General features: G+C 44.5%; 4 protein-coding genes across 14 annotated transcripts; all 4 read left to right on the forward strand.

The window, feature by feature from the left end:
* The first annotated feature begins 3399 nt into the window (after nt 1-3399).
* On the forward strand, nt 3400-5662 carry LOC123066855 (uncharacterized). Its single transcript, XM_044489852.1, has 2 exons — nt 3400-3983; nt 4083-5662. Exons 1-2 carry the CDS (start codon nt 3716-3718, stop codon nt 4160-4162), a joined length of 348 nt encoding a protein of 115 aa, XP_044345787.1. The 5' UTR covers nt 3400-3715; the 3' UTR covers nt 4163-5662.
* A 12346-nt stretch (nt 5663-18008) lies between these two features.
* On the forward strand, nt 18009-35117 carry LOC123072670 (disease resistance protein PIK6-NP). 5 transcript variants are annotated; one of them, XM_044496271.1, is made up of 6 exons: nt 18009-18248; nt 18339-18407; nt 18502-18604; nt 18688-18823; nt 18996-19843; nt 29174-30043. In XM_044496271.1, exons 5-6 carry the CDS (start codon nt 19051-19053, stop codon nt 29341-29343), a joined length of 963 nt encoding a protein of 320 aa, XP_044352206.1. In that variant the 5' UTR covers nt 18009-18248; nt 18339-18407; nt 18502-18604; nt 18688-18823; nt 18996-19050; the 3' UTR covers nt 29344-30043. The 5 variants fall into 5 exon arrangements, with proteins under 5 accessions (XP_044352206.1, XP_044352208.1, XP_044352205.1 ...); XM_044496273.1 differs by having other exon boundaries at nt 18024-18248; nt 18342-18407; nt 18978-19843; nt 29174-30692; XM_044496270.1 differs by having other exon boundaries at nt 18025-18248; nt 18342-18407.
* Nucleotides 35118-41118: 6001 nt separating this feature from the next.
* LOC123072672 (disease resistance protein RGA5) lies at nt 41119-46960 on the forward strand. Of its 7 annotated transcripts, none has more exons than XM_044496280.1 (4): nt 41119-41396; nt 42453-43292; nt 43492-45450; nt 46349-46960. In XM_044496280.1, the coding sequence occupies exons 2-3, from the start codon at nt 42505-42507 to the stop codon at nt 45401-45403; spliced, it is 2700 nt and encodes an 899-aa protein (XP_044352215.1). In that variant the 5' UTR covers nt 41119-41396; nt 42453-42504; the 3' UTR covers nt 45404-45450; nt 46349-46960. The 7 variants fall into 7 exon arrangements, with proteins under 7 accessions (XP_044352215.1, XP_044352216.1, XP_044352212.1 ...); XM_044496281.1 differs by having other exon boundaries at nt 46353-46960; XM_044496277.1 differs by lacking the exon at nt 46349-46960 and adding an exon at nt 45803-46234.
* Nucleotides 46961-52943: 5983 nt separating this feature from the next.
* On the forward strand, nt 52944-53670 carry LOC123066857 (uncharacterized). The gene has a single exon (XM_044489853.1). It carries the CDS (start codon nt 53151-53153, stop codon nt 53400-53402), a length of 252 nt encoding a protein of 83 aa, XP_044345788.1. The 5' UTR covers nt 52944-53150; the 3' UTR covers nt 53403-53670.
* The last annotated feature ends 18419 nt before the right edge of the window (nt 53671-72089 follow it).

Raw genomic sequence — 72089 nt, forward strand, 5'->3', positions numbered from 1 at the left:
CCATCTTCGCAATTGGGGTACAACCCTTTTTTCTGATCCTCTAACATGCGATCGAACTTCAGCTTTTCCTTTTGACTTTTGCATTGCGTCGTTGCATCGACAATGACCCGGCGGAGATCATCATCATCGGGCACATCGTCTGGTTCCTCTTGATCTTTAGCAGCTTCGCCCGTTGCAGCATCATCATGCACATCGTCTGGTTCCATTGATGTTCAGTAGCACCACCATATTCAGGGGGCACATAGTTGTCATCGTACTCTTCTTCTTCGCCGTCTTCCATCATAACCCCTATTTCTCCGTGCCTCGTTCAAACATTATAGTGTGGCATGAAACCCTTATAAAGCAGGTGGGTGTAAAGGATTTTCCGGTCAGAGTAAGACTTCGTATTCCCACATATAGGGCATGGACAACACATAAAACCATTCTGCTTGTTTGCCTCAACCACTTCGAGAAAATCATGCACAACCTTAATGTACTCGGAGGTGTGTCTTTCACCGTACATCCATTGCCGGTTCATCTGCGTGCATTATATATAATTAAGTGTGTCAAAAATCGTTACAGAACATCATGAATAGATAATTAAGTGACCAAATTAATAGAAGTTCATCATCACATTAAAACCAAAGTACATACATAGTTCTCATCTAACAACATAAAGCTTTGCAGAGCATCTAACTTAATTAAACCATACATTGAAACTATGTAAAACATTTCAATGCGAAAACAAATGCGATCATAATCGCAACCAAGGTAACAACTGATCCAACGGCATAATGATACCAAGCCAATGGCATATTTTCTAATTTTTCTAATCTTCAAGCGCATTGCATCCATCTTGATCTTGTGATCATCAACGACATCCGCAACATGCAACTCCAATATCATCTTCTCCTCCTCAATTTTTCTTATTTTTTCCTTCAAGAAATTGTTTTCTTCTTCAACTAAATTTAACCTCTCGACAATAGGGTCGGTTGGAATTTCCGGTTCAACAACCTCCTAGATAAATAAAATCTATGTCACGTTGGTCGGCATAATTGTCATAAACAATAAATGAACCAATAGTTATGAAAAGATAATACATACCACATCTGAATCATAGACAGGACGAGGGCCGACGGGGGCGGATACCAAAACAATTGACTATATAAGATGCAATAATAAAAGTAAGAAAATTATACACGTATCTATATAAACATACAAGTAAGAATTTTTTTTTCCTTTCAGAAAGAAGATAAGAACAAGAGGCTTACCACGGTGGTGTCGGCGACGAGATTGGCGCGGGCGATCGACGGCGGTGAAGACGGGGACGGGACATGATGGACCGCTAAACCTAGACAAATATTGAGGAAAATGGAGCTTGGAGGTTGAGCTTGGAGAGGAGAAAGCTTAAGTAGTGTGGCTCGGGCATTTCATCGAACACCTCGTGTGCATAGGAGGTGAGCTAGAGCACCACAAAGTTCTCCCCTCGCCGGCCAGGAAAAACAGAGCAGTGGGAGTGCTCTGCTCGCGGGCGAGGGGTATATATAGGCAACTCATTGGTCCCGGTTCATGGCACGAACCGGGACTAAAGGGCAGCCTTTAGTCCCGGTTCAAGCCACCAACCGGGACCAATGGTGGTGGGCCAGGAGCGAGGCCCATTGGTCCCGGTTCGTCCCACCAACCGGGACCAAAAGGCCCACATGAACCGGGACCAATGGCCCACGTGGCCCTCCCGGCCCCCGGGACTCACGAACCGGGTCCAATGCCCCCATCGATCCCGGTTCTGGACTGAACCGGGACTAATGGGCTGACCCGGCCTGGACCATTGCCCCCTTTTCTACTAGTGTTCGCCTCTCCACCGTCCCCTTCGATTCCCTCCTCCTCTGCCAGCGCGTGGCCGCCGCCGCCTACCCTCAGCCACACCGGCAACCATCTCTCTACCTCTTTCTTGATCTGCTACCGTTGCGCGCCGTGCTTCTGGATTATATGTTGTATGATTCTTACATCAAACTGATTGTCCCTTATTATTATTATTATTATTATTATTATTATTATTATTATTATTATTATTATTATTATTATTTATTCCTTGTATCGTTTGCGTTTCTCAAAAGGACAATTGAGATGTTGTATTTCGCTGGATTGATTCCTATGCGAGTTTGTGGTGGATTGCTGAATGTTCTATCTGCATGCATGCTCCTTTCCTTTGGACATCACTAGTAGAAAACAAGGATTTAGTCCCGGTTTCAGAGGACTTTTAGTACCGATTCTGCAATCGAGACTAAATCCCCCCACTTTTGGTCCCGGTTGGATTACGAACCGGGACTAAAGGGGCTCCACGTGGCCGCTACCTGGAGCGAGGGAAGGAGGACCATTAGTCCCTGTTGGTAATACGAACTGGGACTAAAGGGGCTGCCACGCGTCAGCACCAGCCAGGCATTGGGTTTTTTTATTTTTTTAAGGGGTTTAGAGGTTTTGGAGGGTATATGTATTTCATATTGTGTTTCCCCCTTTTCTTTTCGCGTCCATCATCTTTGGTTCCTTATGCTCTGTTGGTGTGTTCGCGGCCGATGCCATTACTGAGCTCCATTCAACTAGCAAGTACGTACATATAGCAATGAAGGAACCATTACATGACATGATCATCAATATAGAGAGAAGTGGCCTCTCTTTCTCTCCGTGCTTAGTCGAACAACAAGTTTTCGTATATCTATTCGATGCTACCACATATACTACACGTTCATGCATACCGAAGCCTCTATTTCAGGCAAGGTTTTTACCCCAAGATTCACCCACTTGTGTGAAAATGACCCCCGGTGAATTGTGGATGTGGCACGTGCTATTTTTTTGGTACCTGGCCGTGTACAAACATGTGGTGGATTCAGGTTTTTGTTGGAAATTTTCTCAACGTGTGTAACTGTTCTTTTGTTTCGGCTAGCATTTTATGTTATAGGTGGGCCATCTAGGTTGGTTGACTATGCAGCCCAAGATTTCCTCTATGCTTCTGCGGGCTTGCTTTGCCTTTCGGTCTCTTCCTTTCTTATCTGGGCTGCACGTGGCGTCTTCGCACGGGTAAAAATACTTCAGACTCCTTCTGGTCTGGTCGTTTACTTCGGCTGCATGCATGCGCTGTTGCTGCCGTGCCGTGTGATCGCTCGCTTGCGTGTGTCCGTCCTCTTGTGCCACATCTACGCGCTCGATCCTTCCGTCGGTGCCGCCTTGGTCGTGCCCTCCAGAGACGCCCTCGCTCGATGCATCGCCTCTCTCTTTACATGCGGCCACCGCCTTGTCGCCCTGCCGCGCTTCCCATCCTGAAGGCTCTGGCAGAATCCAGTGCCACAACGTTCCACCGTCTTGTCCGGCTATAAAATCCTCTCTACCTCTCCTCTGGATCCCACAGCATGGCCCGTGTTTTGCAAATCCTCATGATGCAACAACCAGCATCTCCGTACTGGCCACCGGCCCGTTCCTCGCCGGAGCCTCAACCGCCAGGTTCCGTCTCTCCTCCCAGCGCCGCTGTTGTATGCCCTCCGCGTGACCAAGTTGATGGCCGGCGGGGCTGCCCGAGGAGGCCATGCCATGAAGGGCCTTTCTGCCGCGGCCAGGTCACTGCAGATCCCCGTGACTACCGTCGCAAACCCCAACTCCTGTCGAGACACGCCCATAGGCCATGGCCACCGCCGACGGCGGCGTCTTGAGGCGCTTTTGCTAGGATGGTGGAGGCTACCGTGGAGGGATGGGCGATGGTGGGACGAACAGAGGCGGCGTGATGGTGGACCTGGTGGCTTCTGGTTCGTCTGGCTTCTGCCAGGGGCGTATTTGCGTCGTCCTCCTGGGGTTCAAGCGGCCGTCATTAATCGGGTGCGTAATGGCGGAAGGCGTCCTGCTGCTCGAGATGCTGCCGTTCTGCTGCGTTAATGAGGGAGGGTGCGTCAATGATCAGCTGTCCGATGTTCACTCTGCTTGGCATGCCGGTCGGCGTTCTACTCGCCATGTAGATCGTGGTTAGTTTAGTCTAGCTGTTTGCTTCTGCGTTATTTTTTCTTCTTTCTTTTCTTGCGTGATTATTGAGTATTGCGTGTTTGTTTTCTTGTTTTGTGCAGGAGCTGTGTCTTCATCGCACGAAGATTTTCCTGTCAATAGTTCATACTGTTGGCGTCGTCCCGGCAGCGGCTACACATGAAGCCGAGCGGGAGGCTAAAGGGGAGGACAGCAGCTGAAGCACAGACTCCGGCGGCGACTACCATGCTACAGAGGCGACGCTGAGGCATCGGCTCTGGCTGCAGGAAAGCTTTGTGGTGGTGAAGGAGTTGGCAGACCCAGAGGATGACTTCCGGGCGAGCATCGTGGTACGCCTATGCAAGCAGGAAAAAAAGAAAAAAAAAATGCCTAGACCAGACAACGAGAGAACAAAACGATCTCTAATTCATATGCATGTAGACACATCATCTCCTACTCCCATGCACATGGTCACATCAATCCAAAATTCACGCTCAGCCAATGCATGCAGCAACTAATCCTGTAGGGTGGACAAAGATCATTTAACAAAACAAAAAAAAGACACGAAATGCTTGGTGCATGCAACAACCATGCCATCAAGCATCCCAGATTAGAATGGCGGCTCCACAATTTTCATCTACTATCCAAAATATAACAAAAAGAATCAGTCACTTTGATTAGAAAGAAAGAAACACACGACTATGATATGTCGTGATAAATACTGGACCAACATATCTAGCTCATGTTAGTGATATTATGCTATAGTTGCAAAATGTCTCTTTATTAGCATTAGTATCTGAGAGCACCGGATAAATTCATCTCTAGGCAAGAAGTTAATTTTCTGAACCTGAACTGTTTATAACTGAGTTTATAATTATATTAATCCATTGGAGCCGCAAGTCGTTTCGAGCTTATATTCCTTTTCCGAGCAAAAATTTGTTTCATAAATCATTGATAATGTTTCTGCATTATAATAGGAGGATTCAATGTTTGAACAATTAACCACTCAAGAAAATCAATCAAAAGGATGCGAACAGTACAAGCTATCTATCAAATATTTGAAAAAGAGAATAAGAATCCCAACTGTTCGTAGTATTCACTTTTAATGAGTAGCATGAAAGATGGTGATAGCACTGATCATCTTTGGTTGGTATTCTTTGAGCATTTGGATGCAACTGAGAGTGTAACCTTTGGCAATATCTAAGCTGTTACCTATTTATTATTTAAAGTTCAGTTTCAGTGACATTTAGGGCATGTTTATTTTTATATAAGAAAACTAGCATATAATTAGTTCAAGATCATGGGAGAAATGTACAGCCTAAAATGGTATTTTTGAATATTTGAATGCAACTAAGAGTGTAACCTTTGGCGACATCTAAGCTTTCACCTATTCATTATCTAAAATTCAGTTTCATTGAAATTCAGGGCATGTTTATTTTTGGGTGGGTGAAGCAAGCTTCCTTTGCATATTCACATGAAATATAACATGCATTTGGTCGATTAACCATCTCTTGCTACAAACAATTACTTCAGGATGTTGCACAAACACTCTCACGGTACAGACGAAAAATTGACTACTATATTTTTCTTCCCCAAGACAAATATAAGCTATAAATGATTGTAACTTGTTCGACTTATAATGCGTCCTATCTTTGCAGCAATGTGTACTTCCTACTTCGTGAAATATATCAATTATTTGATGAATAAATCTATATATGTTTCCAAATCTGCCTTTATGCATTGCTTGACTTATTGGAATCCTCAAATTGCACAACAACACTCTTTGTCTTAAGTCCAATTTAGACACAAAAAGTTAGCAACTTCCGTATCGACGTGTCAACAGGGCGTGGCGTGCCGCCGCGCGGGTATGGCTAGTACATACAATATATAACATCTCTTGCGACCCCTAACTAGCTTATATCTATCCACCAACATCGAAAATGAAATTTCCATGGTATTCTCCATGTTCAGGTATGACATGCCCAACAAAGAATACCGTCGATTCCTCTTGAATTGCTCGGATGCGATCGGTTGGTAGGAGTTGGTCCCGCTTCTTAGTGGTCTAATTTAAAGAAGGGGGCCAAAATATATAGATGAATGAAACTCAACACAATTGATGGTAACAAAATAAAAATGTGAATATTGTTTACTTACTTCATATTGTCGAAGAGATCCCCTCTCAGAGGTCATCTAGTGAATCCACTCGCAAACGTAGTATCCACATAAATTATTCCCGTCTTCTTGCCTCAAGATGTACGTTATGAGAATAGAGTTTAATCAAAATAATAATCAAGCATGATAACGATATTGAAACTAGAATGAATGAGAGATGCGCGGAACTAGCTATAGTACTACTTACTTTCTCGTGTGTAAATCACAGCTCCTTTTTCCATTCACCCCTATTGGTAGGGGGGCTGATGAACTTTTTCCAAACCCTGCATGGCAAAGAAAATGATTACTTGAGATCAGGAAAATGAACGAAAGTTGCCGATATGGTGTGATAATGGTTGAACTTACTTCTGAAGCATTTCCCTCATCGGCGCCCACTCTCCAGGGTCTTTTCATTTTGAGTCCAAGGCAGTTACAATTCCCTCATCACGCCGAATGATTAGCAGAATAGAGTGAAACCTGCGCACACATAACTCATCAATTACACTTAACCTCGAGTAAGCAAAACAGAATGTGCACACGACAGCTAGTAATTAACACTCACTTGAAGTTGTAAGGAAATATTATTGCCCTTTTGTCATGTTATCTAATTAACCCATCTAGCAAGTTTTTTTTCTGTATCCATGGGACTTTTACCAACATTATATTCATTTACTTGATTTGGGTTAATGAACCCAATGTCATATATTTGTCTTCTTTTGCACTCTAGGATCTTCAATTTGCATAATATAGTGAGGATAATTAATTATACATGCAATGAACGAGCTGAGCTAGAGACTTAACTACTGAAATAATACTTACAGACAATAGGAACTGACGAGCGTTTTGTCGAGGACGTCTTGATTGTATAACATAAAGAATTCTTCAAATTCAACATACAACGACGTGGCTCCAGTGTAGTAGTGCTCATCTTTAATTGCCACGTAGATACTGGCAGTCCCATCCTTGCAGGTTGCCAAGTACCAGTCATGGAATTTTTGCATCATCATTGATATTTTCCTCATATTCTTAAGATTGACGAGAGGCTTACCGTTCTCGTATTTATAGACTACTGTGGTCGTTTCGAACTGTACATCATCGCTTAAGCAATCACCAGGATTGAAACCAGGATTAGTGGCCAGCACCCTCGGGTCAATTTTAGTGACATCGGTAACCACCTTCAGCGGGGGTCACGATTGCTTCTCCTGTTGGCCGAGCTGGGGAACTATTTTCGCACTTGTTCTTGCAGCACTGCTAGTACTTCCCGACCACTTATCTTCATCAAATGTCTTTAAAATATTGCGGTCACAGTGCCATAGTGGCTTCGGCGGTGGTGGTCGCTTATGGGCTTCCAGAAAGCGCTTTGCTTTTACTGGATCTATTTCCTCCTTTGGAGGTGGACGTTTCAGTGCAAAATGTTCTTTCACTTCGGCTCTGGAGATTTCCGCGTTTTCCTCCGGAGTCTTGTCGTAGGGTCTCTCGGGAAGAGGCTTGAAGCTTGAACTATATGCATCTCTGGATTTCTTCATTGGCGTTGTACTGCTAGCCGCCGGAGCGGCGGCGCCTCTCTTCCACCGTTGCTGAGGCGGTGGAGTCCGCTGACGAGGCGGAGTCCGTCGACGCGGCGGAGGAGGATTATGCTGAGGCGCCTCCTCCGTCGGAGTCCGCTCATCACGCGGCGGAGACGGCTGAGGCAGCGAAGATGGCTGACACGCCGGAGACGACTCAGGCAGTAGAGATAGTAGAGCTGGGCTGTTAGGAGTCTGCTGAGGGGCCTCCTCCGGCTGATTCTGGTGAGGCGGCGTCCAGTTTGGAAGCACGATGTTTTCCTTTGTCAATAGACAGGGTGTCCTTAAGGCCTTTTTCCAATAATGTGTCCCCTTCACCTGTAAGGTACTCAAGCTCCAGTCCCTCAAATATGTGCATTATTTGATCCACCCCGACAATAGCAAAGCCATGTGGAATCGGAGGGCAATGGAAAGTTCCCTCAGGTCGAGGAGGTAAGACATAGCCGACCGCGACCTTCAGGGTCAGGTGCCGCATTTCACCATTAGCTCACAAGGTTCCTTCTCCGTGATGCCATCCACGGGGTAGCGAGGAGCCGTGATATCAGGCTGAACGAGCTCAGTGGAAGCCACACTGCTTTTCCGCTGAGACGGTGGGGTAGCTTTGTTGGTAGTGTCGAATGAAGGATCTTCGTTGGCAGTAGCTCGCTAGCTCTCTATTTCGCTATTCTTTCTTCCATCATCTTCATTTGGTCTGATGTATCTTTCTTCTTTCTCCCTCGGCTTCTATAAGTGGACCTGCTGTCCAGAAACCCATACTTCCACGGAATAGAGCCAGACGTGCCTCGCGTCCGTCCAGGGTGTTCAGGACTCCCGAGGGCATGTGTCAGCTCGTCCTTCTCTCTGTCGGGAAAGAACCTCCCTTCCTGCACAACCTTGATTGCGTCCTTAATCTTTGTGACTGGCATTTCAAGTTGTGCTTTCATGAATACGCACAACCCTGTTTATGGGTCCAAATTTCCCCCAACCCCGAAGGACCAAGTCCTTGACCGAGGGGGCCAGTTTAATGTCTCTGGCTCGACCCCATTAGCAAGAAGAAGGTCATTCTCAAGTTTGTCGCACAAAGACTGGGCTTTCATGTAGCCACCTGACCCCGTTGTATGGTGATACTTCTTCTTTGCATCATTTCGCTTGTTTGTCTCTGACCTTTCCTTGGTTACTCAAATTTCTTGTAAGCCACAAATGCGGGCCAGTGATCTTTCATCTTCTCATATATACCGATGAATTCTGGAGTCTTGTTTTTCTTCACAAACTTTGTGTCCAATGTTTTCTTCCAGTTCTTAAATAATTCTGCCATCTTCTTCAGATCCCACCACTTGACCTTTGGCCGAATAACTGGGTTATTCGGATCCTCCTCTGGCTGTAGGCTGAAATTTGTCATCAACGAGTTCCAAAGATTATCTTTCAGTCTATCGTCTACATACGATACTTGAACGTCCTTCTTCTTGTTCCATTCTTGGATGTTGATGGGGATGTTGTCCCTAACAAGAACTCCACACTGATTTACATTTTTTTTGCTCCGCTTGGGAGCAACCGGTCGGCCATCTGGAGCGACTTCTGAGATCGTGAACCTTTCATCCTGGGCCAACATTTTCTTCCGGCCTCGTCTCCTCATAGAAGTTTGGCTCAATCTAGAGGGATAAAATAAGAAAGAAGCGTTAATATATGTACACACAAAAACAATTAATGCATCTACATTCAGCAGAGGCTTAATTAATATATATGCCTCGCCAGACTTTGAAACAGTTAAGGCTCCCTTCTCAATTCGATCACCGGAGATGTCATGATCTCCTTCCTCCTCCATTCGACCATCGGAGCTGTCATGATCTCCTTCCTTCTCCATTCCATCATTGGATCCGTCATGATCTCCTTCCTCCTCCATTCCATCAGCAGAGTCGTCATCCTCTCTTTCCTCAGCATCGGTGTCGTTGAGAAACGACAAGGCGATATCACATCCATCGCGGATTATATACCCTAACAACTCTTCTTTTTCTAAGTCTCTGTTCATAGTTTCTGCAAATATTACAACATGACAACATACATCCATGAGAGATGGATTATATATATAGTGGCAAACATTGACCTAATCACAACAAGGAATCATATGCATATATATGGGCAATGGATTAGTGGCCAACATCATGCAAAGTTGACAAGTTTTATAACAGCCGGTTTCAGACGATCATCGAGGATCCGATCCTACCCCCTCATGTCTGATGAGTCGTCCTATCTTTCGAGAGAGGATAATTTGCGGACCGCCTATCCATTCATGTCGGGGATATGTTGTCGGGAATAATTTGTGGGTTTGATCCTCCCCCTTATGTCGAAGTTATCAGGGATATGTTGAATTCCCGAGAGAGTTAGGGGTCTATAACACGACACTACACGATATAGGTGAAGGGATGTTCCCGTCGATATTGTTCTGTACATCCTATGGGTTAGTGGCTTATATCAATATTGATCACTCTTCTGTGATCTACAAGATAGTATCAGTTGCATCTCTGCTAAAGTCCATTAGCTTGCTCAAAACTTTGTTTGAAAACTGCCACTTGATATTAATTCCAGAAATTGTTATAATTTACAAACTTTGTTGGATGATCGCCATTGATCTATAGTTCTAATGGAGACACTTCAAATAAGTGTTTTACTCTACATATGAACATTTTCTATATACATCAATTCATCCATCCATATACATACATACATACATCCATACAAACATGGACAGAAAAATTCCATGAACAAAAAAAATTCATCATTTCAACATTTTCTATATACATCCATCCATCCGTCCATCGATCTTGAGCATAGTAGAGTATATGCCACAACATTACTAAATCTCTCTCGAAGTATCAGGGTTCCGGACGAAAACCCATCTACTACAAAGGGATTTCATTGTTTTTAACTTATTTTAACTCCAGACTTTTTGTGTGTTCAAACTGCACCATTCAAAGCCACATCATCAATATTCAATTCTTTTGTGACTTCATTTGCTTTTTTATGCATTTAATGATTTATTTTGAGCTAAATGACCCTGAAATTGACAAGCACTACAAATGAACTCTAAAAAGGTTAAAACTTGGCATGGTATCATAATTTCACCCACATAGCATATGCTAAAAAGTTGAGAGGGTTACGGAAAAAGCTGGATGCACTTCGTGTACAAATTGGACAATCTCTTTCGAAGTATCAGGGTTTCGGACGAAAACCCATCTACCACAAAGGGATTTCATTTTTTTCTAAACTTATTTTGACTCCAGACTTTTTATGTGTTTAAAATGCACCATTTAAAGCCACATCATAAATTTTCAACCCCTTTGTGACTTTATTTACTTTTTTCATGCATTTAATGATTTACTTTGAGCAAAATGACCCTGAAATTGACAAACACTACAAATAAACTCTAAAAGGGTTGAAATTTAGCATTATATCATAATTTCACCCACATAGCATGTGTTAAAAAGTTGAGAAGGTTACGGGAAAAACTGGACAATCTGTTTCGAAGTATCAGGATTTCGGATGAAAACTTATCTATTACAAAAGGGATTTCATTTCTTGACATGTAAATGAAGTGATTATTCTAGATCAAAGCCATCATCAGAATAGTTGTGGAGAGAAAGTCTTCACTTTTTCTTCGCGTGTGTCCCCTGATTATTGCGCCCTAACCATGGATAATTTTCATTGTTTAACATGGATAATTAAGTGTATCAAAAACCATTACATAACATCATGGATAGAGAATTGACCAAATTAATACAAGTTCGTCATGACATTAAAAGCAAAGTACAGTACTGATCAAATGTTATTACTGAAAAATAAATACAAAAAGTTCATACATGGTTTTCATAGAACAACATATAACTCTCTAGAGCATCTAATTAAAACATACATTGAAACTAACATACAACTATGTAAAACCTTTAAATGCAACAACAAATGCGATCAAACTCGCAACTCGGGTAACAATAATTGGTCCAACAGCATAATGATACCAAGCCTCTTTATCAATGGCATATATTTTCTAATATTCATAATCTTCAAGCGCATTGCATCCATCTTCAAGCGCATTACATCCATCTTAATCTTGTGATTATCGACGACATCGGCAAAATGCAACACCAATTTCATCTTCTCTTCATCAATTCTTTCCAACTTTTCTTTCAAATAATTATTTTCTTTTTCAACTAAATTTAACCTCTCAACAAGAGGATCGGTTGGAATTTCCGGTTCACGTACCTCCTAAATAAAAATATTTATGTCACTTTGGTCGGCATAATTGTTATAAACACTAAATGAAACAAATAGTTATAAAAGATAATATAACACATCCGAATCATAGACCCAACGAGGGACGACGGGGGCGGATACTAAAATCATGGCACTATATAGTAACAAACAATAATAAAAGTAAGAAATTTATACAAGTATCTATCTAAATAATACAAATAAGAAAAAAAATTCAAAAAGAAGATAAGAATAATAGGCTCACCATGGTGGTGCCGGCGACGAAATCGGCATGGGTGGTCGACGACGGTGAGGACGGGACGGCACCATACACATGTGCTCACTCTAAGAAGTTAATTTGGGATCAAATTGTGCATCTAAATTAAAAGAACTCCCGCATACACTTCTACACTAAAACCCACAAACCAGCTGTCTATTTGTAGATCATTTGAAATGAACTAAATTAGCAGTGAGATATGAAAGGATGAAGTTGCTAACCTTTTAGAACACTTGTGTAGTTGGTGCACTACCAAACCTAGACAAATCTTAGGAAAAATACAGCTTGGAGGTCGAGCTTGAAGAGGAGAAAGCTTAAGTATGGCTCGGGCATTTCATCAAACACCTCATGTGCATAGGAGGTGATCGAGCAGAGCAGCACACACCTCCACCCTTCCACGGCCAAAAAAAAAAGAGGAAATGGAAGGGGGCAGTGGATATATATAGACTAAACATTAGTCCCGATTTGTATCTAAAACCGAGTCTAATGTCCTACCATTTAGTCCCAAGTTCTAGCCACCAACCAGGACTAAAGGACAGCAACACCTTTAGCCCCGATTTGTGTCTGGAACCGAGACTGATGCCCGCCGAGGCCCCATTAGTCCCGGTTTGTGACACGACCGGGATTACTGCATTTATCTGGCCGGACCAAAGCCCTGTTTTCTACTAGTGCATGGATGACACTGGTATGTTTTGTGTAGGCGGACATTGTACAGGGAGCAGAGCATCTAAGCATGCAGGGTAAAGTTTGAGAATACGCAGAGGCAACCAACAATTACTAATAAAACATGACAGAATGATTTTCATGCATCGATGCAGTCTCTGCCAGAATGCATCGCATCATCAAAATGACACAATCTACTAGAGTAGTAGTCACACTTGTACCGCATGGCAAATGTGGTGAGCCACCTTAAAACAATCAATACTAGTAGTGCAGAATTGATGGCAGATCGTTCTTCTCGTCTTCCGAATCCATTGACCGACTGTCTTCTCGTCTTCTCGTCTTCTCGCCTTCCGAAGCCATGCCAGCTGCACTGCATCCATCGTCTATTAAACAGGGTGATCATTCGTTTCCCTGTCCAGTGCTCAGTCAAAGCAACACCAGCGATCGACACACTATCTATCCGCAATGGCCGACTGGTCGTCGCTCCTGCCGGAGCTGGTCCGCCGCGTCGGCGACTGCCTGCTGGCCGTCAGCGACGTCGACTACTACATGGACATGCGGGCCGTCTGCCACAACTGGCGCTCCGCCATGGCCGACCCATGTCCACCCGGCGATGGCGCCAGCGACCTCCCCTTCCGCCCTCGGCATTGGGTCATGCTGGACGAGGACTACTCCAAGGACGACGCCGACGCTCCTTGCCTCTTCCTCAACGTCCGCACGGGACGCTACCTCCGCCGCCGCGTCGCCATGCTCCGCGACCACGTTCTCGTCGGCGCCTCCGACGGCCTCCTCGTGCTAAAGAAGAAGAACAGTTGCGTTATCCAAAGTATACAGGGTGAATGTTGAGCGGAACGTGCTGGAACCCGTAGAGGGCATCGGCTGCCGCGCGCTCTTTCTTGGTCATCGCAGGTGTCTCTCCGTCGATGCCGACAATCTTCCATCCATCGATCGCAACTGCATATATTACTCGGTCATGGAATGCGGAATAGACATGATTGAGTGGGGTGCTACGTACATGTATGACCTCAGCAACAATGGCAAGAGAGAGGACATCTTCGGCAGCATAGCCAGCTATTTCACCCTCCTCGTTCGCCCTCTTAGTCTTGTTCAGGTACTTCTCACCTGCTGCAATGTTCTTGAGGAGTAACAAATCAACCTGAATCGAGGGCAACAAACATAATCTGCATGCATAGTACTTGTACTTGTGCTTGCTTACTCTCCCTTTATTTAGTTATGTCATATATTTCCCAATGTAATTTTTATTTATCTTGCTAGGTCTTCTTAGCAGCGCTCTCAGGGTCTGGTTTCTTTTTGAAATTGCATATATGAAAATTAATGGATCTCATTCGTCGGTCCTCTTGCTGCCATTGACTCCTCACTTCATTTTATTCAGAACAACACTGCTATGTATGCAATACTCATCGCAATATTTTGGTATGATGCCCTACATCCAACCATCCATCCATAGAACAAAGTGCACCACACCACCAGATAAACAATCGTGAGAGGATCCAGACTCGAAAGTGTCGGGGTGTAAAGTAGTTTCGTGTTTGTAAAGCTAGAACACTGCTCCATAGTGAAACACACAGCAAGAAGACACAATTAACAGATGTTAAAAGGAGCAATAGCTACAAAAATGGAACAGAACCACTCAACAACCCCTTATATCTAGTTAAGAGATGGAAAAAAAAGGAAAGTTGGATTCACTTTTGCATATAAACCGAGCTAATACAGTCCATTTTTTCTTTACGATCCATGTATTAGTACTACAGATACTAGGACAATGGCCGTACGTTGGTACGGCACAAGGCAAAAAATGTCTCAAGCACGTTAATTACAACAAACACTAAATTTCTCTTCCGGCATCCCATGTTTTGATCGACCATTGTGATTCCCACGCAGGCTTAAATTTGAAGGTCAAATTTAAGCACCTAACAAAGAGAAGTGTTTGGTTCTTTTAGTGTTGTTTTGTGTAGAGTGTGGGATCGAGGAAGGACGTGCGTGGAAAAAAAATTGTCACTCCATTCTTATGATGCCTAATTTTCAGAACACGATCAACCGAACCTCTAATGCAGAAGTCCATTAGCTTAAGTGAGAGAGTTCCACATATTTACCTGCATAGACATCACTTTGTCCCAAGATAACTTTGGCCACAAAAGAAAATTCAGACGTACAACACATAAGATCAATGAACTTTGCAAACAAAATAAGTGGATTCTTCAGTTCGTTCAAATAAGCAAGACCCTAGAATAGTAGAATTCATGTTTGTTCCGGATTTTATTCATCTCCGTCGTGGTGGTGGGGCTCATGTTCGACAATATATAGTTTTCTCTCCTCTGCTTCTGACAAGATATGGTTATCCTCCCGTCTTCTTGATCAGACGGGGTCAAGCAGATGATAGTCTACAAATGCACTGCGAACAAGTAATAAACTAATAACATAAAGCTTGGTCGCTTGAAATGAGGGATTTTGTTGGAGCTCCGCGCACAACAGAACCAGAGTCAAACTCAGAACTCAGTTTCAGAACACAACTACTGTACTGAACTCAACGAACACGTGCTGTGATTCACTCACAAATGTGTTAAGAATTCCGAAGTGAACACATAATAGTTGAGCGTCCAAAATCAGGTTGAACCAACAGGACCATCCTCGGCTTCCCAGGTGCTAGGATTTCTGAACTGACGGGGAGCCTAAATAAGCACAGCTCAGTTGTTCTGTTTGCCGGTTACTTGAGTCTGACACTACAGTTGCTAATTTTCGTTTAGACTGACTCGTGGCTGTTCAGTAGCAAGGAACTGGCACATGGAGTACTAAATTCCGTTGTCCATTCTCCTCCTAGCCCCCGCGGGCGACTCGGGCGGCGGCGCAACCTCCCCCTCTCCTCTTTTCCTCCCGCCCTCGCCGCCGGGGCAATGCCCCTCGCGGTGGCTGGTGACAGGGCCCCTTTCTCCGCTGCTTGTGGGTGGCCGGTGCGGGGCGGCTGATCCTTGCGGCGGACGTGGTGCTGAACAAGATTGACACAGAGGGACAAAACTGGCGGGCTGCGGCTCTGTTGAGCGAAGATAACTCTCTACCGATTAGGGTGGACAGGTTGGCTAGTGGCGAGTAGTCCCTATAGGTTTCGTGGTGTGGCTCTTTAGCCGTGGTTGAGTTGTAAAAACCTTTGCTGTCATGGCACTTTCTATCTATGATCTCAATACGACATTCCTAACGTATCCTTGAAAAAAAAACCGATAGTTAGCAAATGAACAAATTCAACGTTTGAACTGACTGATGGGTTTTCACTTTTCAGTAGCTGTTAGTGCACGAGCCAGAATTTTAAAAACTTTGAAGCAGCTTGGTCAAGTGTTAAAGAAGAAAAATTCCGAGGACCATGTTTATGTTGATACTCATATTAAAATGGCCGTATGCATCCCTAGTTGGTGCAGAGGCCGGGAAGTGAAAATCTCTTCCATTTTAGACGGAATTCCATACGCTTTGGTTAGACCCAGCTAATGTGGCTCCCTCTCGCGACCCCCTTGCGCCACCACCCAGGGGGACCAACTCCTCGCGCCGCCAGCCTTCCCGCGAGGCAAATCTCTACCGCGCGTCGCTGCCGCCGGCACTGGCCGCGGTGGTGGCGGCGCCCGACGCCTAAAGGGCTAGGGTAGGAGGGAAGCGGCGGATCTCCCATCAGGCGGCTGGGGGGCCTCGTGCAGGGTCTTCGCGCGGCAGCCATGGTGGCGTCCTGGCTGTGCGGCGGCAGCCGGCGAACCCAGGGCTGGCGAGGTTCTCCGGTGGGATTCTCCCCTATGCGATGGGCAGCGGCGGTGGCCGTGGATCTGGCGCCCCGGCCAAATCCGTCGCGGTTTGGTTATGGCCGGCCGGCGGTGCATGATGGGTCTGGGATGGGGCGACCGAAGGTCCTCAACTGGCTTTCCGACGGCACCATATGTCTTCATGGCGAGGTTCCGCTCGGTTCCAGCCAACCGCGAGATCGGGACGACGTGGCTTCCGGTGAAAATCGTGCCTAACTACGGTCTTGACGGACGATGGCGGCGTCTCGGACATCGTTCCCTTCTCAAGACATCGTCGTTGCAGGTCACGTCAACCTGATCGGGAAGTTCCGAGGAAAACCCTAGATCTGGGTCTATCGGATCGGACGATGACGGCGCCTTCGGTGTAGTTCTCCCTCCTCGGGGCATCGTTTTGAAGCAAGTGCTGGTTGGAGGGGACAAGAGGGGGGGCGGTGATTTATCTTGCCCATTGATGACGACGGATCTCGGCGGCGTGGCGCAGTGGAGACTCGGCGCCCGATGCGCGGAGTTGGACTCGCGCAGGATGGCGACGCTGTCTGGCGTCATGGTGGCGTCGGCGACAGCTAGACCGGGCAAGGTAGATGCAACAGTACAGCTCTGAAGATGGATTGATGGCAGGTGGCTGCGGCGGCCTTATACCCGGCAGGCTTCTTGGTTGAGGAGCACGCCGGACTGGTGGGTGCCCATATCCGGCAGGCGTCCTGGTTGGAACCTCAGGTCTTAGATGTTAGGTTTGGCTGCGAGGTCTGTTTGGTATTAGGCCCAAACTATCAGCGCCTCTTCATCAACTGGAGAGGAGTGGCGACAGATGTTGCTTACACGGTGGCTTTAGTCTTACTATTGTATGACTTTGTAAGGTTTTCTGTTAATAATTAATAAAGTGACTGTATGCATCTCCAGATACAAAGGCCGGGGTCTTCCTCCTTTAAAAAAATGTTAAAGAAGAAAAGACAGGTCTGAACTAGCTGTCCTTTTGACTGTTTGTTGTTTGATTAATTGCTCTCCTTTTCTTTCACTGTGTTCTGCACTGAAATGATTGAGATGCTTTGCTTAGCACAAGTGGGCATGGAATGATTGAGATGCTTTCTGCACATATTTTTCATATCAACCCCGGTTTTTTCTGATTTTATGCCGCCCTGGAATCGTTTACAAATAATGTTTTATTTTGATGATCGTTTTGCACAAGCGAGTTCATTATTCTTCCAAGTAGGGCACTTGCGAGTTGGGACAATATCTGTTACTGCTCATACTGATCGATGAGTAGGATCCAGACATATGGGAAAACAAAAATTACCCGGCTCAGCTCTTGATTGAAGAAACTAGCAAAGTAGAAAGGCTTTGCTCTGAAATATGAGAGGATGGGAGGAGCTAATCACAATCAGAGAAGATGCAACCCCCACTAATTGAGCCTGGCATCTATTCTTCCTCTCCGCGTTGGTCTTTCTCGCCCCTTCTCAACCAGCGGCTCCGCTCCATCCATCCATCCACGCTGCCGCTCCTTCTTCTCCACCTTCCCAACCCCCCCTGCGGCTGCGGCTGCTGCTGCTGCACCTACGTCTGCTGCTGCTTCGTTGCTTCACCTGTCTGCTGAATAAGGTTTGTCTCCCTGTCTCCAGTTCAGTCGTCGCCTTGAAGTTTTATAATTTGACCAGCTTCGGATATTTATACTTTATTCTCACTGATTAGTAGGAGTATATAATTTCACGGGCTTTGGATCTTGGGTGCATCTAGATTTCACTGGCTTTGGATATCAAGGTGGATCTGGAGTTTATTTTCTTTGAAAAAAAGGTATTTGGATCTAGAGGACGATACCTCAAGTTAATTAACTCTGGATTTTCCAACACTTCAGGTGGATCTAAAACAGGCCTCCAAGAGGCTGATGTAATGACCGCAATGGAAACTATTTCAGTTACTCCGAACTTGCCTTTCAGTTACTCACTCTTGCAGCTCAGGTACAGTCTCTGGCCCCATTACCTTTTTGCTTCAGAAACTTCAGTTAATTAACTCTGTATTTCTCGGACGGGAATCATTTCAGGTGGATCTAAATCAGGCCTCCACCGACGGCGCCTCCGCTGCACGTAGCATGCTTCTGCTCCTGGAGTAATGGCCGCAATGGAAGCTTTTTCAGTCACTCCAAGCTTCCCTTTCAGTTAATCACTCTTCCAGCTCAGGTACTGATGCTTAGAGCATTATGCTTTTCCTCTGAAAATCCTTGGAAATAAAAAAGTTGTTTCTATGTTATGGATGGATTGTTGAGACGACTCTAAAGTCTCTGCCGCCGTTGGTTTCTTGGCCTTTTTGCTGGAAATTCGTTCCATTCAGCAGGCTGTTTAAATGTTTCAGGTGCACCGCAAGTATAAATAGAGAGCCAAGATAAAACAAACTTGCCCAGCCACTGATGGCTGCAATAATGGTGAGCGCTTCAACTGGGGTGATGAACTCTCTCCTGCGTAAGCTGGCCACCTTGATGGGGGACGAGTTCGCCAAGCTAACGAACTTGAGGAAGGAGGTTAAGCACATCATTGATGAGCTGGGCAGTATGAAGGGTGCTCTGGAGAGCCTTGCAGATGTGGATGAGCTAGATATACAGACGACGAGGTGGAGAGACGAGGTCAGGGAGATGTCTTATGACATCGAGGATATTATCGATGACTTCATGTGCAAAATTGGGGAGAAGAAGAAAAAATCTGGGTTTGTCCACGACACTATTCAACGCCACAAAACTTCAAGGGCCCGCCATCAGATTGCTGGTCAGATTGAGGACATAAAAAAACTTGTGCGTGAAACAAGTGAACGGCGTAAAAGATATAAGCTCGATGCCCCCAAATCACATAGTGTGGCAATTGACCAACGAGTTGTCGCACTCTATGAAAATGCAGCTAAACTTGTTGGTATGGAGGGCCCAACCAAAGAGATTATCAGTTGCCTAAACGATGAGGAGAAGGATAAAAAGCTGAAGGTTGTATCAATTGTTGGTTTCGGAGGTTTAGGTAAAACAACACTCGCCAATGAGGTATACCATAAGCTGAAGGGGCGATTTCACTGTGGTGCATTTGTGCCGGTGTCTCAGAAGCCAAATATTCCAAAACTTCTGCATAGTTTATTAACCCAACATGGGCGTGGCCAATCATTTCATGATTGTGAGTTAAATGTTCTTCTCGACCAACTCAGAGAAAATCTAAAAAAAAGAGGTACATATTCTTACTTTGTATATTGTTGTTTGTTCCCATACGCCTCCGATACTTAGTTTTTTCTTAGATATACATAAGCTATCTATCTTTGTTAATGAATATTCATATACTATCGTACATGACGAACTTTATCTTCTAGTACTCAATCATTTTTCATCCAGTGTACAATCTGTTACCTAGAAATCATATCCTCAATCATGATCCCAACGTCAAGCTTTTCTTTGATGAAGAATCTATCTATTTCCACATGCTTCGTTCTATCATGCTACACTTGATTGTGGCTATGTTGATTGCCGGTTTTTTTTATCAAACCACAAATTTCATACAAATAGTCTTAAATATCTTCAATTCTTGTAATAAATTTCTGGTCCACAACTTCTCACTTAGCCCTTGAGCCATAGCTCGATATTCGGCCTCGACTGTCGACCTAGATACAACAATGTATTTCTTACTTCTCCATGATTCTATGTTCCCACCAACAAAGACACAAAATCCCGAGGTTGATCTATGATCTTCTAGGCAACATGCCTAATCTGCATCACAGTATCCATCAACCATGAGATGCATGTTGCTCTCAAATAATAGTCCCCTTCCCGGAGTACTCTTCAAGTATCTTAGAATTCTGTACACTGCTTCAAGATTATCATTCCTAGATTCATGCACATATCTTCTTACCACACTTACTATAGAGGCAATGTTAGGGCATGTATAACATAAGTACAACAACCTCCCAACTAGACTTCAGTATCTCTCCTTATTCACTGTCTCTCTTGTCCGAGCTGCCACTTTGTGATTTTGTTAAATTGGAGTTGATAATGCCCGATATCCTATCATTCTGACATCGCTTAGGATATCTAAAGTATAATTTTTCTGAGATAGCGCAATCTCATTTGCAGACCTCGCTAGTTCTATGCTTAGGAAGCATTTGAGTCGGCCCAGATCTTTGACTCCAAAGGCCTTACCCAAACATTCTTCTTCTCTTGCTATTTATTCTTTCTCACCCCGTGTGATAATAATATCATCCACATATACTGCAAGTATAGTGATTTCCCCTCTTTATGTACGTAGAACAGTGTATGATCACCATTACACTACCCATACCCCATATTACATAGAACACGTCTGAACTTGTTGAACCATGCTCTTCGAGACCATTCCAGACCAAAAAGAGCTTTGTTTAACCTGTATACCTTGCCAGTAGTATCAGACATAGAGAACCTAGGAGGGATTAGATGTAGACCTCCTCCTGTAGGTCCCCATGCATGGAAGCATTCTTCACATAGATGATTTAAGGACCACACAAAGTTAGCTACATAGGAGATCAAGATCCTCACAATGTTCAATTTTCTACTAGAGCAATCATCATAGGCAATGAAGTGGGTCTGGATGTACCTCCTAGCCACAAGCCTTGCTATGTACTCCCTCCGTCCCATAATGTAAGACGTTTTTTGACTCTAGTGTAGTGTAAAAAAATGTCTTACATTATGGGACGGAGGGAGTAGATTTCAATCCTCCCTTTTGCATTCTGCTTCACAGTGTAGATCCACATGCAACTCACTGCTTTCTTTTCTGCCGGCAACGTGGTTAGCACTCACGTTTTAATTTTTTTAGTGCTTCCAACTCTATCATCTCTTCACGCCACCTCGAATCTTGCTTTGTAGCTTTCGAATCCTTTGGGTTTGACACAGTTTATAGAGAGGCAACAAATGCTCTATGAGGAAACAAAGCCTCATTAGACACAAAATTCCCAATGTCATGGTCATCACAAACATCACCCTGTGGTAGAGCCTTCCTCGCCACTTCACCCTTCTTTGTCGCTTCACGTGTTGAGTTTCACAATGCAATAGGCGATTCCACTATGTTAGATGAGCTTGCGCCACTTCTTTGCTTCTCCCCCTGCACTCTTGCACCACTGCTCTGTTGCTTCACCTGCACTTGTGGCCGCCGTTGTGAGTACACCTTGTAATTTTTTCTCCTACTCTGCCTGACATCTCGGTAGATTATCGATCATGGTGGGAGAACCGCCTGCCTCACTCATCAGACCATCAGTCATAATAAGTTCATCACTCGGTCTACCACTTGATGGTGTTATCCGTTGTTGGTGTTGTTGCTCACTTCGTTGTATTGGAATATCACCCTCAATAGGTTGCGGTAGCACTGCATCGGTAGCACCACAAATATCACCACCCTCCACCTCTTGACCTGTCATAGTAGACTGGGTACGCTCAAGACATTCAAATAATCCACTAAGATTAGTTTTCTAGCCAAAAACTGGTCCTGATTTCCTGAAAGTGACATCCATGCTCATGAAGGTCATCCATTAAGAGGGACTCCAACACTTGTAGCCTTGCTCCCGTGGATCCAATTTGCTTGCAGATGGCATGTGATCCCTCACAAAGCAGACAATATCGAACAGCTCGCTAGGGATGAACCCCAAATTCATTCTTCCCTAGAAGTAATTCAGAAGGTATCTTCGTAACCAGTACTCCCCGATGTTGTGTGATTTATAAGGTATGTTGTAGTCATCACAACTTCACAACACAAGGGGGCGTGTTAGATTTGAGGTTTGATGCAAAATCCCTTGCTCTGATAAGAAAGTCCCAAACACTTTGTTTACATGCTCAATGCCATTATCAGTTCTTATCGCTTCTTGAACCTTGAAGTGATTTTTCACATAGGCATATAAAGTCTCAAAACATTGAAAAATTCATCCTTGTCATGCATCATATAGACCCATGTAATAAGTTAGTGGCAGTGAATAAAAAGGTCATAAAATACTTCGCACCACTTACCGACACCATAGACTTGTCCACACATCCGAGTGAATAAGCATGAATAGGGATATACTTCTAAGTACCTTACTTAAATAAGACGTCCTCGTGTGTTTCGCAAACTCACATGCATCACATTTTAGCCCGTTCTTATCAAATCCATACATTACATGAGGAAACAACTTGTAAATTTAATCCAAGGATACGTGCTCCATTCTGCAGGGATGTTTTATCAACACATATTCCCTTTCTTCCACAATTGCCGCAAACACTAAGCTACCCATCCGACCAAGCTCCTCACGGCCCATGTACCACAGTCCTCTATGCCTTATTCCAGTCCCAGTCCTCGATTGTTCTAGTAAGTCTGTCTTCAATTAAGCACATTTCTCTGGAAACGGTTATCCTACACTCACCTGGTCAATTAGAGCACTCATAGATAACAGATTGACCGGGAAAGCTCGCACATGTAGGATTAACCTATACATTGAACTGTCCCAGTAGCCTCAATAGGGTACTCTATCCCGTCAGCAGCATTTATCGTGTTACATTTGAGAGGGAATGAGTTGATCATAGGACTGCATTTTCCTGAAGTCACCTGCATCATGTTTAGAAGCACCAGTTTAGAACCGACTCTCAAGCAGTTATGTGAGCAATAATTGTGGCCTTTTTAGTGTCACTTCCATATGCAAGAATAATTTGGGTCAAACATGGTGTTTATTGGCATTTAATGATAGCAATAGATGTTGTTGCTCCTCTACCCATTTCCTCTACTTCATTTCTAGCCACGACAGTCCTCTCCTCCTCAGTAACCTCTACCTCACACAAACATCCACCATATGGCTGTATTGAATCCATGACCTCACCACATGGCATCTTCCTTCCACGTAGCCACACGCAATAGCTAGCCCCTACTATCCTCCTCGAATAGCCACATGCAGTAGGACCTTCAAGTCGCACGTGACAACGCGAGCACACGTAGGCATTGGAATGACAACGATAAAATAGCTCCACAATAGCAGTTCTAGCAGCACCCTCAATGATGCCTACTGTGGGCACCACTTCTTTCCCACAATAGCACCACCACCTAGCAGCAGCGCCTCCTCCAAGCATCAGTTGTGTGTATGTAGGGGAAGATACTATGATACAAAATTTTTATATACGCGACACGATCACACCCAGGAACAATAGGAAGGTGAGGATAACGATCAAACTCATTGACGAGTCGAGTAGCAGAAGCAATGTAGTTTGTTGATGAAGCGCGGGAATTTTTCCCGCACCCAGGTTATACGTTCCAGACATGACAATTTCTCTGAGACAATCCGCCGATCAAGATTCGAAGTAGACGACCCCTCTGAGGAATCCATGCATTCTGAAGTAGTAATTCAACAACACTAGGACGTCCAGTAAGAAGAGCTCCGAGAAAACTAAAGAGAGCCTAGTTGAATCCCGTTAAATTAGGAGTCTAATTCTATTGGACCAGTTAGATCGGGATTAGAGCCCGTCTAATTATGAGCCTAAATCTTTAGGCCAATTAGACCCGGAGGAGTGTGGAGCTATGTGAGAGAGATAACCTTAGGATTTGTGTGGGTCTCTCCCCCACATATATATAGGTGGAAGACGGAGGAGGGGGCACACCAAGGAGGAGCAGTCCTCCAGTTCCAACGAACCAAGGAGGGAAAGACTCTCTCCCTAGTCCAATTTGGTCCTCCATCCATTCAAGCGAACCTTTTGTTTACGAATACCATTCCTCCTTCAAGGTGCGTTTACAAAACCAGAGGCAAGATTATCGGTATCCCTCTGATCAACACTTTGATCTCTATACCGGTCATCTTCGTTACCGAGTTTGTCCTCTTTACTCGTATCCATATTTCGGTATCCTGTGATCATAATCACAAGTGTCTCGCTAGACAATAATGATACCATTATACCGAGTGCTCCCAGAGAGTATCTCTCTATCATCAAAGAAGCAAATTTCATAAGGATCAATGTGTGATCCTACCGTTTTCCTCTTTTGCCCGTTCTTTCACCACGAGACAACCGGATAGCAAACCTTCTAATCACGTGATAGATCCACACAACCTGAAGATGAGGAAACGAATCCAGCAAGCCACGTGGAGATGAACAACATGCCTCTAACCTTGGCGCGATAATCCTTGATTACACAAGAACCTTCACGCAATCATCACTTTATTTGATAACCAGCAGCGCCGTCCCTAGAGGGATGATTCACCACGTGGACACAATGTTCAGTGCTCAGTCTAAAAATTTGAGCTCCCCCAAGCCTTAGTCGATGGGTTGTTTATATAGGAGGCCAGAAACCAAGTCGGTTGGACAATCCCAAACTGAAACACAAACAATAAAAATCCTAATTGGCTAACAACATGACCTGGAATATAGATAATTAAAAATGCAACCCACCCAATCACCGTTGTTCGGTTACCCCCTTGGCATGCCTCTAACTTGGTGGAGTCCTAAAGTTGGGCTTAATCTCCTCCTTCATGGGAATCAGGAGGTATTGGGATGTCCTCATCATCTTCCCCACTTTGAGAAGGCGTTGTCCTCAATGCTGGAGTGTCTTCTCTAATGGTTGGCGTCAAATTAGCTACATCGCTACGCTTTGTTGCCATCTGCAAGTCCCGCCATAGTATAAGTAACCAACATGTAATCCACCGTCGCCAACGGATGTCAAGCCAATAGCTAGCAAACTCTCAATCACGAGAATCCTCTCACCAAAGTGTATTTTTCTTAATGGAAAATCAACAAAGATAAATAAGATGAACGCCTAGAGGGCTGCTTCATAGTTCATACCTGACGTTGTCTAAACTCTCAACTCTAGAAAAATATAACCTCCCACGCGGCTAGTTGAACTTGACATGGTACTTGGCGGCTCCTTTCTTCTCCAGATACGCTTGGATTGGGCTGACACCTCCATATTTTTATTCCGAACGCTGGTTGGAGCCTCTTTCTCTTTGACACGCATCATCTTAGCACGACCCTGGACAACAGGCGCAATGCCCGTACCACACAACTGTCGAACACGTCCATCTTTGCCATTGTGCATACGCACGACTGCTCCAACTTTCCACATAGCTGGTCTAACATATTTGCCGTCTAGGACCCGCGTCTCCATATGCACCGAGCCATGATCAACACTCGCATCTTCAGTCTGAACGTCCTTGTCGGCACAAACAGGAAGTGTAGAACACATTGCATCCTCCTTTGGTTCGCCACTAAGAGGCTTGACTTCAACCGGCTGGTCACCAACACGCACAACACTAGGCTTGTCATCTACCTGCACAGCTGAATCACCATGAGTATTGATGCTCCCTGCATCCGGCTCCTCTTTTTGAAGCTTCACTGTCCTTGGTTGTGGCGTGGTTTTGTGCACTTTCTTCTTGCGCATAATTAGCACCACAGCAGACTGGATCTTGTCATCTTTCATAGGCTTCAGGGTTCTTTGTTTCCCATCATGCTTGAAGGTATATCTATTGGATCTCCCAGCATGCATAGAATTGTGATCATATTGCCATGGACGCCCAAGCAACAGTCCACAAACCTTCAATGGCAACACAACACAATCTACCTCATCAACATACTCGCCAACTGTAAATGGCACACGCACCTTATGTGTAACCTTAAGCATACCGCAACTATTCAACCACTCGAGATGCTTAGGTTCAGGAATACGCCACGTGGACAACCCTAGCGAAGCCACCATTGCCTTGCTTATGCCATTAGTGCAGCTACCACCATCAATCATCAACTTGCACGCCTTGCCCTTGATCATGCACTGCATCTGAATAAATTCCAATGCTGGCCTCTATCAACTGTTATGCAACCATCACCGACCTGCTTGAGTTGCACATTCATCCCATTCAATGGTATAGCCTCGTCCAACAAAATCGTTTTAATATCAGCCTTGTCCCCCTTAGAACTAGTCTGCGTTGTTGCTGCCTTGTTGAGCTCATCCATCTGAGCAACAACTTTGTCACCGGAAATTTTCGTCGCGGATATCGGCATAGTATTCACGCGGAATCTTGGAACTAATTCCGCCTGCATATCTGTCAGGATTTGCTTCATGTCGGCAATCTGAGCCTGAGCAACCTTTTTAGACCTCTCATCCAAGCTAGAGAACCAGGTCGAAGGCATCTTCCCAATCTGCGAAGAGAAGATAAAATCTCAGTTTTTTTGTTACCTAGAGCCCTCCTCTATCGGGAGTTGGTTTCCAACGGACTGAAACAGTAGGACTTTCTCTCTCCTATCTTAACTAATTAGGATTTAACTAAAATTTAAAAATCGATTGAATTCCAGTTTTTACCCTTTATTTTGACATTTTTTAAACTAATTACCCTATTTGGCGAGATTTCATTCATTTTACCCAATTTAGCAAAAGTGTTGCCATAATTTACTGTTTAAAATTTTGTGAGCATTCTGGCCGGTGGGTCATAATTGTCAGGTCTGGCTGGCATGCTATGTCGGTGGTTTTTCCTGCTTATTTTTCTCACTGCTGAACCAGGCCGCATAAGGCACAGCTTCTCCCGACCGGCTCCGCACAATGGAGGTTGCTCACATCACATCCAACGCACAACGCCCGAGTCGGCTGCACGCCATGCTCGCCTCGAGTCGCTTCTAGGTTGTGTTGCCTGCCCCTAATCGGTTGCATCGCATGTCCAGGCTTCCGACCAAACGTACCCGTCAGGCTTGCTTGAACCTACGGTTAGGTATTGTGAGGCATCGGTCAGGCTCGCTGGAACCTACGGTTAGGTATTGTGAGGCAACGGGGACGACGACACCGATGGCGGCAGCAGTGGGCGTTGAGAGGCTGGCCGTGCGATTTCATACCTCCACGAGCAGGTCTGTATGGGCCACGACATCAAGGTAGGAAACGACCCCATGGATTCCGATGGCTCCATCAAGTTCTTCTTACTTTGGCGACATAGCAGGGACCCATTGTTGGTTTTGAAACGCTAGCTCGATTCATCAGGACCAAACGTGCAAGCTAGCTAGACAAGGAAGCTAGGACAGGTGGATTGATGAACAATGCCACATGCACATGCACGCATACGTGAACCTGGGCTTTGCACTAGCGCTCATCCGATCGGTCGATCACGATGCCGTCAGCAAAACAAAAACTTGGCGATCAATGGAAGAAACTCTGATCGATAGATTGCAACAGGCTAGTCTCGAGCCTCACATTTCTTTATTGCTTTGATGTGGTAGTATTAGAACGTGGTATACAAAGATATATATAGCACCTAGCCTTAGCCAAACTAAGCCTATACGTATCCTATGTGAGGACTGCCTCCTGCCCTAGTCGGACATGTACACCGTAGTTTATTCCAATATAACCATCAGACTGTGCTCAGTTGATGGCGGGTCTGTCATGACGATGGGATCATATCGGGCCTGGCCGGTCGGGAGAAGTTAGAGAGAAAAATAGACAGGAAAAAACCATCTATGTGGCATGCCAGCTAGACCTGACAATTGGGACCCGCCAGTCAGAACGGATACAAAGTTTTAAACAGGGTAAATTCTGGCAACACTTTTGCTAAATGGGGTAAAACGGATGAAATCCAGCTAAATGAGGTAATTACTGACAAAAATGTCAAGATAGGGGGTAAAAACCGGAATTCACTCTTAAAAATCCGACAAGCTGATCGCAAAACTCCAAAACAAACTATTACTCCATCACGTATCAACCAAATCGCTCTGCTTCCAGAAAATCCGGAGTCTGACAAAACAGTGCGTCCTTCCTATTCGAGCGACCAAACCTCACCGGGATCGCAAGGAAAATTGATGGCAACCACACCTGCTCAATTTGATCTGACTTGAAGACAAACTCCCCACCAAGACGCTGATCCAATAAGTGCCCTCACGAGTTTGCCACCATTAATCTCGTCGCCTAACAGCAATTTGCACCGTGATCAATGAGAGCTCTCCATAGAACAGACTCGTGGCAACGACGCAATCTTAACTGGACAAACTCGCAGTGAGAAACCAGTAATATGATACCACATGATAAGGACCAACATGATGATCCTACAGTTTTTTTCTTCTGCCCGATCTTTCACCGCAAGACAACTGGACAGAAAACCTTGTAATCACAGGATAAATCCACACAACCTGAAGATGAGGAAACAAATCCAGCAAGCAATGTGGAGATGAACAACATGCTTCTAGCCTTGGCACGATAATCCTTGATCACACAAGAACCTTCATGCAATCATCACTTTATTTGATAACAAGCTGCGCCGTCCCCGGAGGGATAATTCACTACGTGGACACAATGTTCAGAACTCAATCTAACAATTTGACCTCCCCTAAGCCTTAGTCGCTGGGTCCTTATATAGGAGGTCAGAAACCAAGTCGGTTGGACAGGCCCAAACCGAAACACAAAAAATATAAAAATCCTAGTTGGCTCACAAATGATGCTCGATGACGATATTGTACCGATTTGGCTACAAATCCAACGTCAAATTTTAGAGCATAGCAAATTATGTTGCGTTGAGCATGGACATTTCCTTTGGCAACCATGGCATAAAATCCATTGCACGCTTAGTTTTTTGTCAGGATGGCTATTCTACGGTGGCTACATGCAGCGGACTTGAGGGAGCTACTGCGATCCGGACGAGGACATGCGGCTCGGATGGCGGAGAGAATGGAGGTGGTAGGAGCGGCGGTGGACAACATGGCCAGGCGAGAGAAGAAGAGGGCAGCGACATGATCTAGAGAGAGACCCTACCATCCAATTAGGAATGAGCGTCACAAGCCAAACAAATCGACTGTACGCCGAGGTCGATCCGGAGACCGACAAACAACTCGATCGAGATTTGGATGAGTTACGGCATCCAAAGTAAAATCATTTAGTGTCATGATACCATGTTAGAGGAGCAACCTATCTATACTAGTAAATGTGTATGTGCAATGCACGTTAATATTAGGGGGAACTTAGTTCTGTATTGATATTAGGTACGCTATCAATTACGCTTTATTATGTGGATTTTGTTTTGGTATTATATTAATTACATGTTAAACATGTTGAGCGCTCACATTTGAGCAACATAGGTCGTTAGATTAACATTATTTAATGACCGAGATTTGTTGAATCTGCTCCAATGGATCTTTTTAAATTAGTATAGATTGCATAGTTCAAGGGACAAATAGAGGTAATATCACTGGAAGTCATAGAACTTGCGCTCGATGTTCAGTTTAGTTTTAAAACTTGCAAAATACGGAATTATGGTCACTTAACTTGTCTTAGAGTGTAAATACGGTGCTTTCAACCCTATCCGGTGTGGCCAGCACACATGGTGAGCCAACGCGGCATAGGCCCACATTTCAGTGGCTAGAAGCATTTTTTGCAGATAATTCCCTTACATTTTATTTATTTACTTACAAAATTCATCAAATAAAATGAAAAAACAGCACAGAGTGAGATTCGATTCCGCGATCTACCGGTAAAGGACTCGCATAGACACCCACGAGACCTCGTAGGCTAGACATTTAGCCTGCACAACTATACATTATATATCCTATAAGACCAGACCGTGCAAATTATATTAAATTCAAAATCTAAACACAAACCTCGCGTGTGCGTGGGCAAACCACCAGACCAGGTTACACTTTGCGTGGAAAAAATAAACAACATTTATGTTGTTTTTTCTTACGTCACGTTTATCTAAACTAAATTTATGATTTTTTTTAAAGGTTTTCCTTCGAGAATAGTGAAACTTTTCATCGTGAGGTAGTTTAAGATTACTTACTATATTTAGTTTGAATTGGCACCTATCCCTAGATAATAAGAGGGTGACTAGGACTACAAATTTGCACACAGTACCTAACTTTAAATATAGTTTCTTCACAAAAGAAATTTTATATATAGCTGGCTGGACTTGGGGCTCATAAATTTTAATGCAGTGTGTCTTTAGTTAATTGATGATGCACATGCTTAGATTACAATGCCTAAAAGGATATCTGAACAACGTAAATGCAAAGGCAAGATAAAGAAAACACAAGATACATTATAATGTAAGTTTTTATTCTAAAAAATATATAAGTTGTTTTCTTACATAAAAAAAGGAATATTGGACAACAAAGGTTTGGGTCCGTTTACAGTACTGAGCATCATCATGATCGGGTGGTTAGTACATGCACATGCGGCGAGTGTCCAGTACGTAGGACAAATGTTCAAACAGCGGGGCTCCCTGTTTTTGGTTTAGATTTAGATTTTAATTTGTTTGGCCTTCAAAGGACATATAAACTATAGTCTGGACATTTACTTGAAGCATCACTGTTCTGCTGGTTGTCCATGCTAAGTGTGTGGCATCCCATCGTGTGTTTGATACACCCCAGCATCATCTTCTTTTCCATTTTAATTGACCGATTTTGTATGTGAATAAATCAAATGCAAGGGAGTTATCTGCAAAAAGAATGCTTTCAGACATTGACAGGTGGGCCTATGCCGCCTGGCAGGCCCGTGTGTAGGCCATACGCCCTGATATGGGAGGAAGCACCGTATTTTAACGCGGAGACAAGTTATATGACCACAATTCCATATTTTGCAAGTTTTAGAACCAATCTGAACGTCAAGCGTAAGTTCTGTGACTCCCAGTGATATTACCTCGGCCAAATATATAGTACAAGAGACTTGAATACAAAAAGGGAAATCTAGACTAATACGGACGCCTAGACCAATATTATACTCCTTAACACCAACATGGGACGAAAATCATATATGAAACACTAGACTAAACTAAGACCATAAGGCGTGTATGTTAGCATCTGTGTTGTACTGTATTAAAAAAAGACCACGAGGCTATGATTTGATAGCATGATGAAAGTAAATAATTTCACAGCCAAGTAAAATGATAGTTTTAATCGAAAAACTACAACTGCCTAAAAGTCAAGCAAATTCACGAACAAAAATTCCATTCATCATAGCACCGCAGAAAATAATTCACATAGTTTGGCCTAGAATTTTCATTTCATTTAGTCATCTATACCAATATAAAAAGACCAAAAAGGGCAGATCCAATTAATCTGAGCCATCAAACCATGTCAACCAATGACTACTCCAATGGTGAGCTCTCAACAAGTTGAGCATGCAATTGATAGCATACAAAATACCAACATCTATATTAATCTCATAATTAACACGTAAATGATATCCTACCTCATGTCAATGTGCAATTAATTTTCTCCCTAATATCAACGTGAATTGCATGTGCTTATTTACTAGTCACTAGCTAGCGTCCCAGATGTTGGGGTTAAAACTAAAAGCCCTACAAGCAAGCTGGTAACAACATTATGCAACAGTTTCTTGTGCGGGTTTTAAGGCTATGCCACGTAGTATCTTCATTTGTACAACCATACAAGGATCTGTAACCACATGCCATATTTGGTGCACACCTCAATTTGCCACATATTCGAAATGGTCACGGCAAATCAAGATAAATAGATTTGACCATAGTTTTAAATAGCCGACTATAGCGGGGACTATAGCCTTGCTATAGCTTTTTGAGTAGGGTGCCGCTAAATGGTACTCATGTATAATAATTCGCTCATAGCCCGCTATAGCTGATCTGAAGGACCGCCACTAGTTGGCATAACCCGCTATTTAATACATTGGATTTAACTGCCAAGTCTCGATGGTGTAGCAGAAATGATACATAATCCACAGCTAAGGATTTAGGGATAATCCATAGCTGGATGCACTTCATCATCCACCCCTTTATGAAGTTTGCTTATCATCATTTGACAAACAAAAAAAGCAACATGGAGTGCGAACCTTGCAGTCGGTATAGAGGCGAATTGGCTACGGGAGGTAGTGAGCTAGGCATCCTATTGGCAGCAAGACCAGCGGATGTCGATTGGGGTTGGCCAGGGAGGCAACGAGCTAGCGGAATGGGCTTTAGAGGCTAGGAGAGCGCTGCTAGAGGAGACTGGTAAGACGGAGTGATCAACAGGCGTACTGAATGATGTGCGAGATGAGGGAAGTCGGGGTGTGGTCGATCGGGTTGGCACTTGGCGGAAAGAACAGCGAGTGCCATGCGAGGAAAGGCAGAATAAATAATAAAAATGTGACACTTTGACTTTGTAGGTATTTGCTTAAACAATTAAAGTATGCTTTTAAAACTAAAGGGTAGCTAATTATGTGGATTATTATATTCTTCTATACGCACGGTGCACGTAGCTCCAGCTTGCGCTGGGTCCGGGTAAGGGGCCGACCGCTTCCGGTACATAGTACACAACCTTTCCCTACACTTCTGCAAGAGGCTGTTCGCAGGACTCAAACTCGTTTCCATGGTCATAAGTCAACAACTTTGCCGTTGTGCCAAGGCTCCCCTTCATGACAATTAATATTTAATTTAATAAAAACTATTTTCATCTACCTTGTACCTATAGAAATATTTTGTACTTTTTTTAATTTACTTACCGCGGTACTGATTTTTTTGCAGGTACTTGGTTGTCATTGATGATCTATGGGATGCATCAGCATGGAATATTATTAAATGTGCTTTCCCAGAAAATGAACTTCATAGTAGATTAATAGTAACTACAAGAATCAAGAATGTAGCTGCGGCATGTTGTTTGGGTCACCACAAGCATATTCTGGAAATGAAACCACTTAGTGAAGAAGACTCAAGGAAATTGTTTTTTGATAGGATATTTTGCTCTGAAGAAGCTTGTCCAAGTCAACTCAGAGATGTTTCAGTGGAGATTCTCAAGAAATGTGGTGGTCTGCCACTTGCAATCATTAGCATATCCAGCCTATTACCAAGTGGAACTTTTAACCAAAAGGAGAGGTGGAAACATGTACAGAATTCTTTGGGGTCATTGTCGGGCACAAATCTCACCTTAGAAGCAATGAGATAGATCTTGAACCTTAGCTACAAAAATCTTCCTCACCACCTCAGGACATGCTTCTTATATCTTGGTATGTTTCTAGAAGACTCTGAAATATATAGGGATGAGTTGGTAAGGCTATGGGTCTCTGAAGGTTTTGTTAGTAAAGCACGTGGACAAAGCCCAGAACAAACTGCGATAAGTTATTTCAATGAGCTTGTCAACAGGAGCCTTATTCAACCTGTACAAATTGACACGGATGGGTCGGTGAGAACTTGCAAAGTACATGATATGTTGTTGCATCTTATATTGTACAAGTCCGCAGAAGAGAATTTTATCACTGTAGTAGACAGCCCGGATGCCATTACAGGACAGCTTCAAAAGCCCCGCCGGGTGCTCTTCAATTTGGATGGTGCAACATTGCCATGGGATGGTAGTATGTCACAAGTGCGATCATTTGCAATGTGGAGAAGCTGCAAGAGTATACCTTCTTTGGTAGAGTTCAAGTATCTTCGAGTTTTTATTGCTGACTTTAGTTCTATTTCTACTGATGACAACCAGAAAATCAACCTGACAGGATTGTGTAAATTATATCAGCTGCGACATATACAGATTCGTGGCTGTGATACATGCCAGCTACCAACGAAGATTAGAGGGCTACAAAACTTGGAAACATTTGATATAGATGGGTCATGTCTCCCAATGGATATTTTTCACCTGCCACGCTTGTTGGATCTCCATGTTCCCCGTTGAAAGGCTACCTATGGGCGTTGGTAAAATGACATCTCTACAACATCTGTGGCATTTTGACATGCTGTACAACTCGCTCGACAATATCAAGGGCCTAGGAGAGCTTACCAATCTGAGTACTCTATCTCTCAGGACCGGTTTTGTGGAAGATGCGCACATGGATGTTCTAAACACTTCTTTGGAAAAACTTTGTAGCCTTGAGTGGCTGCACATAATTTCACCTGATTATTGGATACCTGAGGCACTAACCTTGTCACCTCCTCCCCCCAACCTTATGACACTCCACATGATACGAAGGTTCCGGGTCCCTAATTGGATTGGGGAACTCCATAACCTCCAGATGTTGTGTCTCACTGTTGACAAGCTGGACAAGGATGATGTTGTTATTCTTGCGGAGTTACCTGCCCTCATTGACCTACGTTTAATGCTTGATAGAGCACTGGAAGAAAATATTGCCATATATGGGACAGCATTCGCAATTCTAAAGCGGTTTGAAGTCACCTGGAATATCATGCCACACCTGACCTTCCAAGCCGGGGCAATGCCTAAGCTCCAAAGCCTCTCCCTACAGTTCAATGCCAGGGGGTGGAAGCAGGACGACAACGCTGCACCCACAGGTATCGAGCACTTGTTAGCACTCGAAAAAATCTATGTGGGAATCGGCTGCCGGAGTGCTACTAAATGGGAAAAGAGCAGCGCAGAGTCTGACATTAGGAGAGCTATCAACATGCATCCCTGGCCATGCTCACGTTACAGTAGAATGTCATGAAGATGGAGTGTTTCAGATTTTTTGAATGACTAGGTAATTGCCCGTGCGTTGCAACGGGAGAACAACAATCATGTATGCATGAGTGTACATTTAAGTCATCCTTTCAAAATAAATCAACCAAGCGCTCTTTACCCCCTTATTATTAGAGTATAAAACATACATAGATCGTATATAGTTAAATGCACATGCATGCATTGCTACGGAGAACAAAATAATATGATCACCAAAATGCAACTTTCTCATTTCCTAATTAATCTGCGGCACCTTGTTCCACCATGAACTATATTTTCACAAAAGAATAGACAAAACCTAGTTTAATGTTACAACCAAAGGACAAATAAATAGTCCTTCATATTTACTTTCTTATGCATTTTCAGTGGACAGATTATGATTAAAAAAAGCATTATTCAACTCCTTGTGCATATCTAAGTCAAAAGATGAAACCACGGTAATTATCCAATTCAAGGGCAAAGAAGAGAAATAACTTAGTTCATCGCATATCTGCATGAAAAGAATAGTCATGGTTAAACTGTACAAAACATTGCATTGCTGCTTCTGCAGTTGTGCCCACTGTGATCTTTTCTCTAACACAAAAATAAAAACATTGAATAGCAACTTTTCAGGAAAGTCTACGTAGGACAACATGCACTCTGCAAGATCACCGCCTGAACACAGTATATTCCCTTGGCTTCCTTCCATCTTCATACAACTCATCAACTTCATGTTTTTCTCTCCATAGCTTACAAAAAGAATTAGCTTAGCAATATTCTGACTTCGTCTATAGCACAACCTTTCCTCTTTGCTGATAATTTGAGAACGAAAAGAGAACATATAGAATATCTCGTGTGTTCCCAAGGAGTTTTGCCTTGTATACTCTTGTTCTTTTGCCTGTGTATTGTAATTGCCAAACAGTGCCTTGAGAACTTGTAGATGTTTCACCGATCGTGAAAGAAAGTAAACACATAAATCATGAATATAGTTTATCACCTGTGAACTTGCTCTTGCACGGTCAACATAGTGTGTTTCCCAAGCGTACGTGCCCAGGTACGTGAAGCTCACCCTCCGACCAATCGCAAATCAGCCGGCCATGCTGCCGCCGAGGGCCGAACTCTTCTTTGACACGGCCACCGAGCTCTCCGCACATAAATATTCTGATTAGAAAAAAGGAGCAGCATGTTCATGTTGTTTCCAATATAACTGAATATAACCAGAATTAGCATGATCAATGGCAGATTTAATTAGCTAAACAAACAGCCCCCATCTTTCCAAATCAACGAAGATTGCACGAACAGGTACGAAGTGCTCACGGGACCAGCTTAAATTCTCACCATCGTACATGGATGCTCACCTTGGCCTATGGAAAATAGCCTCTACAGGCGGCTGCTGGGACGAGACCGGGCGGATTCGTCTTGACGAGATTCCGCGCAACCGCGGCTGGATCAAAGGAAGTCGTCCTCGTTGGCGTCGTATGACACGCGGGGTTATGGGGAGGAGGGTGAGAAGGTGGGCATCTTCACCTCGGCGTATGTAGAATAGGCGGCGGCTGGGACAAGGCCGAGATCGAATTCATCCCAGCGAGATTTTGGGCGACCGTGGCTGGATCGTAGGACGGTCGTCCTCCTTCGCATCGAATCGCGCAGCCATAGGGGAGGAGGGAGGAGGTGGGCGATGTCTCAGCTGCTGGCAGCGGGCGAGGGTAGCGCTAGCCGCTAGGGCATTCTCGTGTCGCAAGGGAGCGGGGCAGAAAACTGGGCTGACATGCGCTCGTTATTTCGTTTTTTTTTTGAAAAGAAAATCAGGAAACCAGCGCTCGCGAGGGGAGGGTGATCGACCATGGACGAAGGGTGGGTCGACGTAAGGGGGGAAACGGAACCTTACGTAATTTTTAGGTAGTAGAGATAGAGATTTTTAGGTAGTAGAGAAGATAGAGATGTATGATAGTCCTTAGTATCAGGCACGACCAGCAGCTGGTACGTCCAAATTTCCACCTCCAATCTCCAGTCTCCAGCTGTCCTTATTTCTTTATTTGAGCTTGATTAGTTTCCTAACTGCTAGGCAGGCTGTAGTTTGGGCTGTAGCTCGCCATAAACTGCACCTTTTTTTGTTCTAGCAAGACTTTCGTAGCTCTACTGGTATTTGTTTCAACATTTGAGAAGTTATGATTTCCCTTATGAATGGTCATCAAACAAGTCTTTGCAAATGTCTAGGGCGAGTGTGAGACAATAAGATTTGAGGTGTATATATATAGCTTGAAGTAAAGTACTTTAATTTTACATGTTGGCGCTATTTAATTAGCTCGGCAAACAAGCAAGTTTGAGAGTTTAACCATTCTCGTAGACACTGATTTTCAGGGAATGAAGTATATGCTGATTCTTTTCCTTGGACCAACAAGATGAGGTGTCTCCAACATTTATTCGGACTTGTAGAGGATGGAGATGGATTGCTGCATTTCCTTCCCATCCGGAATGTCTGAGCTATGACTTTGCTTTGCACTGCTAGTTATCTCATTGAACCGTTTCTCCTTTGTCTCCAAGATGATGTATGATCACGTACGTTTTGGTTGGGTTTCTCCTGTAATAAGGCTTGATGGTTGGTAGGAGTTGGCACTTGTTCCCAACTCGTTTCTTGACTAGCCAGGCATTATATTTTCTTGTTATTGCTCTATGTGTAAGTGTGTTTCTTACAGCAAGCTGATTGTCCCTTATATGTATTCAACTGAATATTTCTAGAAAGGACAACTGATATGTCCTATTTCAATGCATTGATTCATATGCAAGTTCGTGCTGGATCGCTGAACGTTCAATCTACAGAAAGCATAATAAATCATTTTGAACAGGTTTCCTTTGGACATGGATGCTGTGTAAACAGAGGATGCAGGTTTCCTACAGGGAGCAGTAGCAGAGCATGCAGGTGAAAGTTTCTGAATATGTTGTGTAGACAGACGCAACCAACCTGAATAATGGATGCAGTAGCGGATTGTATGATAGTTGCCGCCTGCCGTTGCCGGGAATCGAATGGACGAAGAAGCTGGCTCCACGCGCGGCCTACGATGAACTCCGCCGGACCTTCTCACGGTCAGTATGCGCCATCCATCTCCGTTGCCGGTTGATGAGCAGCAAAATGCATCGAACCATGGGAATGGAGACTTTGTTGGGACGGTCCATCGTGGCGACGGCGAGGAGGATGGACCTTCCCGGCATCGCCGCCGCCGCGGACTCCGCGCGCTCAGCCGTCAGCTGTTCAAGCTCCGGCGCCCCGTCGCCCAACCTTTCTCCGCTAGATGAAGTTTCTTGGAGGCCAGATCCATTTTCTGTGGATTTCCTCTCTCAATTTGTATCTTTTCATTGTTTGTGTCTCTGCTTGGTGTCATCTCCGTTTGCCATAGAGGAGACGATGAAAGGCGCACTACGTTTCAAAAAGCAAAGATTTTACTTGTTTCATGAGCTTCTTTTTTTCTGAAAAGGATCACATCTACCTAAAGATTCACCGCAAGTACCAAGCACCTCAAACATAATAAAAATTATATAGAGGTCCATGAACCACCGAACGACCATTGCCGCCGCCAGAACGAGCCGTTGATGCGCCGCTATCGCAGCTCCCATACTAGAGTCGGCTTGACCTTGTCAATGACAGTCGGGAAGTCTTTGTGCACGTGTCCATAAGCAGTGGCGGAGCTAGGAAGGAAAACCTGGGCGGGCCAAACTAAACGAAAACATAAAAAAAAAATCAACTCAAGCAATGGACAAAGAGCTGCTGCGGAAAAATCTTCCCCAACTTCATCTGTAATTGTATCATCTCTTTTTCTCTTCAAAACCAAATCGATTATGCATTGGTTAGCCTTACTGCCCATGACAATTATCTAGTACCAAATTAAGATGTGTATTATCAATTTATTGAATTTCAGAGTGCTATAGCCTCAATTTTATAGGAAAATTAGTACTGACTGAGAGATGAGAGTTTTAGAGGGTGCGCATGTGCCTGTGCAGCAGTCCTCGTCGTCTAGGTTGCTACTGGCCTGGCTGGCCGCCCCCGCTGCTAGTTGCTTCCTGGAGCACACCGCCATTGCATGGGTCGCCCTCAGGCCTCTGCATCGCTCGGCGCTGCTAGTCGATGCGTCGGTGCCACCGGCGGCTTGAGCTCCGCGGCTCCGCGCCACCTCTCTAGCCCTCCCTGCTGCCGTGCGGCGGCTGTGCGCGTGGCCCGTGCCCTAGTGTCGGTCTGCTACTCTGTTGGATAGGAAGAGAAATCGAGGAAGGCATCGAGCAACAGAATCGTGAGTTCTTGACAAGGTTACAGGCAAGCAAGGCAGTCGTGGGCTTGGCCACTCGTATATATGTACTACTATTTTTTTAGGGGCATATATACTACACAGTACATGCATGTTTACCCCTGGGGCTGGGCGGGCCATGGCACGCTTTTGCCCTCACAAAGCTCCGCCGGTGCCCATAAGGGCCAGCGCCGTGGAGCCGCAATCGTCGCCGTTCAATCCTTGAATAGATTTGAAGAACCTGATATCAAATATCGCCGTTGCGTACGCATGACGAGAAACCATAATCTCGCCACCGTGAGAAGCTGGCAGGAATCTACGCCGGAACTCCGTCTACTTGGGGTTGAGCATAAAAGCATTCAGAGCATCTCCAATAGAAGATGTAGATGCAAAAATAACTAAAATTTGCATCTCCGAGGCCCAAACCCCCCACTCTAACAGATGATGTAGATGTAAAAACAAAATCTCCACCTCCCGCACATGTAAAATACAACCCCTCGCAATCTCCACCCACTGTAGATGTAAAAACGCCAGCCGTGTGCCAACCACAATTTCATTTCCCTTTCCTCCCTTCTTCCTCCCACCTTCTGCCGCACCACCACCACCTGCCACCGGATGCTTGTGCCGCAGGGCATTCTGATGGACGAGATACCGAAGAAGAAGACAAAGAAGAGGCCAGTCCATTGTCATTGGTCTCGGCGATAGAGACGAGGCGGTGATGACGAGGTTCACCAGGGAGCATCCGAAGTATGTTTAGGCCGAGCAGGAGCTCTTCTGTAAGCCTGACGCCGAGCAGAAGAAGAAGGGGGAGGTGAAGAAGGAGGACGATGTCGGGCCCTCGACGGTGTTCCCCGTCAGTCCTCGGGGGAGGACGACGAGGAGTTCTGGGAGCCCTGGAATAAGGGCGAGGGGGGGTACTGGATGCCCTCAGATGACGAGGAGTTTGGATTGGTTGTAGTAGTCGTTTAATTAGAGGATACCGGGGTTCCTAGGGTACAAAGATCCTAGCCGACTACGTACGAGGAGGCAGATTCCTCCATGAATCCAGCGTCTTATCGTGTATGCCAAGTCTTCTGGATTTCCCTTGTATACGCTATGGGCTGCCCGGTGCGGCCCAGAATGGAACTGATAAGGGGTCCTCATACCGGCCCACCAGGCTAGGAGTCGACATGGTGAGAGGCTCCTTAGCTGGGACACCGTCAAGCAGCCGCCAAAAAGGGAGGAGGAGGGCGCCGGGCCAGCGGAGCGGAGCAGGCCAAGCGCTGGAGCTGAGTGCGGTGCGCAACAGGACAACGCCGGCATCCGCATCCGGCAACAGGGGATGGAACGGAGCGGGAGCTGCCGTCCGTGTCGACCCGCGATTGCCGGACTGCGATGCGGACGACCAGCTCCTCGTAGTCGCTCGCATCCACCTCACGATTGAAGGCATCCCAATTGCCCTCAGTGCCGGATCTGATGGCGCAGCCGATACTCGACATTGGTACGGGGAGGGAAGGGGAATTGACGGCGAGCGAAGGAGAGAGTGAGCTAGGGTTTGGTCTGGGTGGGGAGTTTAGTTTTTTAATAAGAGGGTGGGGATGTTAGTGGGGACGAGGTGGGATCCGTGCGAGCTAGGTTGGGCCGGGCTGACGTGGTGGACGTGTCTGGACCGCCTCATATGTTGGCTGGGTATGAGCGGTCGTGCGGTTTGATAAATCCGATTGGGACGGGGAAAAGCGACCCGTAATTGACCGGGCCATCTTCCCGGTCAGATAGGTTGTCCGGCTTTAGATGCTTTAAGACCTGAACATGAAAAACAAAAAAAAATCCCAGGGCTTGGTTGAAGAGATTAGCAAGGACAGGTTTACCTCAGAAATATGAGAGAATGGGAGGAGGTAAACAGAGGAGAGAAAATGCAACAAGATGAGGATACCCAACCGAGGCTGAGCGTGGGAGGAGCCCCCACCTGAGGCTGGCATCTCTTCTTCCTTCTCCGGCGTTGATTTTGCTCGCCCCTTCTCAACCAGAGGCTCCGCTCCATCCATCCATCCATCCACGCTGCTGCTGCTACTGCTTCTCTCCACCACACTTGCTGCTGCACCTACGTCGGCTGTTCTTCTACCTCTCCACCGGAAAACTGCTGCCGCTCCATTGCTTCGGCAACCTGCTCAGGTCTATCTCCATGTCTCCAGTCCAGTCATCGTCTTCTAATTTTGTACGTGTTTACTAATTTTCTTGTCTTCAGCTTTCTGCATTTTATTCTGAGGATTGGTTAAGTCGTAGGGAGTATGATTTTAGATCTCGGGCTGGATCTAGTTTTTTTGTTTCTTTCGAAAACAGGGTAAACCCCCGCCGGGTGGATCTGGGTGGTTCGTGCCGCACGAGATTACATTGCCAGTCCCTTCGAGTCCCAGCCATGTCGCCGCCCACAAATTTTACCCGGCCTGTTGCATGAGCGTTCGTACTGCGCCTTTCTGAAGTTTTGCCCAGGTGTTAAGATGTGATGACAGAGGGGGAAAAAACCAGCTACTGTACATTGGTAGGATCTGAACTCTGAAGGTCTAATCCCTTGGAAGTAGTACGAGTTATTTCGTCTCATCCATATAGTCCAAAAATAGCAGCTACTCCAATCAGAACGAACATTCTATAGTCTCATGATTACAAAACTGAAAACTCACATAAGTCTGCATCCTTCCAGCCCCTCCTTTTCAAATAATCCCTTGTCGGAATACGGTTTGACCGCCAACCAACAAAACAGTTTGATCCTCAAGGGAAGGTTGAAATCAACTTGTAAGGGAAATCCAGTCGTTTCATAATCAAAGCATGATTCAAGGGCTTGCCGATTTTGTTAAAAGACACTTGACCCTATCAGGTTCCCTTAACAGGCTCGCCTGGCTGCGTAATTGCTTCCGGCTTCTGCCATATAGTCAAGGTATCTTATTGAAGAAAGCGTCTAAAACTCTGTCTGTCTTCGCCTCTTGTAAAGACTGCGTATACTGTAATATTTTGTCTGAAGCTTCAGTTTCAAAGTCTGGGGAAAACATGGCAAACAGGATGATGCCCTATCCAACCATCCAAAATACATGGTCCTCCTTGTCAATGCGCTGAAACCGTCAGAAATAAAACCTGTTGTTATATATGGATGGACTATTAAAGTGTCTGCCCCATTTGCTTCTTGGCATTTTTGCTACAAATTTCTTCATTCAGCAGGCTGTTTCAAATTTTCAGGTACATCACATGTATAACTAGAGAGCAAAGATAAATTCTTGCCCAGCCAGAGATGACTGGAATAATGGTGAGCGCTTCAACCGGGGTGATGAACTCTCTCCTGGGTAAGCTGGCCACCCTGATGGGGGAGGAGTTCGCCAAGCTGAAGAACCTGAGGAAGGAGGTGAAGCACATCAGCGATGAGCTGAGCAGCATGAAGGATGCTCTAGAGAGCCTTGCAGATGTGGATACACTAGATAAACAGACCGCTAGCTGGAGGGACGCGGTCAGGGAGATGTCGTATGACATCGAGGATATTATTGATGACTTCATGTGCAAAATTGGGGAGAAAAGCAAAAAAACTGGTTTTATCCACGACACCATTCAACGCCTCAAAACTTCAAGGGCCCGCCATCAGATCGCTGGGAAGATTGGGGACATCAAGAAACTTGTGCGTGAAACAAGTGAGCGGCGTGAAAGATATAAGATTGATGTCCCCAAATCGGGCAATGTGGTAGTTGACCAACGCGTTGTGGCGCTCTATGAAGAATCATCTAAACTTGTTGGTATGGATGGCCCAACCAATAGGCTTGTCAGTTGGCTAAAAGATGAGGAGATGATGTTGAAGATTGTATCAGTTATTGGTTTTGGAGGTTTGGGAAAAACAACACTTGCCAATCAGGTATACCATAAGCTGGAGGGTGAATTTCAGTGTGGTGCATTTTTGCCGGTGTCTCAAAAGCCAAATATGCCAAAACTTCTTCATAGTTTATTAACCCAACTTGGGTGTGGACAATATTGTCATGACTGTGAGTTAAATGTTCTTCTCAACCAAGTCAGAGAAAATCTAAAAAACAAGAGGTACTTATTCTTAGTTTGTATATTGTTGTAGTTTAGATGTCCCTCTGATAGTTAGACTTCCTTAAATGATTTAATTTTATGTTCTTCCATACGAGAATCAATGTTAATTTGATAACAAATATTTTTCGTCTACCTTCAAACTGTAAAATATTTGATATTTTGTGTTAATTTACTTACCGCTGTACTGATATTCTTGCAGGTACTTGGTTATTATCGATGATCTATGGGATGTATCAGCATGGAATATTATTAAATGTGCTTTCCCAGAAAATAATCTTGGTAGTAGATTAATAGTAACTACAAGAATCAAGACTGTGGCTGGGGCATGTTGTTTCAGTTACCATGAGCACATTCTTGAAATGAAACCTCTTAGTGAAGAAGACTCAAGGAAATTGTTTTTTGGTAGGATATTTTTCTCTGAAGAAGCTTGTCCAGGTCAACTCAGAGATCTTTCAGTTGAGATTCTCAAGAAGTGTGGTGGTTTGCCACTTGCAATCATTTGCATATCCAGCCTATTGGCAAGTGAACGTTTCAACCAAAAGGAGAGGTGGAAACATGTACTGAATTCATTGGGGTCTGTGTCAGGCACAAATCTTACCTTGGAAGCAATGAGACAGATCTTGAACCTTAGCTACAAAAATCTTCCTCACCACCTCAAGACATGCTTCTTGTATCTTGGTATGTTTCTGGAGGACTCTGAAAAATATAGGCATGAGTTGGTAAGCCTATGGGTTTCTGAAGGCTTTGTTAGTAAAGCACATGGACAAAATCCAAAACAGATTGCGATAAGTTATTTTAATGAGCTTGTCAACATGAGTCTTATTCAACCTGCACAGGTTGACATGCATGGGTCAGTGTTAACTTGCAAAGTACATGATATGTTGTTGGATCTTATCCTGTACAAGTCCGCGGAAGAGAATTTTATCACTGTAGTAGACAACCCAGAGGCCATTACAGGACAGCTTCAAAAGCCCCGTCGGGTGCTCTTCAACTTGGATGGTGCAACATTACCAAGGGACGTTAATATGTCACAAGTGCGATCATTTGGAAACTGGAGAGGCTCCATGAATATACCTTTTTTGGCAGAATTCAAGTATCTTCGAGTTTTTATTGCTGACTTCAGTTCTAGTTCTGTTGATGGCAACCGGAAAATCGACCTGACAGGATTGTGTAAGTTATATCAGCTGCGACATATACAGATTGAAGGCTGTGATAACTGCCAGCTACCAACGCAGATTAGAGGGCTACAAAAGTTGGAAACATTTGATATAGATGGGTCCTGTATCCCAATGGATATTTTTCACCTGTCCTGTTTGTTGTCTCTGCATATTTTTCACCTGCCATGTTTGTTGCCTGAGGGCATTGGTAAAATGACATGCCTACAGCGTCTGAGATGGTTTGACACACTGCACACCTCAATCGACAGTATCAAGGGCCTAGGAGAGCTTACCAATCTGAGACTTCTGTACCTCACAACCGGTTTTTCTGAAGATGTGGACATGGATGTTCTAAACTCTTCTTTGGCGAAACTTTGTAACCTCGACTCCCTGAACCTATTTTCACCTGATTCTTGGATACCTGAGGCACTAACCTTGTCGCCTCCTCCCCCCAACCTCATGGGACTCTCCATGATGCGAATATCCCGGGTCCCAAACTGGATTGGGGAACTCCACAACCTCCAGAGCTTGCATATCACTGTTGATAAGCTAGACAAGGATGATGTTGGTATTCTTGCAGGGTTACCCGCCCTCATGGACCTAGAATTAACGTTCAGTAGAGCCCTGGAAGAAACAATTGTCATCTATGGGACAACATTCGCAATCCTGAAGCGGTTTGTTGTCTACTGGACTGTCATGCCACAACTGACCTTCCAAGCCGGAGCAATGCCTAAGCTCCAGAGCCTCTCTCTACCTTTGAACGCCAGGGGGTGGAAGCAGGACGAGAGCGCCACACCTACAGGCATCGAGCACTTGTTAGCACTTGAAAGAATCTCTGTGGGGATTGCGAGTGGTACTGAATCTGAACAGCGAAGCGCAGAGTCTGCCATTAGGAGCGCTATCAACATGCATCCCGGCCTTGCTCACATTAAAGTCGATATCCAATGTTACTAACAAACAGTTTTTTTTTATTTGGTCGTACCAGCCACGTCCAGCAGCTGGTATGTTCAAATTTCCATCTCCAATCTCCTGACTCCAGTCTGTCTCTTAGTTTCCTAACTTGCAGTTTGGGCTGTAGCTCGCCATAATACTGCACCTTTATTTTTGTTGTAGCAAGACTTTGTAGATCTATGCAGATTTAAAAATTGCATATGCTTCATTAAATTGAAAATCCGGAGCTCTACAAATTTTTTTTCAACATTTGAGCAGTTATGATTTCCTTTATGAACGGTTGTTAAGCGAGTCTTTGGAAATGTCTAGGTCGAGTGTGCGCAATAAAATTTGAGGTGCATATAGATTGAAGTAAAGTAGCCCTGTATGTTAGCACTGTTTGATTAACTAGGTAACACACAGGTATTTTAGAGAGTTCAGCCATTCTCATAGACACTGATTGTCAGGGAAGGCGGTTCTTTTATATGGAGCAATAAGATGAGGCACGCCAAGGAACATTGAGGTGTCTCCAACATTTATGTTGTATTGTAGTGGATGGAGATGGATTGCTGCATTTTCTCCCTGTCGGGAATACCGAGCTATCACTTTGCTTTGTTCTGCTAGTTATCTCGACGAACTGTTTACACTTTGTCTCAAAGATTATGCACGATTACGCTTTGCTTGGGTTCTCCTGTAGTAGTGCTTGATTGGTGGGCAGGAGAAGCCAGGGATCATATGTTCTTGTTATTGTTGTATATGTGTACGTTTGCTTCTTTCATCAAACGTATTCAACTGAACATCTATTTCTTGTACTGTTTGCATTTCTCAAAAAGTCAGTTTATATGTTGTATTTCATGGCATTGATTCCTATGCAATTTCGTGTTGGATCACTGATTGTTCTATCTATGGAAAGCATACTAAATAATTTCAACGGTTTCCTTTGCATATGGACATATGGATGCTGTCTAGACAGAGCACGCATGTTTCCTACAGGGAGCACTAGCAGAGCAGAGCATGCAGGGGAAAGTTTCTGAATATGATCTGTGGACAGACGCGACCAACCTGAATAATAGATAGTCAGCAGCGGGTTATATGATGCAGTGAATCGATGGCTGCAGGGGAATCGAATCGACGATGAAGCCGGTCCATGCGCCGCCGCCAGCCTACGCCCGAGCTTCTAAGAGTCCCTCCCATCCATGAAATCATCTCCGTTGCCGGTTTATGGGCAGAAAAATGCATCCAACCATGGGAATGGAGACGGTGTTGGGACAGTCCATTGGCATGGCATTGTCGCGACGGCGATGAAGATGGACCTTGCAGACATCGTCGCGACGGCGCGCTCGGCCGTCGGCTGTTCAAGCTCCGGCGAATAGTCGCCCCAATAGACCTTTCTCAGCTAGATGGACTTTCTTCCAGGCCAGATCCATTTTGTGTTGATTTCCCCTCTCAATTTGTATCATTTTTCTGTCGTCGAAAAAGAAATTTTGTATATAATATTCCCTGCCATGCGTTGTGGTGGGTAGTGGTGAGTGGCGCGGCGCACGACACCGATGGTAAGAGGAAGGAGACTTTTCTTCAGTATGAATAAGACAACAAACGTTGATTACCTAGAAGTAGGTGTTGTACTCCCTCCGTTTCAAAATATAGTGCTTCCTTTATTCTCGTGCTTCAACTTGGACCATAAATTTAACCAACGAGACCGACTGCGGCGGGAGTAAAAGTTACACTAGTGAATTCGTATTCAAAAGAAGTTTTCAATTATATAATTTTTTCTCCCGCTGTAGTCGGTCTCGTTGGTTAAATTTATGGTCAAAGTTGGACCTCCGGAAGCGCGGGCGCACTATATTTTGAAATGGAGGGAGTATAACTTATATCATCAAAATGTGTTTTTTACATCTCCAAGAAAGTCCCAACTCCAACGGATGATGTATATTTGGTGATGTAAAACTCTAACTCAAAGAGATAATGTATTTGAGATGTAAAACTAGTTCAACTACTACATCATTTACAACATAATTCAAACATAGTAAGTTCATTTGAAGCTAACATAGTTCTAAATTAAACATAGTTCAAACTACTACATCAATCAAACTACTACTACTAGTTCAAACAACTACCTCTACACGTCGAACAAAAAATACTCATCGTCGCTCTTGAGCTGCTCCCAGAACTCCTCCTTGCTAGGGTGGTCGCACTCCTCATCCTCCTCCTTCGAGTCACCCTAATCTGACGAGTCAGACTCGCCGGGGATCACCGTCGAGGGGTCGGCCTCGTCCTCCTTCATCCCCTTGTTCTTCTGCTCAGTCTCAAACTTCTAGTAAAAATTGCGCTCGGCCTGGAGATACTCCGGATGCTCCTGCGCGTATCTCGCCATCGTCGTGTTGTCACTATCATCAGGAGCAACATGAATCGCCGGCTTCTTCTTCTTCGTCATCTCCTTCATTTGGAAATTCTCTAACGCGTGGAACTCCGCATCTGGAAAGTTGAGCTCCGTCGTCGGCCGGCTGGCACACCACGCTACCACGTCGTATGCATGCACGGGCTCCTTAAGATGTCGTAGGTGTTGAGCCAGAAGAAGTGGCAGTCGTTGGAGAACTCGACTTCGAAGTTCGCGGACTGTTTTGCCCGCACACCAAAGAAGCCCGTCTTGCTCTTTGAGAACTTCTTCAGCAGCATGGCGTCGGTGGCGGTGGCTGGTGGTGGCTGGGCGGCGGCGGTTGCAGGAGTGTGATACGCGGTGGCTGGGCTACGGAGGGGCTTGAATCGGGCGGCGGTGGCATGGCGGAAAAGCGGCCGATTTGGCCGATTTGTAGGCGGGTGGGGGCGGAGACGGGTGGAACCGATGGTGGTTGGGGGGGGGGGGGGGCAGTGGAGAGGTTGGATCTGGCGGCGGGGCGGGATGGCGTGGTGCGGTGGGCGGGCAGTGCGGCGGTGGCGGCTTAGCGGCAGAAGGAGAGGTCGCAGTCACACGGTTGGTGGAGGAGGAAATGAGGCGACTGTTAGCCGCTCACATGCGGATGCCGTTTTACATCACTAAAGAGGTGGAGATACAAAATTGCATCTTTAAGTGTTGTATTTTGTAAGAGGTGATGTAATTTTTTTTTTGCATTCTGTTAAAGTTGCATTTATAGGCTTTCGGGATGTAAAAATTATTTATTTATACATCTACATCTTTTATTGAAGATGCTCTGACATCCACATATTACAACATGTCAACACGGATACCCAAGTCCCTACTGACACTGCAAACGTCGGCAGCAAAGCACCCAAACACCTTTGCACCAATCGTTGCCCGTTGCGGCCTTCATTTTGATCTTATCAAGTAGACGAGCTAAGATGAAATATCAGTATTCTTCCTCACCGACAACTTTAGAGGTACAAAACAAATGTACTTGTAATTTATTCCACCCTAACAATGGAGATGTGGATGAGAGTTTCTTTTTACTTACAAAAGGAAAAGCCTAGGATAAAATGGTAACACTACGAAAGTAGAAAGTTTTCACCTCGAAATAGACTACCTCCGTCCGGGTTTACAAATCTCCTTGTATTTTTCATTATATTTTGACCATAATATTAACTAATAAAATATAAATTATATATAACAACAATAATATCTTGGCAAACTACATTCAAATAGGAACCCAACAATATAATTTTGGATAACATGTATGAACATTTTGCTAGTCACATAAGAGGTTGAATTTTGACCAAAAATACGACGGGGCTAATAAATCTGAATAGAGGTAATAGTAACGGAGCGTACATTCGTACCCACACGCAAGGTTATGGGTTCTGAGCGAGAAAAAAATCCGGTTAAAGGGCGCTAACCTCAAATCCAAGTACCCCACAAGAAACTGAAATTTCGAATTTGAAAGAACTCAGACAAAATTTTAGATGAATTGTAATCGGATTCAAAATTCATTAAAAAGAAAAATTGTTCGGTATTTTTGGCTACCAGGGTAACTAAAATCTAGATGCCCCGCAAAAGGAAAAGCTAAGTATAAAATGTTAACACTACGAAAGGAATTTTTTTTACCTCCGAATAGTACTACCTCCGTCCGGGTTTACTAAGTCTCATTGTATTTTGCAGCATATTTTGACCATAACATTCACTAACAAAATATAAATTATATGTAGCAAAAATAATATCATTGCAAACTACATTCAAATAGTAATCAACCAATATAATTTTGGATAACATGTATTACCTTTTTGCTACTCAAATATCGGGTCAAATTTTGACCCAAAATACGACGGTGACTAATAAACCTGAATCCAGGTAGTAGTTGTAGTGCGTACCTCCGCACCAAAGTTTTGGGTTCTGAGCAAAAAAAAATCAGTCGATGGTAACCATAATTCCCAGTACCCCACAAGAAATGTCTTACAGAGCAAAAAATCCCGAAGCTTAGAATTCGAAAGAATTCAGACTGAATTTTAGATGAATTTATTAATCGGATCCAAAATTCATTGAAAAGAAAAATTGTTCGGTATTTTTGGCTACCACGGTAACTAAAATCTCGATGGCACGCAAGACCCTTTTTTTTTGGCATTCGGGACTAAAATCTTGCTCGCACTTTGCCGGCGGACACCAAACTATGCTCGATTCTATGCATGAACAGTACGCATGTATGCCACGTGGGATGCACTCACCGATACGATCTCGCGGAGAACAAAATTAAACAAGGCATGGTATCCTCGGATGAATCAGCATGGAGGATGACTCAGCGAGAATGGCCATGAAGCAAACGCCAAATTAACCCAAGACAAGATGTCGACACCCACCCTTGGTATGTGTGCCACCGGCCGATGACCACATCATGTCCTCATCCGGGCCCTCCACACGCACACGCGGCCGACCGTCCGTTCAGTACCATGTACTAGTAATAGAAGTACTCCCTCCTTTCCAAATTACCCGTCGTAGTTTTTAACTAAAACCACGACGAGTAATTTGGAACAGAGAAAATACTACATATGGGGCTGGTCAAACAATTTCTAAACAGACTGATACTGTACTTAATTTTACCCAACTAAAACGTTCAGAGAGCACGATGAGTTCGTTGTCCAACAACGGGCTTCTTACCGTTTCTTTGACTTCACCTACGTATATACCGGGCTTCTCTCTTTTCTTGTATATATAAACTCATTCCCAAAATATTCTATACTAGCATGGCTATACAATGGCGTAGCCAGCTCAACGGATCAGGGTGGTGCAACTATAGAAATATTCACACAAATTTATTTATTAAAAATGTATTTATTTTCAAAGATATATATAGGCTTGCAATACCCCATCCAACCCTTATGCTTAATTTCACCTTAAACATATGAAAGCATTTTACGTTACTCGAGAATTAGTAATAGCTATATGGAAGCGAAAGAATTATTCACCTGCCTATTAAGATCCTCTTTTGATTCACATGATTTGTTAAACAGAATGGCAAGAAAAACTGCAGAACTGTAGTATGACAAATACTCTTTGACGCTAATTTTTGCAGGTTACATAAAAAATATGATCTGCAAGTTACAGGAATTAGTATACGGAGTATTTGACACACCACAAGAAAACAAAGATACTATATTTGGAAAATGTTTTAGTCAATGTAATTTTTCTGAAATAGTGTCAAATAAGTCCTTTGAAAAAATTATAAGCGACTAAAATGACCTACACAGGGAGAATTACTAAGAATTCATATGATCTAAATTCTATAAAAGTCATTTGAATAAGAAAGCCCTAACTTTTTGTCATGCATTGTTACTAAACATGATTGATTGAGAACATCAAGTGTCAAAGACAGTGCAAAGCACATGGGAATGAGCACATCGTGTTATAGTCACCTCGGCAGGTTGGCAACGGTGATAAAAGCTATGCCCCATGTGAGTGACTGACTTTGCCGTCCTCATTAAGAATTTTTAATTAATGTTTTTATAACTTTTTAATTAATTTTGAGGACAAGATGTTAAGAACCTCGGAGGTACTAATGAAATTAAAAAAAATGGATTCCTTGATAAAATAGATATAGGATTTTCCCTTTTTGATGCTATATTATATTTAATTCAAAGGACTTTTGTGCGAATTTTGGAGGACTAAAACACTTGGAATTCGATAATTGGGTTGTTTCTTTTGTTGATTATTTATACCTCATACTTTTTTCCATTATGATTTATTTGGACTACATTCCACAACAAATGTACCCATTAGTTAAATCTCATGGAGGACATTCCTAACTTTTAATTTCATGTTTTTTCTTACATTTTGCCACTAATTATGTCACACTACTCCATTTTGCCATTAGAAGTTTCTAGTACTCAAAATCATCCTTCCATTAAGCGTGTGCTAGAAAATGCCACTTGGCACAAATACTGTCTTGTCAAAGGCCATAGACCGAGGTTAAATGATGTAATCCGACAAACCCTTATAATTGGGTGCAAATTCTGTCTAGTAAGCTTCTAATGCACATGATATCATATTTTCCGTATTTTTGCATCTTGTGAATTTAGGAAGTCTATGGTTCTTCCTGCCACCATCTTCTGAAAGAAAACATGCATTACAAATCATTCCATTGGAGATTATTTTTTTTAGTTTTTGTTGTGTTACATAAAGTTGAATCGTCCAGTCGACACTATGCACAGTCATGATTTGTTTTGTGCATAGTATCTTTTGTCTATACTAACAGTGACAAGAGCTTCTCGCAACAACAAAAAAACAATGACAAGAGATGTGCCCATTTGTTGACAGAGGAATAGTAATGTGCAAGTTGGCCATGGATGCACCACGGAGTGCATATAGAGATTCTCTGAACATACAACCATGATGTGGCCATTGAGTAACTGAGATGACGACATGCACACATGGTAGGATCTGATATACAATACCTAGCTCTTTTGTCAATAGAACATGGTACTATGCCTAGTTATAATAATCGAGTGCAACTGCGCAAGCTTACGGATGTCCACATTTGATGAGATGCCACAAATTGGTGTTAATTAATTAGGCAATTCAGCCAAAAAATAAAAAAAGATATCCATTCTTTAAAAAATTAATAATCAGCCAGTCCTTTCTCTGTGCTCGAAACTACTCCCTCCTTTCCAAGAATCTAAGACATGCACATATTCCAAGATCTAAATTCACTTAGCAATTAGACTTGTAAATGTGAAAATAATATGTGAAACACAAATGGCATCTGTGAAAAATACTTATGAATATGAATCCAAAGATCATAGGTGTACCATCTTTGTGTCACTTGACTTGTACTTTTCTAGTTAAATTGTTGGTAAAACATAATTTTCTGTTGCCATGTACGCCTTGCATTTTTAGATGACGGATTAGCCATAACTACAAGTCGTACTACCTAAATGTTCTGAAAAGAAAGAGAGAAATTGAAAACAAAACTTTGTCATGTTTTCATGCATTCCTACTTGCTCCAACATGCTTACTGTGATTAACTATTTTTTGGACAATGAAACATTAACTAATTCCGTTGTTTAAGGCTTACAAATAGTAAGTTGGTAAAAATTCATGGATCTACACAACTCGCATAGATACATCAGACGGCCATCGGCATCACATACACTAGCTACCAAATCTATATTGGAAGGTAGATGACAGAAGCAACCTACCTGCCGTCTAAAACACACGCCGCGAGCTAGCTAGATCGATCGAACACACAACGCTAGGCTTCCAAAGAAAACTTACTAGCTGGAGAGAAGCTAGTCGTCGGCACCGGCGAGGGTCGATCTCACCTTTGACGCCGGCCGGCTGGCCGGCCAACCGATGTCGTCCATGGACTGTGCGATCCACGTGGTGCTGGGGGTGGTCATGCGGAGGAGCATCTGCCGGCTGCACGAAGTCGTCGCCATGGCTGTGGAGCTCGGCACGGCGCTGCTAGTGGCCGTGCGGTTCTCCGGCATGGCCTTCCGCCGCACGCCAACCCCGACACAGGTGGTCTCGGGGTCGACTCACTACTACTACTATGCCCCCGTGGCCGCCTCCATGGTTGGCATGTCCAGGCTCGACAGGCACTAGTCACCGGTGAGCTACACCCCTCTGGATTTGATGGCTAATCAATCGTGTTTTTTTTGTGAGTAATAATGAAATTCAGTGCTTGTTAGCTACATGTGCACTGCACAATATATGTGTTCATCATGATATCGACATAGTAATTGATCACTCTTGCATGTATTTGAGAGCAAATGGTGGTGATTAATTGGATCTTGGTCAGGTGCCCACTTTTGTGATGACTCCAGGGTTATACCCCCCTTGGGAAAAAACGGTGTCCATTTGTGTTTCTTTCTTCTCTTGATAGCTCGTTTTTGTTTTGAGGATTCATGATTCACTATTATGTAATTATGTGTAAACGGTAACTACTAAACCTATAATCCTCCAGTGGTTTATAGAATGCATATAACAGATATGAGATATCAAAAGTAGAATCGAGAGAGAACAGACACGAATTTGTAACTCTGAATATAGCAATAGAGTGCATCCTACATAGGTGGATCTTCTTCTTTGTTGATGTCCAGGTTTTATCATTCGGGTTGTTATTCATCGCTGCTTATGCATGTGAAGTATTATCAATTTGCGGATATTTCTCCTAGTAGTCCAACTAATTTAGTTCACCGAGAACTAATTACCGGATTCTTGGTGTGTTGTTTCTGTATATTGTTCACTGTGCATGTGATTTCTGAAGTGTTTGATCTACTAGCCTGTAATCAAAGATTATAATGCACTAGTTTGTTATAAGAAAATTGTACAGAAAACATCACAACTTTTGTTACTTGATTCAGTAATAATACCACTTAGGATTGTAAGCATTCATGAATTTCTTATACTACATCTCTCTAAGGCGAGGCTTCCAAAACTAGGTCTTTAATTGGTTTCTCTAAGTTGTATCAAAGTACCTTGTTTTTTAGATTTGTTTCATCAATTACCCGACGTGCCATGTAATCTATTGCAACAGCTTGTGATGCATTGGTTGTGAAATATCAAACTGTTCAGCTTTATTTTTTTCGCACCTTGAACTATCTTGTTGTATGAACTTTGTTGTTGGCCGTTGGTTTATTATCTAAAGCGCACACGCGGGGGGGGGGGGGGGGGGGAGGTGTATCAAGTGTTCAGAAAAGCACACTCAACTTATATCTTTTGGTCTATGCATATGGTAATTGCACTGACCAGGATATTCAAGGCGCTCCTCGATGAATTTGATCAGGGCGGTGTGACAGATACACACTTGGTGCCTTACAACTTAACTATATATAGTTGGTTATGTATGTGTATTGTTGTATGTTGTATGTAAGGTGGCAATGAGAGTATGATTTCTCCTCGAACCCTCTTGCTCTTATCCTTACACATTTCTTAGTCTAACAAGCCATTTTAGACAGGAGGCGCGGGGGGTGTCAACAAAATAGTATTGTGGCACCGGTTTCATACTTGGTATTGACAGGTGAGTGCTATATACTAGAAGAATTTAGTCGTTTTATTGTCTTCCCCTTATTTGGTCGCTTGAACAGAACAATCCTGGCACGTGCTGGGGCTCGTATTTGGTTGCCAAAAGCGAAAAAACTAACTGGGTTGGCCATATGCAAAAGCACATTTCTTGTTTTTAACCATCTTGCCCTACAAGTGTTCAGTTGCATCAGTGCGTGTGTAATCAAGTGATTGGATTACTCATCCCAAAATTTATCATTCTCTATGTAATTTAATTAAAACTTCTTACAAATATTACATGGCCGCTAATTAATTAAGACAACTTACAAGTATTACTTACATTATCTCCTATCCAATGTATCGCTTATTCGTAAACATAAACAACATGACAAGAAGAAAAAACAAGTGTATTCAAGATTGTTCTAGAGAAGGAATAGCATACAAAGAACACAACTAGGAGACCTTGCATGGCGGGCCCCATGTATAACGTGGGCACGATCCAGTCGAGTTCCATTCACATTTCCAACTGTACAATATGTGACCATGTTAACAAAATGAGTTTACCCCCCAAAAAGGAGTTGCGCAATCATGTTGCAAATATTCTTTCGCATGAAGTGAAAATTGAGTACAACATGATGGTCATGATATAGGATTACAGTAGTAGAAAAAGGGTATAATGTTCAACACATTAGTACCGGTTTGCAGATGAACCGGCACTAATGGTCACATCAGTGCCGGTTCAAACGGCTAGGCGGTCGTCGATCATTAGTACCGGTTCGTGGAGAACCTTTAGTACCGGTTCATACCACAAACCGGTACTAAAGAGGCTGTGGCAGGCTGTTGTCAGGCTAGGACCCCACCCAACACATTCAGTACCGGTTCGTGCCACAAACCGGTGCTAAAGTTATTTAGTTGGCGGTTTTTAGTCCCACCTCGCTTGGCTAATAAGGTTTTTACCACCTTAAATATGTTACTTCTCAAACTATCACAACCACTTGGTCTTCAGTGAACTCTATGTGTAGAATATGTGGCTGCAATATGAGTCTTCGCCGGTTCTTAAATCGGGGTAGATTCCTATTGACAATTTAGATTCTACAAAAAAGTTCATTGATGATCAATGTATTTTTTATGTCTATTTTTACATGTTTACACGGACGAAAACTTACACAAAAAGATCATTATGATCCAGACTTTTTTTGCGTTCAGTATGCACCATTCAAAGCCACATTATAAACTTTCAACCCTTTCTGACATCATTTGCTATTTTTCATGCATTTAAAGATTTGTTTTGAGCGAAATAACCCTGAAATTAAAAAGCACTACAAATGAACTCCGAAAAGGTTGGAACTTGGCATGGTATCATCATTTCACCCACATAGCATGTGCGAAAAAGTAGAGAGGGTTACGGCAAAAACTGAATGCACCTCGTGTACAAACTGGACAATCTCTTTCAAAGTATCAGAGTTTCGGACGAAAACTCATTTGTTACACCGGCACTTCATTTTTTAAAACTTATTACAACTCTAGACTTTTTTTGCATTCGGTATGCACCATTCAAAGCCACGTCATAAACTTTCAACCCTTATATTATTTGCTATTTTTCATGCATTTAAAGATTTGTTTTGAGCTAAATGACCCTGAAATTGAAAAGCACTACAAATGAACTTTAAAAAGGTTGAAACTTGGCATGGTATCATCATTTCACCCACATAGCATGTGCGAAAAAGTCGAGAGAGTTATGGCAAAAACTAGATGCACCTCGTGTACAAACTGGGCAATCTCTTTCGAAGTATCAGGGTTTCGGACGAAAACTTATCTGTTACACCGGCACTTCATTTTTTTAAACTTATTATAACTCCAGACTTTTTTTGCGTTCAGTATGCACCATTCAAAGCCACGTCATAATCTTTCAAATCTTTCTGACATTGTTTTCTATTTTTCATGCATTTAAAGATTTGTTTTGAGCTAAATGACCCTAAAATTGAAAAGCACTACAAATGAACTCTAAAAAGGTTGAAACTTGGCATGGTATCATCATTTCACCCACATAGCATGTGCGAAAAAGTCGAGAGAGTTATGGCAAAAAACTAGATGCACCTCGTGTACAAACTGGGCAATCTCTTTCGAAGTATCAGGGTTTCGGACGAAAACTTATCTGTTACACCGGCACTTCATTTTTTTTAAACTTATTATAACTCCAGACTTTTTTTTGCGTTCAGTATGCACCATTCAAAGCCACGTCATAATCTTTCAAATCTTTCTGACATCGTTTTCTATTTTTCATGCATTTAAAGATTTGTTTTGAGCTAAATGACCCTGAAATTGAAAAGCACTACAAATGAACTCTAAAAAGGTTGAAACTTGGCATGGTATCATCATTTCACCCACATAGCATGTGCGAAAAAGTCGAGAGAGTTATGGCAAAAACTAGATGCACCTCGTGTACAAACTGGGCAATCTCTTTCGAAGTATCAGGGTTTCGGACGAAAACTTATCTGTTACACCGGCACTTCATTTTTTTAAACTTATTATAACTCCAGACTTTTTTTGCGTTCAGTATGCACCATTCAAAGCCACGTCATAATCTTTCAAATCTTTCTGACATCGTTTTCTATTTTTCATGCATTTAAAGATTTGTTTTGAGCTAAATGACCCTAAAATTGAAAAGCACTACAAATGAACTCTGAAAAGGTTGGAACTTGGCATGTTATAATCATTTCACCCACATACACTACTAGGAAAAACTTTATACACAGAACTTTAGCAGTAGCGTGGGTCAAAAACGAGCGCTGGTGCTCAATAGCAGTAGCGCGCCTGCTCAAACCGCGCTACAGATAAAGTTTTAGCAGTAGCGCGCCTCCACCCAAACATGTTACTACTAAAATTCGCACGTCTTATCAGGCTACACATAGTAGTAGCGATCTACAAAGAACAGCGCTACCGCTAATTTCTTTGTAGCAGCGCGGTTGGCTCTAAACTCGCTACTGCTAAAGGATCTAAAATTAAATAGAAAGCAGATATAAAGGTAATTGAAAATGAAAGAAATAGAATAAGGTGAAAGGAGAAAAATAAAATGTGAAGAAAAATAAATGAAAAGGAAAAAAAGAGAGAAAGCAATAGCAATAGCGGATATCGCAGAACGCGTTGTAGCTAATGTAGCAGCAGCGCGCTTTCCCTAACGCGCTACTGCTACTTCTGACTTAACCGCGGGTTCGTCCTTCCCCACAGCCACTTCCCGAAATTCAACTCCTCCGCTCTCGCCGCCGCCGTGGCCCGTCGGCCGCCGTGGCCCGTCGGCCGCCGTGCGCTCTCCGCACACCCTCTACGCCGCCCCCGACCCCGGATTCAACGCCGCCCCCGCCCCCGACCTCAACGCCGCCCCCGCCCCCGACCTCGACGCTGCCCTCCGCCGCGCGCCCGAGCCCCGACCCTGACCTCGATGCCGCCTGCCCCTCCCTCGTCGCAGTCACCCGAGGTGAGCACGCCTGCTCCTCCCTCTCCCCTACCTCTGCATAGGGTTTCTTCATATTTTAGTTGCATCAAATTAGTTAGGGTTCATGTAAGGGTGAAAATGAATCGGATGCGGATGCGGCTCAAATTAGTTAGGGTTCATGTAAGGGTGGAAACGAATCAAATTTCTAAGATGAATCATAAAACGAGTAAATTTTTTATTTATAGTTCCTAGGTAGTAATTAGTTAGTAAGAACTAGGTACTAATTAGGTACTAGTTTATTTTTATTTATAGTAATTTTATTTTTAGTAAGAACTAGTTGAATTAATAGAACTAGTTAGTAAGAACTTGTTGTATATCTTGTGTTGCTCAAATAGGATATGTGCTTGCCCAAGTGGCCGGTCATGTTTGCAGGTTACACCTCCGAGTGGCCTATGTTTTGCCGGAGTGTTGATTCATTTCCGTTCTGGCAAATTTCAGGCGCTCGATATGTCCTATTTTAGCAAAGGTCATGCCGGATTTTTCCGTGAATTTTGGCATGACTTGTGCCAGAATATGTAGGAAATATCGAGTGCCCCGGATTTGTGTGTTGAGTATCCTAGTAGTTGTCTTCGATCGATTTTCAATTAATGTTTCAGCTATGGACATAGGAAATGTCTGACGACGAAAAGGATTTTGGTACTTGCAAATACTGCGAAGACGAGCGCGGCCTGTGCAACGGAATCTTCCTAGATGATGATAGACGCTTCAGCATCAAGCTGGACGAGAACTTCGAAGTGGATACAGTAAGTCACAACGACAAGTTTTTTTTCGTAATTAAGCATGACATATGCTTCATTTGCTTCAACTTATAATTTATTATTTTTACTATTCTACTAGCGTATCCCCTGCCATGCAAGAGTTTTTTATTGGATAAGATAGGTTTCAGTCGTACTATGGAGGTAAAGAAAGTTTACTTGAAGACCGAGCATGGTTATATTTTCAACGCAAAATTATACAATTCAGACGACCACCTATTTTGGATGCAAAACATGGCGAGCACTATGCAAGACTTATGCATTTGAGCCTGATATGGTTATTTCCTTTGATATTCGGCTGGAAGATGATATTGAAGGTAATATCGACATCTGGGTCGATGTGCAGACGCCTCCAGTTATACCATTATGTAAGTTTCTCAACCATATTTATGTCTTTGATATTGTTTATTCAAAAATAGTTAACAACTAATTTATATTGTCAGCTTATTTTGGTGCAAGCAAACCTGTCCAGCGTTTGGTAGACAGGACCTACTACTGTGTCGGGGCTGAACTCAACTGCGAGGAGCTCAGTCATTATGTTTCATGGCTTGCGTATCTTGATACTGTCAAGACAAATTTTCTTCCTGCATTTAGAAATGTTAGTACTGAAAACGTGCGACCAATAGTGTTCCTAATGAACTACGGTCACATCTATTTAGGAAGGATGGTAAGATTTTTACTATTTGTCCTCAGTGCATCTTTTCCACATATTATTTTTGAAGCTAAACTTCATTACTAAGTATGTTACCATACAATGTTCTTCAATAGGGACTCCCGATGAATGTTATGCCTTATGGAATCGAGACTAAAGGTACCATGAGTATTATTAGCTTATGGCCAAGATATCCTACAGATTACTTTAGTGCATTTAAGATTAGCGACGGATTCTTAATAGTGCAAGATTGGACCAAATATGTGATGGGGGAGCGCAGAGAAGTACTAGGGGGCAGCAAACAGATGCGCTACCCATGATTAGGAGACATGTTCATCTGCATGCTCGAACTTGATCAAGGAGGAGAGCTATACATGTTTTATTTTATTTTACCTAAGAGAGAGCAGCAGGAGTGATTATCTAGCTAGAAATGAGTTTGAAGATGATGATGTGCTACACTACTACTATGATGATAAAATAGCCAGTGTTGGTGGTAATGACTATGATGATTATTATTAGCTAGTGTTAGTGGTGATTAAATAAATACTGTTGGTGGTAATGACTATGATGATGATTAAATAGCTTGTGCTGGTGGATTAGATTCAAGTCGAGGCAACATGTGATACACATCGAAAGTACTACTAGTCCAAACTAGATCAAGTTTGGATTAGTAGTATACTTTTGACATGCACCACATATTGCCTCCACTTGAACCTAATCCACCTTCATTTGACACACTGTTATGGACATAATGATATAAACCTCATAATTGGTATTGTACCAAAATTTGTATAGCGGCGGATAAATACACTAAAAAAGGAAAAAAAAGAATACTAGTAGCGATTGTTAGTAAAGACGCTGCAACTAGCCAGATTTGCAGCAACGCGGGACAAAAGAAGCGCTGCCGCTATGTGTCTTAACAGTAGCACGTGTCACACGCGCTACTGCTAAGTAATAGCTGTAGCGCCTTATTAATAGCGCGGCAGCGCGCGCTACTAGTGGGCTTAAAACCCGCGCTACTACTAGGGTTATCCCTAGTAGTGATAGCATGTGCGAAAAAGTCGAGAGGGTTATGGCAAAAACTAGATGCACCTCGTGTACATATTGGGCAATCTCTTTCGAAGTATCAGGTTTCAGACGAAAACTCATGTGTTACAACGGCACTTCATTTTTTTAAACTTATTGCAACTCCAGAATTTTTTTGCATTCAGTATGCACCATTCAAAGCCACGTCATAAACTTTCAACCCTTTCTCACATCATTTGCTATTTCTCATGCATTTAAAGATTAGTTTTGAGCTAAATGATCCTGAAATTGAAAAGCACTACAAATGAACTCTGAAAAGGTTAGAACTTGGCATGGTATCATCATTTCACCCACATAGCATGTGCGAAAAAGTAGAGAGGGTTACGGCAAAAATTAGATACACCTCGTGTACAAACTGGACAATCTCTTTCGAATTATCAGGGTTTCGAACGAAAACTCATCTGTTACACCAGCACTTCATTTTTTTCAAACTTATTACAAGTCCAGACTTTTTTTGCGTTCAGTATGCACCATTCAAAGCCATGTCATAAACATTCAACCCTTTCTGACATCATTTGCTATTTTTAATGCATATAAAGATTTGTTTTGAGCTAACTGACCCTGAAATTGAAAAGCACTACAAATGAACTCTGAAAAGGTTGGAACTTGCCATGGTATCATCATTTCACCCACATAGCATGTGCAAAAAAGTTGAGAGGGTTACAGCAAAAAAATAGATGCAGCTCGTGTACAAACTGGACAATCTCTTTCGAAGTATCAGGGTTTCGGACGAAAACTCATCTGTTACACTGACACTTCATTATTTCAAACTTATTACAACTCCATAATTTTATTGCGTTCAGTATGCACCATTCAAAGCCACGTCATAAACTTTCAACCTTTCTGACATCATTTGCTATTTTTCATGCATATAAAGATTTGTTTTAGCTAAATGACCCTGAAATTGAAAAGCACTACAATTGAACTCTGAAAATGTTGGAACTTGGCATGGTATCATCATTTCACCCACATAGAGTGTGCCAAAAAGTAGAGAGGGTTACGGCAAAAAATGGATGCACCTCGTGTACAAACTGGACAATCTCTTTCGAAGTATTAGGGTTTCGGACGAAAACTCATCTGTTACACCGGCACTTCATTTTTTAAACTTATTACAACTCCAGACTTATTTTGCGTTCAGTATGCACCATTCAAAGCCACGTCATAAACTTTCAACCCTTTCTGACATGATTTGCTATTTTTCATGCATTTAAAGATTTGTTTTGAGCTAAATGACCTTGAAATTGAAAAGCACTACAAATGAACTCTGAAAAGGTTGGAACTTGGCATGGTACCATCATTTCACCCATGTAGCATGTGCCAAAAAGTAGAGAGGGTTACGGCAAAAACTGGATGCACCTCGGGTACAAACTGGACAATCTCTTTTGAAGTATCCGCGTTTCGGATGAAAACTCATCTGTTACACCGGCACTTCATTTTTTTAAACTTATTACAGCTCCACACTTTTTTTGCGTTCAGTATGCACCATTCAAAGCCACGTCATAATCTTTCAACCCTTTCTGACATCATTTGCTATTTTTCATGCATTTAAAGATTTGTTTTGAGCTAAATGACCCTGAAATTGAAAAGCACTACAAATGAAATCTGAAAAGGTTGGAACTTGGCATGGTATCATCATTTCACCCACATAGCATGTGCGAAAAAGTCGAGAGGGTTATGGCAAAAACTAGATGCACCTCGTGTACAAACTGGGCAATCTCTTTCGAAGTATCAGGATTTCAGACAAAAACTCATCTGTTACAACGACACTTCATTTTTTTAAACTTATTACAACTCCAGACTTTTTTTTGCATTCAGTATGCACCATTCAAAGCCACGCCATAAACTTTCAACCCTTTCTGACATCATTTGCTATTTCTCAAGCATTTAAAGATTTGTTTTGAGCTAAATGACCCTGAAATTGAAAAGCACTACAAATGAACTCTGAAAAGGTTGGAACTTGGCATGGTATCATCATTTCACCCACATAGCATGTGCCAAAAAGTAGAGAGGGTACGGCAAAAACTAGATCCACCTCATGTACAAACTGGACAATCTCTTTAGAAGTATCGGGTTTCGGACGAAAACTCATCTGTTACACCGACACTTCATTTTTTCAAACTTATTACAACTCCAGACTTTTTTTGCGTTCAGTATGCACCATTCAAAGCCATGTCATAAACTTTCAACCCTTTCTGACATCATTTGCTATTTTTAATGCATATAAAGATTTATTTTGAGCTAAATGACCCTGAAATTGAAAAGCACTACAAATGAACTCTGAAAAGGTTGGAACTTGCCATGGTATCATCATTTCACCCACATAGCATGTGCAAAAAAGTAGAGAGGGTTACGGCAAAAACTGGATACACCTCGTGTACAAACTGACAATCTCTTTTGAAGTATCAGAGATTCGGACGAAAACTCATCTGTTACGCTGGCACTTCATTTTTTGAACATATTACAACTCCAGACTTTTTTGCGTTCAGTATGCACCATTCAAAGCCACGTCATAAACTTTCAACCCTTTCTGACATCATTTGCTATTTTTCATGCATATAAAGATTTGTTTTAGCTAAATGACCCTGAAATTGAAAAGCACTACAAATGAACTCTGAAAAGGTTGGAACTTGGCATGGTATCATCATTTCACCCACATAGCATGTGCCAAAAAGTAGAGAGGGTTACGGCAAAAACTGGATGCACCTCGTGTACAAACTGGACAATCTCTTTCGAAGTATCAGGGTTTCGGATGAAAACTCATCTGTTACACCGGCACTTCATTTTTTTAAACTTATTACAATTATAGACTTTTTTAGCGTTCAGTATGAACCATTCAAAGCCACGTCATAAACTTTCAACCCTTTCTGACATCATTCGCTATTTTTCATGCATTTAAAGATTTGTTTTGAGCTAAATGACCCTGAAATTGAAAACCACTAGAAATGAACCCCAAAAAGGTTGGAACTTGGCATGGCACTACTAGGAAAACGCTGATAGATAGAAGTTTACCAGTAGCGTTTGTTTGTGACCCCACGCTACTAGTAGTTAGTAGTAGCGCTGGGTAGAAAGAGCGCTACTGGTATAAGTTAGCAGCAACACTTGTTATCTAAACCCACGCTACTGCTAAGTGTAACACACCACAATATCTGATCACTAAATATTAGCAGCGCTTGTCGCCCAACCAGAGCTACTGTTAGTTTTGGATCTATAGCCCCTGTTGATATAAACGCGCTACTACTATTTTTTCTATCTATAAAATTTTAGTAGTAGCGTGTTATTTTAGCCCGCGCTATAGGTAGTGCACCACCAGCCGTAGATATTTTGCAAGCTACCATAGCAGTAGCGCGCATACGAGACCCGCGCTACTGCTATGACCACCAGCCACCTACCACCTTTCCCCTCCTTCCTCCCCTTTCTTCTTCCTTCCCCTTCCTTTCTCGCCCCTTTCCTTGCACCTTGCTTGTTCCAATGCTCCCCCTCCACCACCCCTCCATTAGAGCCCTCCCTTCCCCTCTTCTTTGCCCTTCCATCACCCCCCTCTTCTTTGCCCCTCCACCACCCCTCCATTAGAGCCCTCCCTTCCTGTCAGTGTCAAAACCGGCGGATCTCGGGTAGGGGGTCCCGAACTGTGCGTCTAGGCGGATGGTAACAGGAGACAAGGGACACAATGTTTTTACCCAGGTTCGGGCCCTCTCGATGGAGGTAAAACCCTACTCCTGCTTGATTAATATTGATGATATGGGTAGTACAAGAGTAGATCTACCACGAGATCAAGGAGGCTAAACCCTAGAAGCTAGCCTATGGTATGATTGTTGATGTTGTAGTTGTTGTCCTACGGACTAGAACCCTCTGGTTTATATAGACACCGGATAGGTTAGGGTTACATAGAGTCAGTTACAATGGTAGGAGATCTACATATCCGTATTGCCAAGCTTGCCTTCCACGCCAAGGAAAGTCTCATCCGGACACGGGACGAAGTCTTCAATCTTGTATCTTCATAGTCTTGGAGTCCGGCCGTGACGATAGTCCGGCTATCCGGACACCCCCTAGTCCGGGACTCCCTCAGTAGCCCCTGAACCAGGCTTCAATGACGACGAGTCCGGCGCGCATATTGTCTTCGGCATTGCAAGGCGGGTTCCTCCTCCGAATACTTCATAGAAGGTTTTGAACACAAGGATAGTGTCCGGCTCTGCAAAACAAGTTCCACATAACACCGTAGAGAGAATAACTTTTGCACAGATTAGCTGACGTATTCCACGGCGTGACGTCACACCACGGCCAGGCCTTTACATGAATCAGTTTTTACCGTTCCACCTCAGCGTGTTTAGCGAGGCAGTTTCCTTGGCACGTCTTATCAAAGCATAGATCGTGCCCCCTTATTCCGGGATTCTCGTCAATACGGACATGGGTAACCCATCCGCGCCATTGATTACGGCGCTTGGGGAATAAGCGAGTTTTACCAGGCTGGTGGGGGACGCATAACTTCGTCCGTCCATATAAGGGGATACGGATCCACCTTTTCACCTACGCCTTCTTCCTTCTTTGCTTATCCATTTCCGCGCACTCGAGCTCTAGCGCCCAAGTCAGCACATCCCACCTCGACCTTTATCCAACCATGTCAGGAGCGGGAGGCAGGTGGATGGCCTCCTCCATCAAGGAAGGGCACATCACCAAGCTACGGGAGGCCGGATACTTGTCCAGCAACATCGCGTACAGGCTGGCCGAAGCGGGGCAGCTCATTCCAACCCCCGGGCCCCATGAGGGGGTAGTGTTTCTACCCCACTTCCTCCGCGGACTAGGTTTTCCACTTCACCCTTTCGTCCGGGGGCTCATGTTCTACTACGGCATGGACTTCCACGATCTGGCCCCGAATTTCATCCTCAACATTTCGGCGTTTATCGTCGTGTGTGAGGCCTTCCTCTACATCCAGCCCCACTTCGGCTTATGGCTGAAGATCTTCAATGTCCGGCTGAAGGTAGTGGGCGGACGAAAAGCGGAGTGCGGAGGCGCCATGGTTGGCAAGATGGCCAAGGTCCTATGGCTCGAGGGCGCTTTTGTGGAGACAATAAAGGGGTGGCAATCGGGGTGGTTCTACATCACCGAGCCACGCGACCCTGAATGGGCGGCGGCCGCCGAATTCAGATCTGGATTCCCCACACGGCTCTCGTCATGGAAAGAAACGGGCCTGACGTTGGGGGATTCGGAAGAGCTATCCGGACTCCAGACATGCGTCCAAAACCTGGTGGACAAGAATCTCAAGCTTGTCGACGTAATCCAGGTGATGCTCATCCGCTGGATTCTCCCCTGCCAACGACGGGCCTTTAATTTATGGGAGTTCGATCCGGCACAGCACCGAACCTTGAGCCGGCTCTTCGACACTACGTACGAAGATGCCTGGAAGGTGCTGTTCAAGGGCGCTGAAGCGCCAACATCCCCTACCAAAGATCGCGGGTACAGCGCACAACGTCCAGCCGGCGAGGTAAGTTATTTTACCCTTTACGGGACTCTTTTTTCATAGATTGACTCTATGCGGGATCTAAAACTCCCTAATTTTTGACAGGACTAGCTGAAGACGGCCGAACAGATTAACTGTCCGGCTCCTTTGCCGGAAGACCCGGAGGACGCCCGATTGACGGGGCTATTGGCTCCGGCGCCTCATGTGGTGCCGGAGAAGAAGGCCAAGAAGGAGGCCACGGGAACTCGAAGGAGTTCCCGACGCCAAGTGCTGTCAGGTTCTGAAGCAGAGTCTTCTCCTGAGGATGAGGAGGAGGAAGAAGAAGCTCCTCCCCTAGTGAGGGAGGAGAAGAAAAGGAAGGCCGCCCCAACGGGGGTGGCCGGAGGGTCCAAGAAGGGAAGAACCCTTCCTCCGGACTTCTCCACCAACGTCGATGATGACGAGGAGGACTGGCCAACAAGGACCAAGCCCCTGGCGAGATCGTAAGTGTCCGGATACCCATGGGTTTTCATAATTGTATAGTGTTCTCTAATGCCGAACAATCATGCAGCCCGCCCAAGGGCGAGCTCGCCAATTCATCAAGCGGGTCCCTGGGCTCGTCGGAAATGGAGAGTGCCTCGCCTCCGACCGCCTCCTCGCCTCACGCCGCGGACGACACCGCGGTGGGGCCCCAAGGAGGGCTTGGTCAAGAGGAGGTAGCGCAAGAGGCGCCACAAGGCGACCTCCCGGATTCCAGGCGTGCGGGGGGCAAGACCCCCAGGGGCTCTAAGCCCGACCCTCGTCTGGACTCCATGCCGGAACCATCAGCGGTTCTGAAGTCCGGACAGCGGATCCTTCGCAAGAAGGGTAAGACGCCGGTGTCCTCCGTCCAACCGGAGGCACCGGATAGCTTACTGGAGGCGCTCAACGGCGCCTCCATCGAGGAGGAGCACCGCACTATTATGAGTGCGGTGATCCGGACAGTTCAGTCCGCCAAGAGCGGACTGACCGAAGCCTGTACCAGCCTTCTAACAGGCTTTGAGGTAAGTTTAAAACATATAAAAATGTTACCGCATAGACAGTAGCCCCTGATGCTTAGTTTGGTGTTCGGAAAGAAAAGCCGGATTGAGGATCTAAAAAGATATACACAGGAGTCTAATATAAGCATGTCAATATGGGAATGCAGGCTGCGCTGCTGACCTCTGCCGCACTGACAGCGGAGGTCAATACATTGACGCAAAACCTCGAGCGTTCCAAGAACGAGCTCGGACAAGCCAAGAAGCAGCTCGAGGACAAGGAAGGTAAGAAATGCCTTATTAAAGAAATACCTTATGGAAAAGGTTTTGGTTGCAAAAAATAACAGAAATAACATGGGTACCGCAGGGGCCACGAACAAGGTGGAGACCCTGAGGGAAGCGGTGGCCGTGGCCGAAAACAAAGTGGCTGCGGAGCGCACCGAGCGAGAAAAAGGGGAGGCGCAGCTGGCGGAGGTGCGGCAAGAGCTCCAGATTCTCGTGAAGAAACACGAGGGTTTGGAGCGTGACTCAAAGACCCGAGAGTCCGAGCTGCTAAGGCCGAGGCCCAAAAAGCCCTCCAAGAAATCGAAGCACTAAAAAAGATAGTGGCGGGTAAGGCATTCTTTATGCAAAGCAAGAATGTAAAAGTCAATTACCTATTACTTACCCGGATTCGGAGCTCTCCAGGAGCATTAGCAGATTTGCCCCATAGTGCGTCAGATGCTGCCGCGTTCTACCGCGCCCAGGAGGGGAGCTCCACGGAGAAGGTGTTCTGGTCTCAGTATGCTGAGGCCAGACATCCGGTGCCCCTAAGCGACCAGCTGAAGCAGCTGGTCGAGCTCCACAAGGTCGCCGAACAGGCCATGAGGGGCCTTATAGAGCGGCTGTGGCCATTGGAGGCCATGCCCGGGAGCTACTTCGGCTTGGTGTAGTGGCTGGTGGATGCCTGTCCGCGGCTTGAAGTTATCAAGCGCTCCGTCTGCATTGAAGGGGTCCATCGGGCCCTTGCCCGTGCTAAAGTGCACTGGGGGAAGCTGGATGCGGAGAAGCTTGTGACGGACGGGCCACCGAAGGGCCATGAGCATTGCACGCCCGAAATGTATTATGAGGGCCTCCTGAAGGGTGCTCGCCGAATAGCGGATGAGTGCTCCAAGGATGTAATTTTTGAATAGACTCGCGTTTGTTATTCTGTACGCTGAAAACTTGTTCATATGCGCTAAGCAACGCTTATTAATTTAAAATATTACCTTCTGTGCGGCCGTTTATCAAATTTGAGAGATGGCAAGTCGTTGGCTTCAGCCCCCATGCCACGAGTGCTGGGGTGTTCGGGATAAACTTGAGCGCTTTTGTTCCCATCCTTGGGTCCATCTAGGGAGGCGCTCAACACAACGAACAAGGCAACCGGACTTATAATGCTTGAACACTCTCACTTAGCCATAGAATTTTATAATTTTAAATTTCGGCGAAGCCCCTAGTATTCGGAAGACCGAGTTCGGGGCGCTATCCACGCCTTGGCCGGATAATTCCGGTTCCTTGCTCTAAGCGGCATAAGTCTTTAGGGACCCGAAAAAACCTCTCGAACAGCGACCGGCTCTCGCCTTATCATGACGGTCAGTTTTGGCTTTCTCCACTGAGGTGCTCGACCCAGAATAACTGGGGCACAATCGCAGTGGTTCTCCCGGTGCTACCTTAGCCGATATAGCGGAACGTAAGGTACCAAAACACGGGAGCCGGGCAAACCCAACTATTGACCCAAGACATGATTCGGAGCCAATTCATATAATGCTATAAGTTCGGGGTGCCGCACTTGTGAAAGTGTTCGGACTTTATCACACCATAATTTTGGGATACTTGAGCCCCTGGTGTATTGGCCGTACCAAAGTGTACGGTTGCAGCATGTCGTGAAATGAACATATGTATATATATAAAGGAATTAAAGCAATAATAAGCAAGAGCTATGTATTGTTTATTCAAAAAGGTACTGCAATGGAAGCAGAACGATACAAATAGTGCGGTAAGCAAGGGATGGGACTATCTAACATGTCCCCCTCTAGGTGTAAGCTGCGGGATGGTATGTAAAACAGGTATAATGCTCATAACAGAGACCACCTGAGCACTTGACGTGGTCTTCCGCTTCCCTGGCTGTTGCATCGTGAGTTCGGCGATTCAAGTGCCGGACAGGACTGTTCGAAGACGGAGTCCTGAAAGTAAAAAGAAAAGAAAAAAAAGAAAAAAAAAGAAATGACACAGACGGTAGCCCCTGGGGCGGTCGAGCCGCACTCTTGGCGTGCCGTTGTCTTGCCCCTCCCCATATGCCCATGGTATCTCCAAAGCGTAACTATGTACGCTTAATACTGGGTTCGCAATTTCGTGAGGGCTGGGGTTGGGGCCGGATTGCTACTCGTGCTTGAATCGTGCCAGGTGGTCTTGTTGCAGGTTACTCCGGGCGCGCTTGGCAGTGTCCGGACGCTTAGTAGCCGGACTCGAGAATTGCCGTGAGAGGCTGCTTTGCACCTCCGCCGCGAGGGCCGCCGTATGCTCCTCCGTCCCGAGAGAGCGTTCGGTGTTTCCATTGACCGTGATTACTCCTCGAGGGCCTGGCATCTTGAGCTTGAGGTATGCGTAGTGCGGTACCGCATTGAACTTGGCAAATGCGGTCCGTCCGAGCAGTGCGTGATAGCCGCTGCGGAATGGGACGATGTCGAAGATTAACTCTTCGCTTCGGAAGTTATCCGGAGATCCGAAGACCACTTCGAGTGTAACTGAGCCTGTACAACTGGCCTCTACACCCGGTATGACGCCTTTAAAGGTCGTCTTTATAGGTTTAATCCTTGAGGGGTCAATGCCCATTTTGCGCACTGTATCCTGGTAAAGCAGGTTCAGGCTGCTGCCGCCGTCCATCAGGACTCTAGTGAGGTGAAATCCGTCGATAATTGGGTCAAGAACCAATGTGGCGAAGCCGCCGTGACGGATGCTAGTGGGGTGGTCCCTTCGATCGAAGGTGATCGGGCAGGAAGACCATGGGTTGAACTTTGGGGCGACTGGCTCCATCGCATATACGTCCCTTAGTGCACGCTTCCGCTCCCCTTTGGGTATGTGGGTTGCGTATATCATGTTCACCGTCCGCACTTGCATAGGAAAACCCTTCTGTCCTTTATTGCTTGGCGGCCGGGGCTCTTCCTCGTCATCGCTATGCAGCCCCTTGTTATTGAGTTCGGCACCTAACTTGCCTGCTTGCTTGAACACCCAACAGTCCTTGTTGGTGTGATTGGCTGGGTTTTCGGGGGTGCCATGTATCTGGCACAAGCGGTCGAGTATTCGGTCCAAGTTGGACGGGCCCTGGGTATTTCTTTTGAATGGCTTCTTCCGCTGACCGGGTTTAGAGCCTCTAAATCCGCATTGACGGCCGTGTCTTCAGTATTATCGCCGTTAATGCGGCGCTTGTTCTTGTTGCGACGCAGCCTGCCATTGTTGTCCTTGGTATCCGGACTATCAGGATGTTTGGCCAAGTTGGTGCTTCGAGCTAGCCAGCTATCCTCTCCCGCACAAAAGCGAGTCATGAGGGTTGTGAGGGCTGCCATAGATTTCGGCTTTTCCTGTCCTAGGTGTCGGGCAAGCCATTCGTCACGGATGTTATGTTTGAAGGCTGCAAGGGCCTCTGCATCCGGACAGTCAACGATTTGATTTTTCTTTGTTAGGAACCGAGTCTAGAATTTTCTGGCCGATTCTTCTGGCTGCTGAATTATGTGGCTAAGGTCATCGGCGTCTGGTGGTCGCACATATGTGCCCTGGAAGTTATCAAGGAATGCGGCTTCCAGGTCCTCCCAACAACCAATTGATTCTGCTGGCAAGCTGTTGAGCCAATGCCTAGCTGGTCCTTTAAGCTTCAGGGGGAGGTATTTGATGGCATGTAGATCATCACCGCGGGCCATGTGGATGTGGAGGAGATAATCCTCGATCCAGACCGCAGGATCTGTGGTACCATCGTATGATTCGATGTTTACGGGCTTGAAGCCCTCTAGGATTTGATGATCCATTACTTCATCTGTGAAGCATAGTGGGTGTGCGGCGCCTCTGTATTGGGCTATATCACGACGTAGCTCATACGAGCTTTGTCTGCTGTGTTCAGCCCGGCCGGTTTTGCTGTATCCGGCGCGACTGTAATCATCATGTGTTGCTGGGCGCCCACGCGATCCGTAGATCGACATTGCATGTTTTGCCTTATCCTCCAATATATCTCGCAAGTCCGGCACATTTTCCTTTGCCTTGGTACTTTTTGAGCGGCGTCGGGGTGTGGCTTGAGCGGAGGGCCGAGAGGCTTCTCTGTCGCGGCCACGAGGTGGCCGTCTGCCATGTCGTGTACTGGTGACTTTTGTGCTTCCTCCTCTAGTCAAGGCAACGGCCTGCGTTTGGGGTAGCTTTTGGAGGGGCGTTCGAGTTCATACTCTTCGGCTGCAAGGACTTCAGTCCATCTGTCAGCTAGCAGGTCTTGATCAGCTCTAAGCTGCTGCTGCTTTTTCTTGAGGCTGCTTGCCGTGGCTATAAGCCTGCGTTTGAAACGCTCCTGTTCGGCGGGATCCTCAGGCACGACGAATTCGTCGTCGTCGAGGCTTGCCTCATCTTCGGAGGGAGGCGCGTAATTCTCGTCCTCGACCTCTCTTTCTGCCGCACTATCGTGCGGACTTGCTTCTCCCTCCTCCTGCGCTGAGTCCTGCTGGAGGGGGTTCTCTTCGGCACTGTCTGGAGTGCTATTATCTCCCGTGCCGGAATCACTGTTTTTATTGTGACGGGATTTAGAGCGGCGCCGCTGACGTCGGCGCTTCGGCTGTTTCTTGGAGGGGTCATCGTCC

The sequence above is a fragment of the Triticum aestivum genome, chromosome 3B, assembly GCF_018294505.1.
Source record: "Triticum aestivum cultivar Chinese Spring chromosome 3B, IWGSC CS RefSeq v2.1, whole genome shotgun sequence".
NCBI lineage: Eukaryota > Viridiplantae > Streptophyta > Magnoliopsida > Poales > Poaceae > Triticum > Triticum aestivum.

What these genes read in the sequence shown, in the direction of transcription:
- LOC123066855 (XM_044489852.1), top strand. Translation starts at nt 3,716, where the DNA reads ATGGGCGATGGTGGGACGAACAGAGGCGGCGTGATGGTGGACCTGGTG. An exon ending in TACTCGCCATGTAGATCGTG is followed by an intron (nt 3,984 to 4,082) that starts GTTAGTTTAGTC and finishes TGTTTTGTGCAG; the next exon opens with GAGCTGTGTCTTCATCGCAC.
- LOC123066857 (XM_044489853.1), top strand. Translation starts at nt 53,151, where the DNA reads ATGTCGTCCATGGACTGTGCGATCCACGTGGTGCTGGGGGTGGTCATG.
- LOC123072670 (XM_044496271.1), top strand. Translation starts at nt 19,051, where the DNA reads ATGGCTGCAATAATGGTGAGCGCTTCAACTGGGGTGATGAACTCTCTC. An exon ending in AGAAAATCTAAAAAAAAGAG is followed by an intron (nt 19,844 to 29,173) that starts GTACATATTCTT and finishes TTGCACGCTTAG; the next exon opens with TTTTTTGTCAGGATGGCTAT.
- LOC123072672 (XM_044496280.1), top strand. Translation starts at nt 42,505, where the DNA reads ATGACTGGAATAATGGTGAGCGCTTCAACCGGGGTGATGAACTCTCTC. An exon ending in GAAAATCTAAAAAACAAGAG is followed by an intron (nt 43,293 to 43,491) that starts GTACTTATTCTT and finishes ATATTCTTGCAG; the next exon opens with GTACTTGGTTATTATCGATG.